We start from the raw sequence: 72,089 nt of genomic DNA on the forward strand, positions 1-72,089 counted from the left end.
TTTCACTGCCCAGCATCTGCTGATTTCCCTTTTGCGCATTCATGTTTTGGTTGTTCATTTGCTAAGCGGGACTCAGAAGAAGGAAATTGGCCAGGTTCTCTACCTCTTCTGAATGAGGTTTTCACAGTATTTTAAGTGAACAACTACGGGTAATCAGGGATGAAGTGAGAGAGTGGCATGGACATATATACACTACCAAATCTAAAATAGATAGCTAGTGGGAAACAGCTGCATAGCACAGGGAGATCAGCTCAGTGCTTTGTGACCACCTAGAGGGGTGGGATAGGGAGGGTGGGAGGGAGGGAGACGCAAGAGGGAGGAGATATGGGGATATATGTATATGTATAGCTGATTCACTTTGTTATAAAGCAGAAACTAACACACCATTGTAAAGCAATTCTACTCCAGTAAAGATGTTAAAAAAAATACTTATTGCATGCACATTTAAAATATAAATGATCATGATTAGGAATGATATTTGATGACCTTTGTTCTTGTACAAACAAACACAGGTGCGTGTACGCGCTTTTCTTTTTCTTAAGTGAAATCATCTCATATGACTTTGAAAGTGAACAAAGCTGATTTAAATAGCTCTGAATTTGAATGTGCTCTCAAATGTTTACTAAACCATCATTATTAAGCATATACTTTGTGTGCAGTGTAATAAGTCTCTTGGAATGTAAATGTGAAAATATGTAATCCCTGCTCTTAAGGAAAGGAAAGTCTAATAGAGAAGACAAATATGTTGATAAGTGATTACAATAGTCTCTAATACTACACTGTTATACTGTAGCTATGTTATAATGACCCTGGGAGCCTCTTACGAGATTGACTGTAGCTTAGACAATCCTTCACCAGGAATTGTGTTTGCGTTATTTATATAGTGTGAGTAGGTCTTCCTGAAAATAAAGTACAATTCCAAACAAAAAATATATGCTATATACTAATACCTGGGTTCATACTTAAGCACAGCTACCTCTTAGATGTAACTCAGGCATGTTTCCAGACAAGAAAATCTGTGTTCTTCAACATTATTGTATCAAAAATAGGGATAATAATAATTCCTATCTCATATAAGGAGTTACCATGTATAGACAAGTTCCTGGCACATGAAATGTTAACTGCTTCATTATTAATATTATTATTATCATTATTTTGTTGTAATTAAATGCAAAAGCTGCCATTTTGCTGAAGGTTGCAAATATCTCAGTTCAGATATTTTTTCAGACTTTGGAAAGCCTTATATAGGCCGTTCAACCACCTTTCTGTTAGTTTTGTTGTATCCATGCATGTATCCCTTTTTTTAGTATCAGGAATACTATTCTGATTTTACATCTAAGAATTTAAATTGTACTCTGTTCTAATAAGTCTTTCACTAATTATTCTTTTTTCTTGAGTCCTTGCCATACTGAACCCAGATATTCTGTGCATTATACTAGGTTCTGGGAACACCATGGTAAGCAAAAAGATATAGTGTCTTTCTACTCATGGAACTTGGCATCTAGTTAATGATATACTTACACTTTAGTAATATTACAAAGAAATTAGAATAATATTATCACGGTCTACAATAGGTAGATATGACTGTGATTTCAGGGGACGTTCTGTTAGGAAGCTTAGGATGAGATCTGACATACAATTTAGAGTTTATAAGGGAAAGTGGAGAGGGAGTATGAAGAAGTTAAGGATTTGAATGATAGTTATTGTGACTGCAGTGAGCAAACTAGGAGGAGCATATCTTGAAATGGGTTGAAGAAGTTGGCCAATTTCATGTCATGCAGGCTTGTTGAGATCTTTAGATTTTATTATTATTTTTTGTTTGTTTTAAAAAAAATTCTAAGAGTCCTGGGAAATCACTGAAATGGTGTGTGTGTGTGTGTGTGTGTGTGTGTGTGTGTGTGCGCGCGCGCGCGCGTGTGTCTGTGTATCTGGGGTGGAATGGATGATAAAATTAAATTTGAGTTTTAAAAAACTCAGTATACAATTTATACAAAATTTCAATCCCTCCATTTTTTCTTGTCAGGTCTCTCCAGGAGCAATAAAGAACTTTAATCTGCTGATATTTCTCTTTGCATTTTTTACTCCTCTGAGTGACTAGAATGCTTACAATTCCTAAGTGTTTTGCCAGTTTCCACCTGGAAGATATGCCTTCTCTACTGGCCATCCATGATATCTTCATATCCATGGATATGATATCTATCATATCCATGGTATCTTCAAAAACACATCACTTTGTGTTTGTTATCATTCATTCTAGACACCAGTCTCTATCTGATTTCTACATTTCCTCTCATCACTTGGTTTGGGTCCTGGCCCAAGTGGATTGGTTTGATTTTTGATATTCACATTTCTTCTTTTAATCCAGCTCTCCCACCACCCACTTAACTTCTTAGATACATTTTGGCACCTTGAAGAACCAGTGAAATCTGTGCTCAAATTTTAAGTACATATGCTTCTGCTATAAAGGATTTTTCCAATGTATATATGATAACAGACATTTTAACCTACTTTGCTGTATCTTTTTTAATAACTTGAGAGCAGGAATTGGAACAAGAATAACTACTGGGAATTAGCCTAAATTCATGGAAACACTTAATTTTTCTGGATCTGATTTTAACCCTAGGGCAATGCTTTTGACAGCATATGGTTTAGATTTGGCATAAGAGTGGAAGCATGCTGAAATCACTACCTAGGGATTCACAGTCCTTTAATACAAAAGTGTTCCAGTTAGATTTGGTCAGAGATCACAGAAGCACATTTCCAGAGAATGCTACAAGGCATAAAATGTACTAAAGAATACAGCAATGAAACCCCAGGACCACAATTCAGCAACCATTATTAGGCAAACTACTATATTTCAGGTAATGTATTACACATTGGGGACATAAAGATTTTGAGGCTTTGGTCCCCTATTACAATTACAACTTTGACCTAGTTCTTTCCTCAAACAGCTCATATTTATAAAGGTGTAAGAGATATCTAATAATAGAATGTGAAAGTACTAGCCAAGCAATTTTGCTAAAAAGCCTATGAGAATCTAGGGAACTAAGCTATTTGCTCAGGCAGTGGTGTGGAGGGAAGGTATTAAAGAGTAGGTGACATTAAGTCTGGAATGTAAAAATTGAGCATGATGTTTCCAGGAGTGGGAGAATGACATTTCAGTTAAGTGGAAATATAGATGCCAAAGTAGACATGTGAAATTGTGTGTCCAAGAACATTATTCAGGAGTACTAAAACTTATGTGCAGCCATGCAACAAAGGATTTGAGAGTTAAAAAGACAGATTTGTGCCAGTTCACAGGTAATACATCATAAGGATTGATGCCTAGCCTCAAAATATTTTAAGTCCTGAGTGGATAAAGGTGATTTTGGTTTGCAAGTAACCCAACTTCTTTACAATCACAGAAATACACTCTAGAAGAAGATAACAATATGCTAGACCTCAATTTACCTCTATAAGACAGTCAGAACACAATCCAAAATAAACAAATATACAAAGAGACAAGATGTAATTGATACCAAGTTGGAAAATAAGCAGAAGATAGAGTTAAGCAAATGTGGATTCTAAAATATAGTATGTTAGGTATGTTAGAAAAAAAGACTAGTTAGGTAATTCCCACAGTCAAATGGAAACTATTTAAATATTTAATAAAAATTCTAGATTTGAAAATTTTACAGGTGAATTTATACACGTAATAGATGGATTTAACACAGATTAGATACAACAAAAAGATAATCTGAAAACTGAAAAATAGATAAGAAAGAAATATGCAAAGCAAGCACTGAAAGGCAAAAGTTAGAAGATCAGAGAAAAGTGAGAGAGATGAAGGAAATATAATTCATGGTGTAACATACTGATAATCCGACTCCTCAAAAATAAGAGAGAGAAAATGAAAAAGAAACAATGTTTCAAAAGGTAATGGCTCAGTTTTCAAAAACACAAGTGCTGGCAAATTATAAAGTCAAGAACTATTATAAACTCAAACATATTTAGAAATGTTGTAGTGAAGCTGCTAAAATGTGAAAACATAGAAAATCTCAAAAGTAGTCAAAGGAAAAAAGGCATATTACCTGCAGGGTTAAAAAATAAGACTAATATCTAACTTTTCAAGAAATAATGTGCTTTCAGGAGATAAAAATTAAATGTTTTTAAAAGCTGAAAGAGACTAATTATCAACCTAGAACTCTATGCCCAGTAAAAAGTATTCTTAAAAAAATACAAAAGCAAAAAACGCTGACTTATGCTTACAGAGAAAATGAATTAAATTGGACTGGAATTTCTCTCCCATCTGAAACAACCAGAAAAACTAAACCAAATTTATCAAAAAACAATTTTTGAGATACTGAACATCAGGCAACAAAGGAGAGACACCCCAGAGAAACAGGAAACAAGGTAAGTCCTATGATTGTCTCATCTTATTATTTGAGACAATTTCCAGGCTGCAGCATAGGGAGATGTTGATCTCCCACATGCAGATCTAAGCAGACTCCTGGATTTTAGAAGACAGAGCTGAGGATTTTGGAGGGGGAAGGTAACTAGAGGTTACTGGACAGAGTACCAGACAGGTGAAAGCTCACAAAAAGAATACCAATGATCCACAGAGGGCCCTTCTCAAATATTCAACAGAAAATTACTAGTTCATGCATGTGAAAAAACTACTTTATATCAAAAAAAGAAAATATCCAAAAGTATTAGAAGAAACATATTTGGCACTAGCACATGGTAGGTGCCTATTTTCCCCAGCCAGGTGGAAAAATTTCATAATTCCTTGAGCATTGGGTAGAGTAGACAGAGAAGTCTTGCCTCAGTAGTGGGAAATATTTAGGTCAAGATTAAACACTGATTGACTCCTGCCAAATAAATCTTAAAAGCAAGACCTGAAAGGATCACACTGATTCCAAATTAAATAACTGTGTCCCAGAGAAAAAACCCAAATATTTAGAAGGATACAAGAGTGTCTAGTACTCTAGCATCCAACTAGGTAGAGTTCACAACCTAATCAAAGATTATTAGGTATGGGAAGAAGCAGCAAAGTAAAACTCTAAAAGTCAATCAATCAACATTTGATCAAGAACTAACACAGATGTTAGATTTAGTAGTTAAGGATATTAAAATAGTTATTACAACCATATTGTACATGTTAAAAAGTAAAGTAGAAACTGAAATCATGTTTTAAAAGACCTGAAATAAAATTTCTGGAGATGAAAACTGAGAAGAAAAATACACTGAATGAATTAAACTCAGATAGGAAATTTCAGAAGAAAAAAAGTAGAGAACTTGATGATATAGGAATAGAGACTATCCAAATTATCACACAGAGAAAAAAATTAACAATGAAGAGTATTAGTGAGCTGTAAGGCAATTTCAGTTGGCTTGACACATGGGTAATTGGATTCTCCAAAAGATAGAATAGAAGAAGCAGACAATAAAACATTCATTGAAGAAGTAATGCCCTATGATTATCCAAATTAGATGAGAATTATGATTTCAGATCTAAGAAGTTCAACAGAGATAAGTATATCACTTGAAATGATATGTTAGCAGGTATACAATAAACCTGAAAGCAACCAATTAAAAAAAAAGAATTTTTTACAAGGCAAAAATGGAGATAATTGGAATCATTGAAAAAAAATACAAAAGAAGGCAGAAATAGAGGAAAAAGGGGACAAAGAACAGATGGGGCAAAAAATAAAACTAATAGAAAGATGATAGACTGAAATCTATCAATAATTACACTAAATGTAACTGGTCTAAACAGCCCAACTAAAAGTCAGATTGGATAAAAATGAAATACGCAACTATATGCTGCATACAAGAAACACACTTTAAATATAAAGGCAAAGGTAGTTTAAAATTAAAATGATAAAAAATATATACAATGTTAACTTTAATCAAAATAAAACTGAAATAGCTACAATTAATTTAAAAAACTAGATTTTAAAACAAATAATATTATCAGGAATAAAGAGAAATATTATAATGATGAAGGAGTCAATTCATCATTTCTATCATAGGCAAAAATTATCTGGCTATTTCATAGCACTAGACATGTCTCTACATTTACATGTTACATATGATATCTATTTATATAAATTATTTTAATTTTGTTTCTATTTAAATCAAGGATTAATCTATGGACTTTATTTTACGTAGAAATGGAGCATTCTAAAATATTTGCTATTAAACATTGGTGTTGGTGCAACAACATGGATGAACTTAAAAACACGTTAAGTGAAAGAAGCTAGATTTTAAAAAAGAAACACTATGTGATTGCATTTATATAAAATTCAAGAAAAGATAAAATTAATACAGTGAAAAAAGTAGATCAAAGGTAGTTTGGGAAAAGTCATGTTAGGAGTGACTGCAGTGAATTATAAGCCTACTTTTCCAGATGCTGCCAGTGTTCTATATCATGACTGTGGAGATTGAATAGATATATGTACACATTTATCAAAACTCATTAAATAGTATGCTTCAATTATTTCCATTTTAAGTAAATTATATCTCAATAAAATGTATTAAAACATTTATTATAGAACAAATAAAAGTACAGGTTGATTCTGACAATGTTGAGAGCTATTGACTTAAATCTCCATACTCTCGAGATTTTATTGAGCTCATTTCTTTCTCTCATCTATTTGCACTCTTTCTTCTATCACCAGATAGTTGGTAGAAACATCAGACTCCCCTTCTTTGTTTCTTTTTAATAACATAATCCATTTCATTGCCCACCAAGCAATGGCCAAACAACTCAAATGGCACATCAAGGTGTTTTGCTAAACAAGCACAATTTTCTGAGCTAAAGAAAATTCTGCCTCATGGTTTAAAATGGAAATATTTTGCCTCAAATGATGTAAAATAATCAAAGAGAATCAAAGTTCTCTTAAGAATTTTGAGTTCTATTTTTTATATAGCTATACATACATCCAAAGAAATCTGAATATGTTTATTTACTGCCATTTATGCATGGAGTTTATGAGAGAACACTGGTAAAGTAAAAAAACTGAGGAGTTCTCTTTAATAGCATGAGAAGATACACTCTGTCCCTATATACTCTGCCTCCACCTCTCACTGTGATCAGTAACACTAATTTTCAAAACAGCTGTCAGAATAAGAAGAAAGAAACACCATGTGCAGAGAGCCACACATGTGTTTAAAAGAGATCTTTATTCACTCACCCACAGACACTTTCAGCTCAGCAGTGTTCCTTTCTAGATTGAACTTCTCAAGAATATGATTATTAAATCAGAGTGATGTCCCAGGTTTTTTGCCTGGCTTTTACAAGAACTGTTGAATATCTATGACTGAAAATAATTGCAAAATATATCAGAATGATTGCTGAGACAAGCTGGGCTGTAGGTGCCACCAGGTTACCACACATTCCAGATTAGTTTATACTTAGTCTTCAATGAAATTATTCTTGTGGGGAACAGATTAATATATATCTGATTAATGTTCTCATGAGTAAAATATTCTGACATTCCAAATCAAATGCAACTTTTATTAAAATAATATAAAATATTAGCTACATCCTTTGTAAACAATTGATTGGACAAGATGAACAAACTGATTGCAAACTGACTATCTAATACATTGGGAAGTGCTCTCAGTGAGGCTGACATTATTTTGGAAAATACCATGTGCTTGGAAGATAGAGCAGCTTCAGGCTTTTCATCTTTAAAGCTACTTCCTAACAGAATTTAAGAAATCCTGGGATGCAACTTTTAGTATTTAAAGAAATTAGGATTCCCAGTTAACTGTTTTAGGTTTTATTGTTTGGTAGCATAAACCACTGAGCAGAAAGACAAAAAACAATATATATGTGCTGAAATCCTTCTATGTTAAAAGTATCAAGGGATATGTATTGTACTTATCTGTTTACCTGTGCTATATATTCTATTCCATATAATGTATGTTTCACAGGGTCCATTAATGCCTGATGCATTTGATATATATATAAGTTGTCTCATTTAATGCTCTTAACAACACTGGGAATTAGGTAATAAAAGAATGTTCATTTTTCAACTAAAGAAACTGAGAATTATAAAATAGTTAATAAGCAGATTAGAAGCCTTCACAATTATGCTGGTAGGCTTGTATAAATTCTATGCTGTGCAAGTACAAAGAAAGTACAGCATATTGGTTAAATAGGCTTGTCAGCCAAGCCAAAATGTTTAGTTTTTACACTTCCAACAATTGTAATCATCATGACACTTCTTTTCACTTCTGAGATATCAGGGCCAGAGATGTTTTGTCAGGATGCTTAATACATCTAAACATTCATTAATAAAAATGAAATGCACCATTGTCAGAAACCATGATAAAAAGGCCAAATGGTGACCTGGAATTGTATACTACTGAATGTGTTGGCGTTCTAGTGAGATTAGGGAGGTTAAAAAAAAACAAAACAAAACACTCTATTCTTCCAATAAACCATTAAAACTAGAATTACCCCTTTAAATGATAGTATAATTTATACCAAAAACCTATGAAGTCTCTCACTGGAATAAATTAATCTTGAAAATAAAATCCATATCTATTTAATTACTTAATCAATGACAATGTTTTTAATGATATTTATTCCTGTTCCTGAATACTCAGAAGCTTCTGATATATTACTTCTCAGTTATATCTTGTTCTCTCAACACATATCAGTTACATGAAGGAGCACTTTGTTCTTCTTACGAAGACTGATATAACGGGCTTTATTTGGGAATGTCCCAAATTGAAAAGCCAGCAGGATGATACAGCAGGCACTTACAACTTCTGTTGTCTGTCTCCATTGGAATTTATATTTTAATTCACTATATAATGATTCTAGAGTCTTAGCCTCATAGTTTAATACTTTACTGGATTAATGAATATAGGTCACCTATGTTATCCCTGATTGTTTTTTGTTGTTGCTGTTCTGTTTTACTTTAAGAGATGAAGTAGGGGCTTCCCTGGTGGCGCAGTGGTTGAGAGTCCGCCTGCCGATGCAAGGGACACGGGTTCGTGCCCCGGTCCGGGAAGATCCCACATGCGGCTGGGCCCGTGAGCCATGGCCGCTGAGCCTGCGCATCTGGAGCCTGTGCTCCGCAACGGGAGAGGCCACAGCAGTGAGAGGTCCGCGTAACACCAAAAAAAAAAAAAAAAAAAAAAAAAAGAGATGAAGTAGCATGCAGTCTATCCCAGATTATGTATTTTTGTCCATAAAAGTCTGTATTTCCTGGAGACCTGACAATGTTTGTAGTCTCATTACACAGCAAACATTATATAAATAATTCTTAAAAGAGGTGAAGCATATGACAAAAAAGTAATCTAAGTAGTCCTTAGCAATGGACACATTCACATGACCATAGATATACCTATTTTATTCATTTTATAGGGCTCAGTTATAAGTTGTAGGAATTTTATGAAATAGTTTCTATCATACTATTTTAGCTCATAGTTATCAAACTTATAAGAAAGAGTTGATGGCTTTAAAAAAGAAACCATCAGACTTGGTAAATAATTATAAATGTATTTCATATGTATTCTCTGATTCTTGCCAAATCTCTGTGACATAATTGTTTCATTGTATTCATTTAACAGATGAGAAACCTGAGGCTAAGAGGCTATACATTGTCCTTGGTCCAGTGTAATTAATATACAAAGAGTTGAACTTGAACCCAAGTCTTCTGTATCTATGGTCAGCACTTTATCCAATGAAACATAAACAGAAATAGAAGATAATTTTTTTCCTCTTTCCTCTCTTCCTTTCCTTCCTTCTCTTTCCTCTCTTTCTTCCTTCTCTTCTCTTCCTCCTTCCCTCCTTGCTTTCCTTTTTTCCCTTTCTACATCAATCTACCTTTTAATAGGTGACTTTTTGTGGACATAAAATGATATTAACAGGTAAACTGTATTCTATATTGCAGTTATTGTTCATTGGGAGATAACACTTCCATTCTAATGGTTGTTTTGTACATGGAATCTGATATACCAGCTTGACTAATTTTAAAACTCTTAAATTTCTTAACTGTTTACTATACATTTATTCATCTGTAACATGCAATCAGAATGCTCAAAATCATTTAAGTCACCAAAAATGGTACTTGCATTCACTGGCGTATTGTCGATACTCAATAATATACAACTTAGATTTTACACATTAGAGTTTCTTAAACATAACTAGTCAGCTTCATCAACCTGTACATATAGTAATCATATTGGAATATAAGAAAGCATTAACTGCCTCTTAAAGAATATAAATTGGATATAACAAAAAAGGAGCAAACTGAGGATTACAAATAGTACTATCAAACTACTATTATTGAGTTGTACAGACACCAAATGCCATTGATTTATTATATAAGCCTTACATTTATATCAGTGAGAAAAGAATAAAGAATAATAGCTGTATATATATTCTCATGTAAATAGATGGCACAAATATATACCACCTATATTGTCGCTGATGCACTGTATGCTTGACAACTCATTGAGTTCAGTGAAATATCAATTTCTATCACTAGTTAGCAATGAAAATTTTCAGCCAGTGGCAAAATCATGCTTAACTATTGCAAACTGATTGAATAGATTCAATCAAATATCTCATGCCCTTACTAGGAAAATAATCTACATGGGAAACTGTAGATTATTATAGTTATAGTTAACTATTATTAGTTATAGTTAACTATAAACATTTCATTGTTATGACTTTATCCTTAGTGTTCTAAAAATATGTCTCAGAACAGAAATGAAAAACAGACAAACTGCACAAAAGCATTCCATCATAATGATTTTGAAAATTAGAAAAATATGAAGCTGCATTTTCAAGTGTTAAATTTAAATATACTGTGAATTATAATGAAGTTACACTTGTCTAATGTGATTGTTTTCTGATAATAATGAAAAAATACACCCCAATTAATATTGTTATTAGTGTGTAGGAATGGAATTGTGTTGTATGCCTTTAGAGATGCACTTCTGCTAGATTCTAATACTTCTATGAGTTTTTCTTCAAATTTTAACAATTTTCTGGCAATAAAGACAAAGTTGAGAGGGAGTCAGCTTATCTTTTGTCAAGTAGTGAGAAAATGCAATATTTCTTTCTTTTTTAAAATTGAAATGTAAGGTATTTATTTACTTAACCATAGCACTGATATCTCAATGTTTCATGGTACACTGGTAATGTCTGAGTCCTTGGTCTCTGGGTATTTACTTTTAAATATGACACATTAAATAAGAAGACTCATATCAATATGTGTTTTTAAAAAAATTGTGCTACTTCAGGACAATTCCAACCACGGATAATAGAAGTATGATCATGATTTAATGTGAGGGAGGAATAATTATTTCAGTATGACATGCCATCTTTAGAGAAGAAGAGAGATCATTCGGTTCAGTCCTTTTCCAATTGTACTTTGGGGGAACCCTAGTTAGATATCTTATGGACACTGGGCATCACCAGGACTGAGGGCAAAGGGTGATGGGTATAAAGTAAAGTGGCAGGGCTCTCTTTTCTTTTACTCCCACTTCAGTCAGAATAGCTACAGTTTATCCTTTTTTTTAATTGAGTTTTTATGAAATATTATATTTCAATAATTTTCTGGGGCTAAAACTGAAAATTCAGACTTAGTTAAATTACCATTACTATAAATGATCCATAAGTAATTCTCATTTCTTAAGCTCTTTTCAAATACCACAAAGTATACTTTACACATATTGTCATATTTAATTTTGTCACAATCCTGAAAAGATATATTATTCTCTCCATTTTACTAATAAAAAATGAGGATTAGAAAGGTTTAATAACTTGCTAAAAATTACACTGCAGTTCCAGCAGAGCTGGAGTTCTAATGCAGGTCTCTCTGATATGTAATTTTTGGTTATTAACCATTCTTCTATTACATACCATTCAAGTACATAACCCAAGACATTTTATTAAGAATTACTATCTGACCATGGAATGGGAAATTCACAGTAATATATAATAGCACTTACATGACAGAGAAAACCTAATGCTTAACAACTACTAATTATAGTACAAAAGGGTGAAGCCTAGTAGCTCTGGAATAGGTCTGCATAAGTCTAAAACCTACCTTAGCCACTTAAAGCTGTATTCTAAGTTAGTATATGTAAAACTTTTAAAGCATACATAGTACATATTAAGTGTTCAAAAAATATCACCTATTATTAAGAAAATGTTTGTGGTGGTTGTTGCTTTATGCTTGCTTTAATATAATTCCAAGTATCCATGAGTGGGAACACATAAGAGGAAATTTTCCCTCTTATTCTTTGTTTGGCATTGCATGGGCATTTTATGACTACCAAAAAAAAAAAAAAAAAACAGTCTCAAAGATTCTTCAAATAAGACTTGAATTTATAAGACTCTGAAGTTTTAACTCTTAAGACTTTTATTTTATTATGGAAGACTTCGTTTAATAGGTAATCACTTTGAGTCCAGATCTAGACTACAAATGAAATCAGACTCCTCCCAACATTTCCTTCAATTGATTCACAAGTGTTGATTCACAAAGCTTTATACAACTACGAAACACTAAAGTTGATTTTTCAACTGCTAATTTTAGTTCCCAGCATAAGTAATTCTTAGGATAAAGATAATCTAGAGATGATATCTGAAAAACACTGGTCTAGATATAAGAAAATTAATTTATGCTTATGAGTTTACCTAATGTATATTGAATTATGATTTCTCCTTTGCTCAGAACAATACTTGATGCATTTCTAAAGGTTCTGAATCACTTACATCCAGGTTTAGGTGTAGAAGTAAATGGAAATAAGGATGAATTAGTTTGTGTTGTTCAACTGGACAGGTGTCAAAGTTGCTACATGTCGATAGCATTTTAAAATTTCACCACTGTTAAAAAGTTTATCAGAAAAAGAGACAGGGCTGGGGAGTCTGTGTAAGTGAAACTTAGTGAAACATTAGTTACGTTCAACCAGCTCTTGATAAGTGGGAGTAATGAGAGGGTGTGGGGAAAGGACAAATATAAACTCAAATCATGGATAAAGAAAAACTACTAATCTCTTGATTATTGGGGGAAAGATTAGCTGATTCTAAACAATAATGAGGCTTCTATTGATTACTGCTGTTTACCAGACATGTGGTCCAACAACTTTGGGCTGATCCACATTTGTTATCTGATGAGTGTAGAGGAGGGGAAATAGGAGGTAATTGAAAATGAAGAATAAGCAGGTTATAATCAGCACTAATCAGTTGCTGCCTCATTGTTGAAGAATTCTCTGTGCATTAGTATAGCTAGTTTGCATTTCTTAGGCACGCTTTGGAGAGAGTTTAACCTGTATAAGAATGCAAAATGTTGAATTATTGATGTAAAACAGACGGTAAGTTCTAGTCTTCTAAAGTTCCAGGTACTCACACATGGATATATTCTACTTTCTCTATATAGACTCCAGTAGTAAGTACAGACTCTAAAGTAATTCATCTTAAATTTTGCTAGATTAATATATAACAGGTAATTTTAAATAATATATAATATATAAGGCTTCCTCCTAGCCAAAAAGAAAGTTATTATTTTTTAAAAATATTATTTATTTATATTTGGTTGCGTTGGGTCTTCGTTGCTGTGCACGGGCTTTCTTTAGATGAGGCAAGCAGGGGTTACTCTTTGTGGCAGTGCACGGGCTTCTTCTTGCGGTGGCTTCTCTTGTGGACCACGGGTTCTAGGTGTGTGGGCTTCAGTAGTTGTGGTGCGTGGGCTCAGTAGTTGTGGCGCATGGGCTTAGTTGCTCCATGGCATGTGGGATCCTCCCAGACCAGGGCTCAAACCTGTGTCCCCTGCATTGGGAGGTGGATTCTTAACCACTTCGCCACCAGGGAAATCCCGAAAATAAAGTTTAATGTATTTTTTCATTAAAACTTTTAACAAATTGTTAGGTCATTAAATCATGCATCAAAGACATTTATTAACCTATTCAACAAATAATTATCATACCTCTACTCTGCTGCAGGGATCTATGTTACAAGCTGGAGACATAGGAATAAATAAAATAAATATGGTGCTAGTTTTGTATAGATTAATTCTACTGAGAGATGACAGACATATCAACAAACTATGTAAACAGATGCATACAAATTGTAGTAAGTACATTATGGGAGATATGCTGGAAATGAGTTTGAGAAAAATTAAGAACTTTCTTTGGATAGACTGATTAGGGAGAGACTTTCTAAGAAAGTTTCATTGATGCTGAGAACAAAAGGGTGAGATGGAGCCATAAAAGATCAGAGAAAGGAGAAAATCATATTCAGAAGCTCTGAGGATTTAAAGTGCTGTACATTTCTAAAACCTTAAAAAAATACCAGTGAGTTGGAGCATAGAGAAATTGGTAAAAATTTTGCCCAATACCAAGTGGGAGAGTCAAAGACTAGATTCAAGTTCAATGGCAGACATTTAAGGATTTTACCCATGGAGTGACTCAATCAGATGTATACTTTAATGAAATAATTCTAGCTTCTGTGGTAAGAATGATTTTAAACGGGGTAAAAAATTTAAATGAGAAGTTATTGCTTTATTCTGGAGAGACATAATGACTCTGGTTCTTGCACATGACCAAGAACTGCCAAGTGGAAGTGGCAGTTGTGAAGTTGAAATTGTTTTCAGAGTTAGAATCTGTATAAACTACTGATGGGTTGGATGTGTAGAATGAGATAAAAAGACCTTCTGTTTCCAGCTTTAGAACTGGAAATGTTGTTATTTACTGAGATGGTGAAGGCTTAGGTGTTAACAGGTACATTTTTATCCGTGTGTGTTTATGTGTTTACTTGAAAAAAATTGAAGAGTTTTATTTTGGACATACATTTTGACTTTTACAACATCTGTAAGTAGAGATGTCAAGTAGACAGCTGAATGTGAGTTTCTGGCGTTAAAATAACTCTGGGCAGGACATACATATTTTGAAATAGTCACTTTCAAGATGGTATTATGAGTGTGGATGAGATCACCTATGGAGGTGGTGGAAAAATGAATAAATGATAAATTTTCAATGACTTTTTTGTCAAATATAAAAATTAATCACTGCTCAAAGACATAAAAGGCAATGGCTTATCAAGTGTTCCACATACAATGACCATTTATTGATTTAAACACCTTCTCCATCCTTTCCCAGAATATACAAGTTTTGATGCTTCCTAAAACCCTTACTTCTGATTTAGGGCAAAGATTAAGGGTACAAATACTACATATTAAATATACATCCAAAGTTATGGCCCAGAAATTTCTCTCCTACCAAACTTCTAAATATATCTTTTGTCCATATGAAACTGAAAATCTTTCAAAGACAAAATAAAAATGGATCTTATGTAGTACAAATGATCACTAGAACTGGTGTCTGGTGTTTTTCTGGTATGTTTTCTCAATTTAATCAAAGAAAAACATGGGTAAAAATTTATGTATTAGTTTACCACTAATTCAGATATTATGGATTTACATTTCACATATGTTAATATTTTAAAATATCTTGTAAGGTATTTAATGTTCATTTTGGACTTCAATTCTTAAATTTTTCTGTTAAGGGCAATTTTATATTTAAAAATGATTTATAATAGTTTTCTACAAGTAAATCTGTATAAAGTATTTAAGAATTAAAAATTTGTCTACTAGACAAATCTCTTTTTATTTTAAAAATGAAGGTGTGGATCTAGTTCTCAAACATTCCTGATCATGGAATTCATATGATAAACAGTTTAAAAAGAGTGATTTCAGATATCAGATCAGTATCTCCTACCAAGATCAAAAAAATCTCACATATTTTCATTTTCACATACCATACAGGTTTTAACCTTAACAAAAAGAAATTTCTCCTATTATAGGGCTATCTCATTTCTAATGTTTTCGATATATAAACTACCAAAGGGAGAGGACCCATCTGATATGGTAGAACGTTTATTGATTAAAGAATCCATATCCCAGTTCCAACATATTCTGAAAATTTGTTTGATACAAATTTTCCTGGCATTGAGTGGGAATACAGATATAGGAAAAATAGAAATTTTTAATAAAGATTCTTAAAATTATATAAAAGATCTTAGAGAAATTGTTGGAGACATTACATTTACCCTTTTATTTTACTAAAGCTAGAGATGGCTACTTTGAAGAGATAATGTTAAAACACTTTTGTAAAAGAGATCTTTTGTGTGTGTGTGTGTGTGTGTGTGTATGCATGTACACATATTTAGTTTATAAATCCACTGATTATTAGATTAAATCCACTGGGACCTTGTTCTAATCTTTCTTTCCTAACGTTTTCCATTTGTCCAAATAATGTTCATTTTTGTTTTTGCCATATGTGCAAATCACTTCTGGAGTTTGGTAGAGAAAAAAAATTAAATTAATAAATAACTAACTTATTTTTTTTCCAAGTATGCTCACCACTCAAACTGTAAATTATAAATGTAAAAAAGTGTGTGAAGTGAAACATATAAAAGAGTATAGATACTCTTATATCTTCACACTTGGCCTGAAATGAAACGATTTCAACCTAATTGCAGTCACGGCCCACCTCCTTAAATGTGCTTTATACATCACTTCTACTGCTGATTATTCCCTAGGCATTAGCACACAATGTCACTAAATTTTCTGTCTCTAAAAATATAGATGCCTAGTGTAATCTCAAAAACTGTTAGAAAACAAAAAATAGGCTATTCAGCTGTCACCCTGACTTCTATGCTATTCTCTAAGAGAATAATTTTCTATTATTTGGCACAAGTATCTTACTCCCTAGAAATAAAAATTTCCTTGAAGTATGAGTATATGCTTTCTCTTGAAGTCAACAGGAGTTAAGAATTGTGTATTGAAGGGCATAACTTAGGTGGTGAATGCCACATAACTTTGCCAACAATTAGTCTTCCGTGTGTCTTTGCTGCATTCCTATTCTCTAACATTTTTTCATATAAACTATTTCAAGCAAAAATTATATATATACAAGATAATATAATATAAAAACTGTACATAGCAGGTAGCTCTGTCAAATATTAATGTTTTATATTTTAGATGCCTTTATTTTTAAAAACATAGTAGATAACAGAATTAGTGGAAGTCTTCTCTGCATCCTTTCCAATCCCATTGGAGCCCATTTTCCCTTAAGCCGTAAGTATTTAAATCTCCCAATTCTATATTTATAGTTTTATATATATATATATATATATATATATATATATAATATATATGCACATATACACAGTATACAGAGCTGTTATAAGTATGTTAAATTTTACATAAATGGTGTTATTTTTTTCTTTTATCTTCATTTTCTCACTTAACATTATGGAGTATTATTTTCTTTGAAACCTGTAAGTCTAGTTTTTCTGTCTTAAATGTTGTGTAGTACTCAATTATATGAATATACAAAAATATATTTATCCATCATTTTGTTAATAAATATTTAGGTTATTTATAATCACTGCCATTTCAAATAATACTCCATGTTGTACATATATATATATAATTTTCTGTACCAATGGCCTCTAAACATTGACCATAACCTATAATAAAAATAACATATACTATATTATGACTCTTACATGCAAAAACTGAAACAATAGTAACTCCTAATATTCATGGTATAATAACTATCCTGATTGTTTGTGATATAGCCTGATATTTCTTTTGTATTTTATTTCATTTAGTTTAATTGCCTAAAATGCTGGTCATGACCCATTAATTTGATTTGAGGCCTTAAGTCACAGTTTGAAAAACACTACTTTAAGAATAAACTTAGGAGAGAAATTGTCTGTTTTTTGAGTACACGTCAAAATAAAAATAATCTATTTACAGACAAATTCTCCCAATGTAAGGTAAGGTAAGGAATTTTTTTTTTGTATTTCCAAATTTTATTTTATTTATTTATTTTTTATACAGCAGGTTCTTATTAGTTATCTATTTTATACATATTAGTGTATATATGTCAATCCCAATCTCTCAAGAGGTAAGGAATTTTATTACCAAAAGGGACCCAGCTATTGGAAGAGAGAGAGATAGAGAGGACTTAATGTTAAATATGTGACCTATACAACCAAACAAAATGGGACTACTGTTCACTTTCTGAATGAGCTGAAGTAAACTTTGAACTTTTATTACTTTAAACAAATTTTACAAAAATTTGAAAACTGATTACAAATAGAATTTTTTTTCCCTGCCCTTGAAAATACCCTACCTAAATACCCTTAATTAAACCTGGAGACTTACTGAATCTACACTCTAACCTCTCTTATTTCAAATGCTCTCCACCCACCAGCACTTTCTATTTATCTTAGCAAAAACATATTTTGTTTTGTTGATTTTCTTCCTGAAAACCACACTTGATCAGAATTTTATAGCTGTTAGCTTTCATTTCTCTTGCCACATAATATTAATGCAGACATTTCCATTGTGTTCTACAATAACACTAAGAACATATTGCTGAGAACAGGAACGTTTTCATTAGATTAGTAGTTTTGCACTTGAAATGGAACACATTGTAACATTTGGCTTTGTCATAAGGCAATACAACATGGAGCTCTAGTCACATTTTCCCTCTATGAATTTAAATCTCCACCAATTACAGACACAAGAAGTGTAATCGTCTACAAATATGTCTGACAAATATGTGAAGTCTCTATATATCAATGCTATGCAGAATTACTTTAATTTACACTCACCTCTAGCAAATAGTAACTCCCAATCCCATAAACAGGGAATTATATGTACAACAGAGCCATAGAAATGTATCATCGGCATGATGATCTCCTACCTCCGAAATTTGAGAGTTTTCTAAGGCAATTATTTTAACATGTCTATCATATTGTGATTGTATTTCTGGAGAACAGGTGACATGTTGTGAAAAGTTATAGACCATATAGAGATGTTTCAGCTAGGAAAAAACAATGTATCATTTTCTTTAAATCTCTCAGTCCTTATTTATTTTAATTTGAAACAATTTGAATGAATACAACATTAGTTTCTCAGTTATGCAGCACTCAAGATGTACCATATTTCTCACCTGAAGGCATAAACTTTAGTGACATCCTAATCATTTTCGCTGCAATGGATGCTTGTGCTATAAACCACAGATTAAATAGTAGGTGGAGAATAAACAGCAGGAGCAGATGAATTTCTAAAAACAAATGATGTCTATCTGAATGCAAATATCCCCATTAATAAAGAATGAGAAAGGAAATATTTTAAAAATCAGTAATATATTAAAGTGAATTATTTCTGAGCAGGTTATTTTCCAGCAGCTCTTTAATGAGCTATTTTTTCATATGTTGGTAACTAATTATTACATATATTTTGCATGTATTTTTAATATCCATAAACTACAGATTTGATCTTTATTTCTTGTCAGTATATTTGAAAATAATTTGCAGAAGCACATTTAAACTGCTGGGTTTCATGCTAAGTAGGAAAGAATGGATTGAAGACTTAATTTACTCTGCAAGCTAGAAGATAAATAATAGTCTTTTATATAATGCAGTGAGAATGAGGATTTGAAAAACCTCTATGTAGCTACCTTTAGGTTTGTGCTATAGTTCAGGAGCAGTGATTGGATAGGTCTTAATGTTCATGACAGAATCTCTTATGTGTCAAAAACTGTAGTTGTGGGGCTTCCCTGGTGGTGCAGTGGTTGAGACTCCGCCTGCCGATGCAGGGGACACGGGTTCATGCCCCGGTCCGGGAAGATCCCACATGCCGCGGAGCGGCTGGGCCCGTGAGCCATGGCCGCTGAGCCTGCGCGTCCGGAGCCTGTGCTCCGCAACGGCAGAGGCCACAACAGCGAGAGGCCCGCGTACCGCAAAAAAACAAAAACCCAAACAAACAAACAAACAAAAATATATATATATATGAAGATACCAAATTTTGGTAGTTGATCATGGACAGCAATCTAGCTGGTTAATATGTAATGCCTGATTGATTGATATTTTCAAGATACTGTATTTTGGTTGAAATGTGGAGCTCTTATTTAAAATCACGAAAGAAAGTGGAAGTCATCCCTTTGTTAACTGCATGTATTGTAGCAAAAGACAAAGAAGGAAATAATGGATTTAGGTGCTAAAATTTTAGTCACTTTGATGGTAGATGGTGTTCAGGTCTGTGAAATGTAAGTCATATGTTTATGGCAAGACAAGAAAAATTTAAACAAAATTTTTTTTCTGCCCTTTGGCCTCTTCTCTTCCCACACTGTGCGTAGCGTACCTGCATTATGCGTCTATCAAACCTTCCCCTTCTGCAGAAATACCTGTTCAGCCATAAGGGCAGCATTCTCCTTGTGTCAACAAGACAACTCCTTAAAAGATATCATTCCTTCTTAACCTTGTAAGGGGTCACATGACCCACTATGAAGAGGCTCAAAGGATTACATAAATTGTCAATAATATGTCATCTGATGTATAGCCCCCCCTCAAAAAAGCTTATATAACTGTGTCTTGACTTCCAACAGACGGAACAGTTCTCAGAGCTTTCTGAGATGCTATTCCTAGGTTATAATCCTCAAATTTGGCTCAAATAAATTTTTCTATTTTTCTTTCTTAGATCAACCGATTAATTTTTTGTTGACAGGTACTTCTACAACCTAATTCTTCACAGCCTAAGCCCAGACCACATCTCTTGTCATTAGTGTGTGTCTTGATCTTATCTTTTTCCAGCCTGTGCCCTTGTACATGCTGTTCTTTCCTCCCAAAATTCTTTCTCACCTTGCCATGCAGGCAAACTTCTTCTCATCTTTAACACCCAGGGTCAAATGTAACCTTCTCATCATAGGTTTCTCTGCGTCCACTGGCACAATTATTTCTACTGATTCAGTGATCAGTAGATGATTTAGTGATCAGTGTTTCGACCATGCCTTTATTAGAAGATTTACATTTTCCCTTATATCTATCTTTATTCCTACCACATATGGTTTTGAATTCTTGAAGTTCTCTTCCCTCTCTGGTTATTTGTCCTCAATATCCTTTACCTGTTACCTTTCTCTACTTGGCTTTTGATAAATATTGCAGTTAGTTCTTCAAAATCCTATTTTTAACTCTTTATACTCTTTTCCTAGGTAATTTAACCCATACACATTTCTCAAATGTATATCAATAGGTCCAAACTCTTTTTTGGAAACTAGATACATTTCCTTGAAGTTTCAAAAATACTTCAAATTCAACAAATCTTAAATCAAAACATAATTGTGCCCCCCAAATCTAGTATCTCTCCATGTTTCCTATCTCAGGGAGTGATATCACTTTACTGTCCAAGTCAGAAATTTGGATGTATTCTTTTAAATCTTCCTTTTTACTCTTATATGGCAAGTAGTGTGAATTTATTTCCTGGTCATCTCTTTAATCTACACACATCTTGCCATTTCTATTGACACAATGATAGTTCAATTGATCATCGTTTAACTGGACCACTGTAATAGTCCCTTAACTGGTACCCACTCAGATAATCTTGACTTGCATAGTTTCTTCTTGACACATTGCAGCTAGAGTGAAAAGTTAAATTACGAATCTGATATGAGGAACTCACATTTGGGAGTATTTTAATAGAGTTATTTCTTTGTTATGCAAATATTCTACAATGGCCAAATTCCCTTTCTAAGGAAGTGTCATTAAGAACGAAAATAATTTTAATTTATTGAAATCAAGAAATGCAATAATTATTCAAGTAAATAATTCTTTGTGAAGTGTTTACGCATCCATCTCTTATAAGATATACTTGATGAATCTTTTACACGCACGCTTGAGATCTTTACATTTTAAATACTCACAAATGCTTTGAGAGCCCTCATTTCTTATCCTGTAAATAAATGGGATGTTTTCTTTGGGAGAAAAATTGCACTGTAGTCATATCAATATCATTAATACTTAAAATGTCATTTACATTTATAAGCAAGCTGAATAATTTTAAAAATGCAAATTTAGCCTACTTAAGAGTGATAACTTTATATGTAAGTTTTATCAGCTGAATTTCATTACTTAGTCATAATATACTAACAATTAAAAAATAATGTAACAAAAATGTAAAAGTCAATACATAAATAAGTGGTCTTAAGGCAATTTAAGCAGAGTAATATACCTTCTTCTTATCTGTTAGGGAAAATAATTTTATTTGGGAAATATTCACTGCTTCCAACCAAAATAAATTTTCTTCAAAATAAAATGAATTTGCAGAGTCGTTTTCTTACTTCACTGTTAACTCACACTCAATTATTAGGCATGCTATAATCATAAAAATATCAAATTTCAGAAAACTTGATGTTAGAGGTAGATAGTAGTCTTTCTTTTTACTAACTTCAATCTAAATTTTACCTACTGTTGTAGTCCGTTATTTGAATAACATACTACAAAGCTGAAGCTAAATAAGGAACATCAAATACAGCTCCCTATATTTTCAAACCAATTGGCCTTCATTATTAAAGTTAAGAACTACTTTAATGGTAAAAAGAAATGAATAGTCAGTTTAAAACCTCATTAAACTGTAAAAGTTATGTGTTCATTTGTAGTGCAATTTAAATAATTTTACTTTATTCTTTAAATTGTTTTCTAGAAACTCTGCCAAGTTACAAAAGAAATCCTATCATTTCCATATTCTACATTATTTTGTTGTTATTCATCATATTTAAAATTGCAACATTTTTATAAATTATTCCCGTCTTCCATATGCCCTCTCCTCCTTCTCACCTACCACCGTTTTTCTGTCAAGAAAATATCTTTAGTTTCTTCTCTGTATAAATCTCTCTTGAAACATAAATTTGATCAAAATCTGAAAAATCAAAATAAAATTCTAGAGGACCAAAACTAATGGCCCGTACATCTTACTATCTGTTTTTAAATTTAAAATTAGAGAGTTTAACTGGCTTTCTCAATTTCACCTAGTTAGTAGATATTAGAAGAACTGGGTCTAGAATCCAGGTCACCTATTTGCTAGGCCAGTGCACACAAAATCTGGCAGATGCCTCACACTTCAAAAAGAGTGACTCCATTAATGTCCCACTAAAATAGTGCCCAATGTAAAATTAAGCCACTGTTTTCTAAGCCATTGATGAAAGAAACTTTATCACAGCCAAGATTTGCATTTTGAAATCTGGTGGAAGTAGATTTCTTACCAAAATCTTTTTATCAGGTGCAGAGTATTATAGATTTCAGAATTTTCAATATTGAGTCAGTATATGATAACAATGAATTCACAGTGAAGAAAAGATATATTTTACACATATTCAGATATATGCCTTTGATATAAATGAATAATACTCAGGTTAATTAAACAATAGAATATGTTGGATGTGCTTTTTCAATCTTTTACCTAATCTTGGAACAAATCTAGGAAAAAGAATGAGGAAAAGTAGTAATATAATATATTCTCTAATACTCCAGATGATTGCTTTTTGTATCTTGGAAATTGTTTTTAGAATGAGAGAGGGGGAATGAGAATGATCTAGTGCCTATGCCTATTTTGATGGCATAAGAAAATCTCCAATGTTTTTAATAGCTTCATTGATGAGCTACTGTTACATACAACATGGACATTTCTCAAGAACGTTCTGCATTGCAAAATAAACCAGATTAAGAGTACATACTATAGAACTTTATTATACAGACAAAATTAGTGAATAATGATATAAAACTGTTCAGTGAGTTGGAGAAATTCCAGCACCACCTGGCCCAGTGCACAACACATTGCAACTACAAAGCCAAAGATTCAAGAGATGCAGGGAGTAAAGAGCTTCAGGTGAAGCGGCAGCTGCAGAATTGCATGACCAAGTGTGTGGATGACCACATGAACCTCATCCCAGCCATGACCAAGAATATGAAGGAGTCTCTCTCATCCATTGGGAAATAGGTGTCTGCTATTGACCATCAGGGCTGAGGGCAGGAATCTATTTAAAAAGAGGAATGGGGATTTGGGTCTTTTAAGGAAAGTTTATGAATGAGGAAATTGAGGATGTCAGCAAGCCTAAGGTCGGTGTCACTTGCCTCTAGACACTAGTTCCTCTCTGTTTCAATCCTAGAAAATGAAATGAAAAAACTGATGCTAAAATTTGGGTCAGAGATAGCACAGGAGGGTTTTTGTGAGCCTGAATGTCGTGTGGCAAGTGCTTATCCTGGCAATAGGGAATCTCCCTTGTACCAAACCAGAGCCCTCCAAGGTACTACATTCTCTTAGTACACAGATACCAATAGGCTGGCAGGTTCATCTAAACTGCCTATGATCTGGTGGAGTGAGAGGAGACATGTTTTTGTTTGTTGCTAACCTCCTGTTTTCCAGAAGGATCACCACAACATTTTCCACAAACTGCAGTAAGATAAAATCCATGAGGTCACTCATGGATTTCTGAATAGTGGGTCTTCGTACATTCTCTACATCTCCTTTCAAAGAACAAAGATGGCATATTATCCACATATTAAAAAACATATTGTTTCAGTCTTTAGTTTGGATGCCAAGAATCTGTCACATAAAATACGTTTTCTGGATGTAGGCATTAACAAAATTATATTTTCATGGTAGTAGGAAGGTAAAAGTTGAAAGATAAATTGAAGTTGAAAGGCAAATTTAAATGTATTCTTTATGTAGGTAATGTTGGGAAAGTCCCCATCAATAACACCATTAATAATTTGATAGTTGATAAAGTGTCCTTGAATTCAATTTCTTATTTAATTCTATTAATAGCCATACATGATGAGGTTATATAAATTAATTCAGAGCTGAAACTTCAGCCTAGTCTTTCTACCCAAAACCTGTTTCCAGACTCATAGCCTACGCCACATCCACAACTTAACAGCCAATTGTCAATTTATTTTAGGTGTAAATATCCTTAGATATTCAGGTATGAAATCCAAACCTAGATAGGATTTAAAAGCTGTGGCAACTGTGGACAAAGAGAAGGTTGAAGGTGAGGTGCAGTGTGTGTCTATGTGTGTGTGTATGTGTGTGTGTGTGATTGAGAGCAGATGAAAGTCAGCTTTAGGAGAAAAAAAGCCAAAAACAAACTAACATATATTTTTAACACAGTTTTCTAGTTTTGAGTCATTTTCTTTTCTTTTTTTCTTAATTCACTAGAGCCATTTCCTACCCATATCTATTAAAGACTAGAAATCAGCAAAATCATACTAATACCAGGTGAAGAGGAAAGGGTAACATCATATTAATTAACAAGTTTGGGTGATGAGAATTTTATGATAGATTGAAATTAAGTTGTTTTCAGTTTTGCTGGTACTTATTAAGTCCTCAATACATATTAATATACAGGTTTTTGCATTAATGTAAATTTTCATTTCTTGAGCAAATACCTAGGAGTGGGATTACTGCGTAGCATGGTAAGTTTATGGTTACATTTATAAGAAACTGCCAAACTGTTTGCTTAAGTGGCTAGACCATTTGCTATGTCCACCAGCAATGCAAGAGAGTAAGTTTCTCCTCACCCTCACCAGCATAGGGCATGTTATTATTAACACCACCGCTACCACCACCATTATTGCTACCACTACTAGTATGATTAGTATGATGATTACTACTATCACTACCACTACTACTACTATTGTTGTTGTTACTGTTGTTACTATTTTGTATTTGAGACATAATAAGTGCATAGTGGTATCACATTGTGGTTTCAGTTTGCATATCCCAAATGGTTAATGACACTGTTTCTTTATATGTGCCTGTTTGCCATCAACATAGCTTCTTTGGGATGTGTCTATTCAAGATTTTTATTATTTTTTTATGTTGGGTTGTTTGCTTTCTCTGTATTGTGTATTTTAGAGGTTTTTATATATTTGGAATAAAACTATTATATATATATATATATATATATATATATATATATGTTCTGCAAATATGTTTCCCAATACATGGTATGTCTTTTCAATTCTTAAGAATGTCATTTGAAGACCAAATGAATTTATTTTTTAATTTAATTTATTTTTTTTTTATACAGCAGGTTCTTATTAGTCATCAGTTTTATACACATAAGTGTATACATGTCAATCCCAATCTCCCAATTCATCACACCCCCACCCCCATCCCCCCACCGCTTTCCCCCCTTGGTGTTCATACATTTGTTCTCTACATCTGTGTCTCAATTTCTGCCCTGCAAACCAGTTCATCTGTACCATTCTAGGTTCCACATATATGCACTAACATACGATATTTGTTTTTCTCTTTCTGACTTACTTCACTCTGTATGACAGTCTCTAGATCCATCCACATCTCTACAAATGACCCAATTTCATTCCTTTTTATGGCTGAGTAATATTCCATTGTATATATGTACCACTTCTTCTTTATCCATTCATCTGTTAATGGGCATTTAGGTTGCTTCCATGACCTGGCTATTGTAAATAGAGCTGCAATGAATATTGGAGTGCATGTGTCTTTTTGAATTATGGTTTTCTCAGGGTATATGCCCAGTAATGGGCTTGCTGGATCATATGGTAATTCTATTTTTAGTTTGTTAAGGAACCTCCATACTGTTCTCCATAGTGGCTTTATCAATTTACATTCCCACCAGCAGCGCAAGAGGGTTCCCTTTAAGTCCAATTTATCAATGTTAAAGTATATGCCTTTGGTGTCATATCTAAGACATCTTTGCCTATTCCAAGGTCACATAGATTTTTCTCCTATTTTTCTGCTTCTGCTCTTATTCCTCCTCCTCTTCCTTATCCTGCTTCTTCTTCTCCTTCTTCTGCTCCCTCTCCCTCTACCCATTCTTCTCCCTGTCCTCCTCCAACTCTTCCACCTCCTCCTTTACTTTTAGATTGACATTTAGATCTATGATATATTGTGACTTAATTTTTTACATAAGTAGGACATTGTTAAACAAAATAAGTGAAAATTAAATCGTTTTAATTTTTACATGGATGCCTGAATGTCCCAACATCACTTATTGAAAAAGTTATCCTTTCTTCACTGAGTTGCCTATGCATCTTTTTGAACATCAGCTGGCCAAGTATGTGTAGTTGGATTTCTAAACTCTATTCTGTTCTATTGTTATATGTCTATCCTTTTGCTTATATCACATTGTGATTATTTCAGATTTATACTGTTTTAAATAAAGTCTTCCAACTTTGTTCTTCCTTTTGAAAAAAATTTTTAAGGATTCTTGTTCTTTCACTTTCTAATATAAATTTTAGAGTCAGCTTCCTAATTTCTAATTATTCTTTTTGGGAATTTAGTGGGGTTGTGTTGAATCTATAGGTCAGTTGGGGAATAACTGATTTATTAACAACATTGGTGTGTTGATAAGGTAAATTACACTGATTGGTTTTGAAATGTTAAACCAACCTTGCAATTTCAGGGTTAACACCCTCTTAGTTGTGATGTCTTATCCTTTTAATAAATTGATGGAATTATTTGCAATTATTTTGTTGAGGATACTTACATTCATATTCATAAGAGATATTGATCTGGCATTCTCTTTTCTTGAAATATATTTAAAAATTTTTTGACATCAGGTAAATGCTGATATCTTAAAAAGTGTATCTCATTTTCTTTTTTCTAGAAGGTTTTGTATACAATTGGCATTATTTCTTGAGTATTTGGAAGTTGAAACCATCTGGACCTAAAATTTCTTATTTGGAAGATATCTAAATAGGTATAGGATCATTCATATTATCTAACTATTCTTAAGTCAGCATTGATAGACTATGTCTTTCAAGGAATGTGTCCATTTCACCTGTCTTAAATTTATAAGCATTAATTTTTTTTATTATCCTGATAATGTCTGTAGAATTTGCAGTGATGTCCTTTGTTTCATTTTTGAATTGATAATTTATGTCTTCTTTCTTTTTCCCATGGTCACTTTTATTACTGTTTATCAATTTAAAAAAACTTTAATTTTTTAAAATTGACTTTATATTTTCTCTGATTTCAATTAGTTTGAAACTATCAATTTGATGGTATCTATAACTTTACAATCTACAGTAAGACTTTGTGCTAAACTTATGGAAACATATGAAACTAAATAGCTCATTTTTTTAAAAAAATAAAGGAGCAAACTGAAGAACTTAACAAAACCAGACATTAAGACACATGTTACAAAGTTTAGGAATAAATCAATGTGCTATTAAAGTAGAAACATCCAAGTAAATCAATGTTATAGCATAGAGGATCCATCAATACACTTATGTATATATGAGATCTTGATTTATATTAGAGATTATATTATAGATTATTAAAGAAAGGAAGAAAAATTATAATATATTATGTGGGAAAAATGGCTCACTATGCTGTGAGAATACATCTATAATATTTACTTACACTAAATAAACACATAAAATCCAATGAATTAAAAATAAATGTAGAGTTTAAACTTTATTGAATATAGACTAAAACAGGGATATTTGTGGGATAAGGGAATTTCTAGTTGTTAAAAAATTCCAAACTATGAGGTCTGCTTCTACTTTTCCTTTAGTTTGGAATATTTCCCCCTGTATAGCCACATGAAGTCTGTCTTTTCTTTCTTTTAGTTTTCTACTTAAATATCACCTTCTTTGATCTCTCTTTATAAATTCACACACTCCACTGTCACTCTCTATATATTTTACTGGGCATATTTTTTTCTCATAGCTCTTATAACCACCTTACGCATTTTAAAGTTATGTGTTTGATGCTTGTTCATATCCATACAAATATGTAAGCTCCATTGAGAACAGGGATTTTCACTCACTCATTCATTTATTTATTATTATTTATTATATCTATGTAAATGCCTAAAATTAGGCCTGGTCATAGTAGCACTCAAACAGTTATGTGTAGAGTCAATGAATAAATTAATGATGTACAAACTAGTGAAACCACAGGGAAAAAGATTGATTATATAGAAAAATAAAAAGAAAAAACATAAAAAGAAATGACATGAAAAGAAAACATTGTTTATAAATATAAAATAATAAAATAATAATTGTTAGTAGTCTGGGAGATAATATTTGCAATATCTAAAACTAATAATAAATTAATAGACATTTACTCTTGAAAACCTACTAAGATAGGAAATATATTAGGAAAAGTGCTCAAAGGATATAAGTGGCCACCACATAGAAGACAAACAGGTATAAGAAAACATATTTAACAATATTCTTAAATTATGAGCTACACAAATTCAAGCATCATTAACATAGAATTTGAGTCTCATAAGATTAGAAGAAATAAGAAAGTTTGATAATGCCAAATATCTGCAATGATATGGATATTTGAGAATATTTTTTCTTTTCTAGTATGAGTATAATCACTTAGAAATAAATTTTCTACATTCTAGCTATGTCAAAATTGTAATTATATTCTCAAAAAACTTAGTAACAGATCCTTATGACAATATTAAGAAATGTAACAAGAATTTGAAGACAACATATGTGTCTATCAATGAGTAAGGATAAAAACAAAGTGCTAGATATATAAAATGGAATACCTTGCAGCAGTAAAAAAGCAACTAAAGAACAGGAAAGATAGTAAAACTTAGTACTGAGTTTATAAGAAAAAATATGATTCATAACACAATTCTGGCTATGGAATTAAAATATAATTCAATACTACACTTTTAGAAGACTGTTATCTAAGGCAATACTCTCAATAGATCAAAGTAGGTATCTGCATTTGGATGGGGAAGGGAATTGGGTCTAGAGGTGAAAGAAAAATCAATTTTAAAATGAATAAATGAAGCATTTGCATGGACAAATAATGAATAAATTACGGTTTAGATGAATTCAACTTTTTGTATCTGTGATCTTAACATTTTTAAAGAGAGTTTATCCAAGGCAAAGAGAGAGAAGCTCACATTGATAGCATACCTCTAAAATAATTTAGGTGAGGGTTTGTCATTCCTGGGTGTTTGGTCATTTTGGTAGAAAGATCATGATAGTGAAGATGATCATCAGTCCATGTTAGCCTTATGATACAAGCCACCAAGCTACTTTCAAGCTACTCAAAGATCATCAAGTGAAATTCTGGTTATAATTGGCTAAGCAGTTAGACTAGTTAGAATACAAGGACAAGAAATAATAAATAGTTGCTAATAAATGAGCACAAATGCCTTAATTATTTTTTTAAAAAAATTATGAAGTACATCATTCATATTTTAAGTACATCTGTTCCTTATTGAGTGTCTCTACCATGATAGGGCTTGAGGAGCCTATTTCCCTTTGGGTGAAATAATCATTAATCTTCTAGGCCTGCAATGGTAAAGAACAGACACTGGAATTTGGGAACAACACCAAGATATTGCCATCCACTGGGAAAAGCTGTTTTTTTCCCAGATGAGATAACCGCCTCCATAACACCATTTCTATTCCATGTAGGGCACCATTCTCCCCTATGGTTTTGAGGGTGAGGTGGGGGTAATAAAGAGTTTAAACATTAATAGAATTTTATTAATTTTTTTAAAATAGTGATTATTAGAATTAACATTAACTAACACTATAGGAGCTAATTTACACCTGAGCAAAAAAAGAGGTATTAGAATGGGAAAAAATGGAGAGAATAAGAGAGGATAAAACTATGTTTTTATTTATCATGTTATTTTTATGCAAAATTTCTCATTTAATTTGTCTGTATATGAGAGTACCACACTCCATATATCCTCATCTAAGATAAAAATTTCTCTTCAGTTGTATCATTCCAACATTACAGAAATATGAAATCATGGCTTGTTAATCAGGAGAAATCTAATAATTGATCTATTTTAGCATTTAAGAACTGGTGGTGTTTAGTCTCACTTTGCACATTATAAATATTTTATATTGCCTGCTTGAAACTGTTTGAACTAACACTGAAAAATTAGATGTTTGAAGAAAAAAAAAAAACCTTAGATAAATATATAAAGGAGAAGTTGTCATACTGACCCAAATTCCTGCTTGGAAATAATTGTAGGAGATTATTTTTAGAAGAGATAGTCACTCTTCAGTTTGCTGAAATAGTCACCTGATACATTTAATTAATTTAAATTACCAGTTAGATCCCTGTGGGTATTTGAGTCTGTGACTCGTATTCAGACCATTCCTTTAATTTCACATGTGAGAAAGTAAAGTTTAATTGCAATTAGGGACAGGTTAGTTCACAGAAGATGATGGCAATGGAAGCTGTCTAAAATAGAAGTCTTCCGGCTTGATTTATTTTTGCACCAGCCATGATAATTTTCCCCATTCTGACAGCTCGAAAAATATAAGCACTTTAAAAATATTATTCTAACACATAAACCATATTTTAAAATAGAAATTTAAATCTTCCCAACATTGTCATTCACGTTACTATCATGAAGTGCTTTGGCTTGAGGACACGTGCCAATTTTATTCAAATGCTTTAATGAGCAATAAAATAACATTCTGAAATTTCTAAAATTCACTCATATATATGAGGAGAAGGAGTAAATTGTTTCAGTATTTAATGATCAATGAAATCTTCTTTTTAAAGGTACAATTCATGCCCATGAGTATATCAATAAGGTGTAGTATTTAGATTTTGTATTGTTTAGTTTTGCTGATGAGGGATTATATTACTCTTTTTAGATATTCATCTTATTTTAAAAAATTTTTAATATAATTATTTTTTATTTGAGCTTTAGTGCTCAGGAAAAGGTGAAAAATAGTCTTTCCATAACACAACAGCTCACTTCCTTTAATAGAAGCAGACACCCTTTCTAAACCTGTGCTCTGTCCTAATTTACTGGCTAGGCAAACCTAGGTTATAGACAATTAAGTATCTTACCCAAGTTCACAAAGCAATTCAGAGTGCATGAAGCAAAAAAACATGAACTAAAACCTTTCTTATAAAGTTCCAGCCATAGCTCCCAGACATTTCAGTGATTTCATTGCTTCTCTCTCCTCTAGAATTTCTTACCCAATTGAAATACATATCCCATAAACCTTTCTCTAGACTATTTGTAGGTAAGTTAATTTCTCTCTCAGTTGTAAATTATTAGCTGATATGGCAAGATGATATTTCACTCTATAATTATGCCATTTAATTTTAAAATGTGTTTTGAGATAAATTTTTCATTAAAAAATGGTGTAAAAAGTAACATTTTATTGTACTGCATTATGACCAGTCATTAGGTTTGGTGAATTGGTTCTTCTTACTAATGTTTCTGTTAAATTAAAAACACTAAATTGAGATAATCATGCATGAATCCTGCATGAGGCATTAACAATAGAATGCTGGAAACAAAGCTGATATCTATTGCACTATAACTAGTCAAAGGGGAAAAAAAGTTAGGCTGCAAGCAATGTATGATAATTTCAGTTCCCCTGGAAAGAAAAATAGTATTATTTCTATTCTAACTATATTAATGTAGTACAGAATAATTAGGAAAAAATATAAAGGTAAGTAATTACATTCAGGTGAACTGAAAACTAATGTGTTCTTATAGAAACACTATTTTCAAGTAATGAAAGAGGTGATTTAACTATGAAGCTCTGCTCTTTCAACCTTTCAAAAATAGAAGATGAAAAAAATAGAGTAGAATAAACTCACAGCAGCTTAATCCCATAGCATGCTCCTAATAGATACAAATCTACTAATAATGTATTTGCCCTTGGGAGCTCTGAAAAAGCTTACAGTACTTGCTCATGCCAACAGAGTCATTTCATTCATCTGTTACCATTTTGGCTGTTTTCCTGTCTACTGACTTTTAATAATTGAGATTGTATACTGTACCCACTCCTTCCTCTGCAAACATTGACCCTTAGCTTCTGTGGCACTAGCCATCTGGAACTGTCTGCCCTCTTCTCTTCACATCATTGGAAACCTAATTCACTGCTTGCTAAAGTACAAAACTCCCATTTAGCTCAGGAGGAGTTTAAAAAAAGATGTGTGGTGGATTGAACACTCATGATCTCCTGCTCACTTTTGAAATGCAACTAAAATATGACCACTCTTGTGAAAGGGACCGGTTTGCCATTATAAAAGTGAACACACATTCAAAGGAAATATTAAATCAACAGTATCATATATCATATCCATATATATCATGCCCATATCAGCCTATTGGAAACATATTCATCCAGGTTGTATTTCTCTGAGAAGCAAGGATTTTATATTTAAGCCAGAGTCACAATGTCCCCATCCTGGGATCAAGGCAGTATCTCCATAAAACCACTACCACACAGAGTTAAGTACTGCAAATTACATTGGTCAGATGGGTAGTCCCTATGTTTCTCTAATTCTTTCAGATTCAAGGAAGAGAGACACTCTCAGGTAACTGGAGATTTTACAACTATTTACAAATAAATTTTGACAATACAGTTTTATTGCCCAGAATAAGCAATATAACCAGGACTCAAAGGACAAAATAATCCTTGGTGTATCTATGGCTTTCTGAGAGTATATCTTATATGGTACTTAGAATTTAGGACAGCTTTACCACATCAGTCTCTTTTAACAAAGTGCAAACATATTTCATTGATTGTGAATTATTATGAAATATACTAATTTCATTAATTGTGCTTCTCAGTTGTCTCTTGTTCTTATTCTCCTGACTTTAGGATGTGAGAACTTAGGGCAAATATTTTTTTCCAAGGCGCCTTTCTATATTCATTGGTCCATATGAGATAAAGTGATTAATCAGTGAAAATTTAGAAGAATTGGTAGAGAAGAGGTTTTTATGTATTTAATTATTGTCCACTCAATGCAGGTGAAGAGTCTTCACGTGTTAGGTATCATCTCTTTCTGTCATCTATTGGAGAATAAAAATTACAGTAGGTTCCTGGCTAACTTCATGTATCCCACTATGATAAAAAGGAAGCAATATAATTAATACTAACAATGCCATGGCTCTTTGGTACTCTTTGCATTGAGAGAATATAGATCTTCTTGTCCCTAATGCCATTTAACACTGGTTATATAATTGCCTGTATGCTGCATCATTCATTGGGCCACCCATGGATTCTGCCTTCCATTGACTCTCTCAAGGATTGTTATTGTTCTTTTGATGTTAAACACAAATGCAAGTCTTACCCAGAATACGTAGAAAAATGTAGATGATCACTTATTTTCTGTTCAGAAAAATGTAGATGATCACTTATTTTCTGTTCATGTTATATTTGTCATTTGGAATTATTTTAGCATCAGTGTAGCACAACTTCCAACAGTTTTTTCTCTTGAAATCCTTAGACTGTAGTCACTGCATTATATACAGAGAATATAATCTCTTTCAATACTGATGACATCATGCTTCTGCCACCACTTGGAAGAAGGTGAGGTGGTCATGCAAAAGAACAGTCCCATTCAGTCAAAAATTTCCACCTCTCAGCCAGCACAGCTGAAGATTCTCCCAGTATAGTACAGCATTACCACATGAATAGGAAGCAAAAGTGAATATCAGTCAAAGGGCTCACTGGTTTTGCAAAGCTATGTTCTTAGAAGTTTTCTTAGGGGAGAGATGTGACCACTCCCCAGCAGATGATTTGAATGAGTATTGAGCCTGTGGACGGGTTGGGGTAATTGCCATATTATCAACAATAAAGGACAAACAGAGCCAACAAGATCTTCCACTACCACTGCTGCTTTGGGCAGCCATAAAATGGAGGCAAGAGTGCAATCAGAACACAGATGGGAAAGAGCCAAGGAACAGGCTCTTGACTGCCTAACTCAAGCCTAAGGGTTCACCTTGGACTGTTGACAGCCAGATGTCTTCTTTTTTGGCCTCTACCACAGAACAACGGGAAACAATAACTTAGGTCAGGGAATCTCTTCCAGGTTGATGGCCATTTTAATGAGCTTAAAAGTTATTTTTTGTCATGCTAGAAGGAAAGGGAAAAATACATATTTATGGGTGGTATGGCTAGGCTTCTCCCAGCTTCCAGTGTTATGGCATCCATCCTTATTGGATGGATGGAGAATTCTTAATCTCTATGGATTGTATCCTCAATCCTTAAAGTTTGAGATACTGCAAAATTCATCATTAGAAGACTATGCTAGTGAATGCCACTGAGACTATCTCTATAACACTAGTAAAGCTGTAATTTTCTTCCTCTGTGCTTCCACATGGGCCAACATCAATCAAAGTTTGTCTATTTTTTTTTTGTAAGGCCTTATTTAAAGACACAACAATTAGTAAAGAAACTCCAACAATCTAATAGTTACCTAACAAATGCCTTAAAATATAAGCTCCTGGGTACAATGGGTGAGAAAGATTACTCTGCCATTTTGCTTCCATGTAAAATGTACTGTCACTCTCACAGGTTGGAATCTGTAGACTTACACTGCCTTCTACCTATCTAATTTAGCCAAGCTCACACATCAAAAGTGGTCAATGGCATCATCCACTTTAAGTAACCCTATATTAGGGTATTTTGGCTGATGATATAGAAGCTCAAGTTTAAAGAGGTGGCTGACTCAGGCATTACTTGAGGTCTAGAAGTTCAATGTTTATCAGAAATACATTTCTAGCTTTCTACTTCCATCTGTGTTGGTTTGATTCACAGGCATTTGAGGACTTCTGGCAACTCTGGACTTATATCATTTTTACAGCTAACAAACATATTACAAGAGAATGAGAGCATCTCTTTCTCATGCTTCCCACATGATTCTCCACATAGAAATTCATCCTGACAACTTAGGGCATTGGTCCTACTGGACCTAACTGCCACACCTTTGAGATGAAAAAATCTTAATGATAGAGCTATATTATATGCTCAACATAAATATGTGTATATTTGTGGCAGGAAGGTGTTAATACTTCATGAACCACACGAATGGGCTAATTTTAAAAATGATGGCTCTCAAGGAGACTATCCAATATCTTTTGCAGACATATTAGGTAGGTACTAGGCTTCCTATAACAACAAATATTCATTGTAAGAACTTTAAACGTACTATAACAAGTAATATGAAATTCTAAGTAACGTACATGAAGATTAAGGCTTAGCATGAGCAGTGTAAAAAGATCCTCTAAGTTATATTTCTTATTGCATTGGTCTGCTAGTATTGAAAGCTCCTATATTATGTACTGATTTAGTTTCCAAATTTTCTTCAGAAAAAATGAATTTTTGAGACTGTAAAAAATAGAGAAATGGCTTTACTCTACTTTTAGAGTTAATGGTGATTTCACTCTATGACATACTGTTCAAGGGAATTTGTGGAGCAGCTCTCCATAAGTCAGTCAAGAGATTCTCTGGACAGGCATGAAGGGCATGGAGAGCATTGTCATGTATCAAAATCTCGTTATGACTTTATTTTGATATCCATGATATCCAACCCAATATTTTATAAAGAGTTTGCTATCAGATTGAAGAGACAAATATTCTAGGATATTAAGTATTTCAGACATATGAAATTATCATATTATTGTATCTGAATTTTTACCAAATAGAACATAATGAATGATAATAATATAATCATAATCACAATTTAATTTGATAAATCACTTGGAGTTTTTTGAAGCAAGCTGGATATTACTTCCAGTAAACTATTGACTACTATTTATTTGTAAATGTGACCTCTCTATCTCACCAATCCACATGTCTCTTAAGAAGTAACTCAATAGTTTCAAGATGATGATACCTAAACTAAAGAAATACCATTTACGTTTGTTTGCTTTTATCTTTGAATATGTCCTCTCTTGCTATAAATAAAAGGAAGCTTCCAAAATATATTTTTAAGAGAATATAGGGACTGTAAAGTTACATCCAATATTTACAGAACATTAGAATCATTTTCATGAAGTTCAATTTTCTCTAGAATATAGTAGTATAGCAATGTCAGTTAATAGAAAATGCTCCATGATAAAATGTGAATAAAACTAGTTTCATTTTAGTAAAATTGCACTGTTTTCTTTAATTGTATATTCAACAGTATCTTTCCTTAATCTCCTAAATTTTTTAGTATAAAATTAGATGTTGTTAAGGAAGCAAAATAAGCCATAAATTACTCCATAGAACACAAACACAAGGCAAATGAAAATACTATAAGAAAATAAAGGCAGATACAGTAATGTAAGGGTTTCCACTAAGGGAAATGCAAACCTTCAAAACTTTTCTTCCTCAGGATCTTCTCCTTTTCTTAGAATCCACAACTACTTTGGTATATTACTCTTCTCTCTCTCTCTCTCTCTTTTTTAAAGATTTGTTTGATGTGGACCATTTCTAAAGTCTGTATTGAATTTTTTACAATATTGCTTCTGTTTTATGTTTTGTTTTTTTGGCTGGGAGGCATGTGGGTACTCCCTGACCAGGGATCAAACCTGCACCCCTTGCATTGGAAGGTGAAGTCTTAACCACTGGACGGCCAGGGAAGTCCCTCTCCTCTCTCTTATGTACTGTTCTGTCTTAGAAGATATATCATTCTGACATCGGAAGTCTTCTAATCATTTTCTAATTATCTTGTTATGTTATCTATTTGTCTTTTTTTTCCACTGTCTTTTGGGAGTTTATTTGGCATTGTCTTTCAATTCTTCTATTGAAATATTTTGTTTACTTTGGCTATTACCTTTCTTTTTTCCTAAGAGCATCTTTTCATTTCTTTTCACAAAAACCTGCATTTGTTCTTTTTTTTAACATCTTTATTGGAGTATAATTACTTTACAATGGTGTGTTAGTTTCTGCTGTCTAACATAGTGAATCTGCTATACGTATATGTATATCCCCATATCCCCTCCCTCTTGCATCTCCCTCCCACACTCCCTCTCCCACCCCTCTAGGTGGACACAAAGCACTGAGCTGATCTCCCTGTGCTATGTGGCTGCTTCCCACTAGCTATCTATTTTACATTTGATAGTGTATATATGTCCCCCTCCCTGTGTCCTCAAGTCTATTCTCTACATCTGCATCTTTATTCCTGTCCTGCCCCTAGGTTCTTCAGAACCTTTTTTTTTTTAGATTCCATATATATGTGTTAGCATGTGGTATTTGTTTTTCTCTTTCTGACTTACTTCATTGATGCCAGACTTTCCTTTGTCATCCTACTTGTCATCTTATTTTTTTTTTAAGTTCTCCTGTTTTTTTTCAAATAGCATTGTTTCTTCAGAATTCCTTTATTCCATATTTTGGATATCTTTATGTTTTTATATTTTCTCTCATAACTTCTGATCCTTGATTATCTCTTTAAATTAAAAAAAGGAAAGTACAAAATAATGACGAGTATTTTGGTCTGTGCATGGAGGTAGTCAACTGTTTGGGTTCATTTCACAGGGGTTGCTGCAGCACCAACTCTTTTAATGGTGTGTTTCCCAGATTTCAGTAGATGGAAGTCTTTTCTCTAGGACTCTCTGCTTTCTCCCCATAAGGATCATCTGATCTCCTGCTTCCAAAAGAGCTGTCTTACTACTTATATTCTGAATATGGTAGAGAATAAGACTTGGAATCTAATCATTTTATGTGTTTTTCTTTTCTTTAAACTGATGTATAATTTTCACACAGTAAATTTCATGAATCTTAACCCTAGCTCAATTAATTTTGTATATTTTATATACCTAAATAGTCATTAACTAGATTCGGATAGAGAACATTTTCAATACCTAAGAAGGCTCCCTCACATCACCTTATAGACAATATGTTGCTCATATTAACCACTTCTCTGACCTCCATGACCATAGGTCAGTTATTTCTGTATTTGAATGTAATATAAATACAGTCATACAGTGTATAGTATTTTATGCCTGTCTTCTTTCAATATTATTTCTGTGAAATTCACCTGTGTTGTTATGTTATCCCTAGTTCATTCTTTTTCACTGATGTGTAGTATGACATTGTGTGAATGCACCAAAACCTTTACCCATTTTTCTGATGATAGACATTTAGGTTGTTTCCATGTTGAGACTTCTATGAATGAAACTGTTGTAAACATTATTTGCACTTAGCTTGTTTAATTGGTGGACATATAGTTTCAATGTCTTAGGGGTATGTATCTAGGATTGACATTGTGGGTCATAGTGTAAGTAAACATTTTATTAGATTCTGCTAAGGAGTTTTCTAAAGTAGCTGTCACAATTTATATCTCTAAAGCAATACACAAGAGTTTCAGGAGTTTCATCTACTTGCCAGTACTTGGTCAATCTAATTTAAGCTTGAAACAAATACTTTTTTCTAATGGTTTTGGTTTTATATGCCTGGTCTACTTCAGCTTCCAGTTACTCCTTGATATAGTTTTATTCAAGTGAAGACTTACTTGGAGGGTAAGGACCTTATATTTAGGCGGCCCTACCTCCTAAAACCTGGTTTCAGGGGTTTTGACTAAAATTCTGAAATGTTTATCAAAACTTATTATTGAAAAGAATTTAAAAATATTTAAGAGAATGGAGAAGCATATGTTGGATTAGATGATTCAAAATTGCTAAGATGTCAATTTTTCTTCAAATGACCTAACTATCTAATACAGTCCCAAACATCATCTAAGCATCCTTTTTGTTCTTTTCTTGTTGAAATTTCCAAGCTGATTATAAAATTTTTATGAAAAAGAAAAGGGCTTTGGAATATCTAAGTCCATCTTGGAAAAGAAAAAAAGTTACTAAGACTTCCACTGCCTTACTCAGAAATGTAACAAAAACATACATTAATCAAGACAATGTGGAATGAAATAAATAATAAAAATTGGATCAATGAGAGCCCAGAATAGAGACCTGGTAATGGGCTTATATATCCATTTGATATTTCTTGAAGTTGTCAAAACAATGCAGAGTTGAAGCAATAACATATTAAACAGAAATTTAGTAAGATATTTCCATCAGTTGGGATTAGGTAACCCTTTTGCAGACAGGTCACAGAAAGCAATAACTATAAAGGAAAAAACTTCATAAAAAAGAACTTGAGCAAATTTAAGTATTGATCCAATTTTTATTATTTATTCCATTCTACCTTGTCTTGGATAATATTATCAGTTTAAGTAAGTAGAAAATATATGATCCAGATTAAAATGTATTTAGTTAAATATTTAACCAGTATTTCTTCAGAAAGGAAAATAGATATAAAATAAGTGATAATACATCAAAGGTAACAATTTAAAATATATAAATAGACAACTAAAAGGAAAAGTGAAATACAGCAATAAAAAGTCAATCTAAGGGGGTTAAAAAAGTAACTTGACAGTGGAAAAACCTGACAAACACTACTTCAGCCAGATGATCAAGGTCAACTTCAACAGTGATGTCATATTTTTAATGTACCCTCTATATAATGTGATGAAAATGGAAATTTACATTTGTGTTCTTCCTGTGGCAAACCATAACACCAATCTAATCATAAGAAAATCATCAGAAAAATATCAATAAAGAAGTAGTCTATAAAATACCTGACCAGTACACCTCAAAATTGTCAACATCATTCAAAAAACAAACAAACAAAAAAGTCTGAGAAACTAGCATAGCCAAGAGGAACCTTAGGAGATAGAACAAATAAATTCATGGTGTTATCTTGGATAGGAACTCAGAACACAGAAAAGGATATCAGGTAAAAAATAAGGAAATATGAATAAAATATAGACTTTAGTTAATAATAATATATCCACATTGGTACATTGATTGTAACTAATATACCATACTGGTGTAAGATTTTAATAATAGAAGAAACTGTGCAAGGGAGCTGGGAGCTCTGTACTTGTTTCATACATTTTCCATAAGTCCAAAACTGTCCTTAAAAACCTCAATCTAATAAGTTTAATATTGTAAGAGAATAATGTAAAATCTCAAAGCAAATGATAATATCATACAGTGAGATTAAACAAAACAAACCAAAGATAAAATATGACAATGATTTTTTTCAAAAAAAGATTGAATTTGAAAAATAATATTGATTCAAAACCAAAATAATCTCATCCAAATAAGTAATAAAAAGTAAATTATAGCTGTTAAATACAAAATGCAAAATTCAAAGCTTAAATATAAACACAAATGTTGTGCTTTGGGCTGAGGCTGAAAGTGCAGGTTGAAAATTTTGGGTCCTTTTGTGGGGTCCCTGAAAGCAGAGATGGTCAAAAAAGTTATATCCAGAGTAAAATTCCAGAAAGAGAAATTTGGAACCAGGCCCTTTAATTTATGTCGATATATTGTGCTCTGGGAGAATTTAGCTTTCTTATGATAAGATTTTTAAATAAATGAACATTACCAGCCAAGTTTGTACCTCAGTCTCAAGCAGCCACTGGCAGAAAAGTCTGTGTGTTGTAGAATCTCAACGGAGGAAAGCACTTTACAGACCTCTTATGTCCATGCACTTGTAGGATCTTCACAACTTTCCCACAAGTAAGCATATCCTCAGTGGGGTAAGTAACGAATTTAAATGGAAAAGAATGCTCAAATTGTTCCTCTAGTGACTGCTTTTAAGTCTATTTCTTTCTCTCTCTCTTTCTCTCTCTCTCTCTCTCTCTCTCTCTCTCTCTCTCTCTGTGCATATATGCACATATATGCATATATATAGAATATATATGCAATAATCTAAGAATATGCAATAATCTAAGAAGTGTACTGAGGATAAAGAAAATTATATGTCTCTACATGAATATGACATTTGAGTCACTCCTAGGCAAAAGAAAAAACCCTCTAGCACAATCTATTTCCATCATCACATTCTGGTCAGAGTTAATGTTAAGATTTCAACGCTTTCCAATCAGTTTAAGGTTACTTTATGACCAAGCATACACTTACAAGGTAGAGTTAAACAGCCTTTACAACCTTCATAATATATACAAGTGCTAGTCCTAGGAAAATTAACAATAAATGATAATTCAACAGCATAAGAAACAAAGTGATATATTTTTTAAAATTCTACCTGTTCTGAGTATTGTATTTAAACTTTATTTTACATTCTGTTTTATTTTCCCTTTATAGAATGTATGAATATTTCTTCCTAGCATTATCTATGATGGATAAGTTAAACTCTATGAGTACTTATTTCAGTGATGTGTAGCTGATAATCTGTGGTGACTCATCCCTGTGATGTTTCTCTAATCAGGTGTAATGAAATGCTAAATTCTTATTTAGAGACATCTTGATGACAAATGTTCAGTCCCTGGACTCTGAATTAAAGAATGGAATTATAAAAACTCTTGGAGATTAGCAATTTTTCATTTTTCAGATAAACATAGTGAATTTCACTGAGCATATGTGACACATAGCTAGTTATTATAGCTAGTTATTATCACACTTCATGGAACCTAGCCTTCTAGCTATGTTTACTCACTAAACATCAGTTTTATTTGCAGCCTATACATAACCTGATAAAGACCTGGTGTACTTATAAGCAACTCAGTTTCATATCTAAGTCCACTAATAGAAGAATATTCTTTAAAAATAAGGAACAGGAGAAATTATATACATCCTTCCTGTAAATGACCTGACAGAGATCAGAAAATAACTGTGAGCAAGTCAGAGAGAGCAGAATTTCTCCCTAGCATCATCTAGGGAATAAAAGAGGGAAAAAAGGAATTAAGAATAAAACTGGAACTTTATCTCACATCATACACAAAAATCAACTCAAAATGTATTAAAGACAAATGTAAGATTTGAAATTGTAAAACTTTTACAAGAAAACATAGGGAAAAAGCTTCTGACATTGGCTTTGGCAATGATTTTTTCGGATGTGATGCCAAAAGCTCAGGCAGCAAAAGTAAAAATAAACAGGTGTGAATATATCAAGCTACAAAGCTTCTATATAGCAAACAGTCAGCAAGATGAAAAATCAACCTACAGAATGGGAGAAAATATTGGTAAACCATATATCTGATAAGGAGTTAATATCCAAAGTTTATAAGGAAATCATATACCTCAACAGCAAAAATAATAACCTGTAAGACAACAAAAATAAAAACAATCCAATTGAAAAATAGGCAAAAGATCTAAACAGACATTTTTCCAAAGAAGACATATAAATGGCCATCAGGTATATTCAAAGGTCCTCAACATCTTTAATTAGGGAAATGTAAATCAAAGCCACAGTGAGATACTGCCGCTCACCTGTAAAAATGGCTGTTATAAAAAGACAAGACATAACAAGGGTTGACTAGAAAGTGGAGAAAAGGAACACTGTGCATTGTTGGTGAGAATGTGAGGTGGTATAGTCATGATGGAAAACAGTATAGAGTTTCCTCAAAAATGAAAAATATAATTACCATATGATCCAGCAGTCCCTCTTCTGGTATATATCCAAAGGAAATGAAATCAGTACCACAAAGAGATATCTGTACTCCCATGCTCATTTCTGCATTATTTACAATAGCCAAGATGTAGAAACAACCTCAGTGTCCATCAACAGATGAATGGCTAAAGAAACTGCTATTTATTCAGCTTTTAAAATAAAAGAGATCTTGCCATTCACAAAAACGTGCATGAATTTGGAAGACATTATACTGAATGAAATAAGCCAGACACAGAAAGCAAAAACACTGCATAAGCTCACTTATATGTGAAATCTAAAAAGTCAAATACATAGAAGAGAGTAGAAGTCTAGTTATTAAGGGTAGGGAGATGGGGGAAATGGGGTATTGTTGGTAAAATGATACAAATTTGCAATTGTGTATGTTGAATAAATCTAGACATCTAATAAAGACTATGATGAGTATAATTGAATATTGGAAATTTGCTAAAAGAGTAGATTTCAAGTGATCTCATTATAAAATTAATAACTATGTCAGGAGATGTTAATTAACTTCACTGGAGCAATCATTTCATTGTGTATATGTATATCAAATGATCATGCTGTGCACCTTAAATATATACATTTTTATGAAAAAATTTTTAAAAAGCAAGTAAAATTTTTAAAAAGTTAATATAGTCATTAATATTCAGATTAATACCTAAATGGTAATATAAATATATCATGAAATAAATGAGGTCCTGCTTTTGAACTGTATTGAAAATATTATGGGAAAATGTCTTTTAGCTTTCAAAAATTTTTTAAACAGAAAAAAATTTTTAAGAATACTACATGATTCTCAATCACCTTTATATCCATGAAGCAACATAGAGTTAGCATCAATGTTAGCAAACCATGTTATACTCATGAATACATTTTACTCCTCAGAACAGCTCAATTCACTGTAGAAATTTAAGTAAACAGAGCCAGAAAAAAAAATTTTTTAAATAACTTTAGAAAAATAAGAGTATCATAATAAAAACTCAGTAAGAAAACCATTTAATCACATAGGAATCTTAATGAAGAAGCAGAAGTGTTAAACTACATGGACAAATTGCTTCTTGGATCAATCACAAATCAGATGAAATAAATGAAAAGACATACAGGACTACCAGACATTGCTTTAGTTAATGAGGAAGAAAAAAAATTCTAAACTTGAAATTTTTTATTCTTCATAGATTTCCCGTAGAACTGAGAGGCATTCTCAGGTATAAAATGAAAAATTTGAAAACCTATATTTATTCCCCCATCCATATCAGCCTAGAAGCACAGTTTACAAAATAAAGGCAAATGTTTCTGAGGCTTCTTATGAACATCTAAGCAATTCTGCTCTTCATGGGCTGCCCACAGTTATTTTCTGATCTCTGTCAGGTCACTTATAGGAAGGACGTATATAATTTCCTTTGGTATTTTTTTTTTTTTTTTTGCCCAGGTCTATCATCCAACATAATACTATGTATTTTAGTCTTAAATTTTCTTTAATACTTATTATACAATAATAAGGAGTTCTACTGATGCTCATGCAATTCTATTCAATGCCAGGTGGATATCTTTCTCCCCATTTAGCCAGAGCAACACCATTTAAAATAAAGGACAAAAATGAGAAAAGAGTTGAATTAGCAATAAAAAATTATTGTAACTAATACATGATTCAATTATAACTATTTTTCCTAAGTATAATACTGAGGAAAATTAACCAATAATAAAATTTTAGATGTATGAATTCTTTTTGTATATTAAAAATCTCTTTAACATCATTTAACATAGTAAACCACATGCTGCCAGGTATATGAGGTGTTCATGAATATTTTGGGTTCTTTTATAGTGAATTCTTTACAAGAATGTTTTTTCTATTTACTAAGAAATAATGCTCTAAATATAATGATATCTTTATTTCTACAAAGAGTTGAAAAATACTTGAAAGTGTCCAATCTATAAGGGAAATTTTATTTACTTACTAGCTTATAGATTCTTGTTTTGTAACAGGTAAATCTGGAGGAATATATGTTCCCTTTAGCTAAACATAGACGAATGCTTTGATGGGCAGTCACTATTTCTAATATAATATCATCTTTCCACATCTTTGGAGTACATGGAAGATTGCAGTTCCCAGTGCCATGCAGTTGGAAGTAGGAATGTGACTGGTGTTGGACAATGGGTTTTGATCAGAGGTCAAACATATCACCTCTTAGCCAAAGTATTTAATTGCCAGTTTGAGACCCTCCAGAATTCTGTAACCTGTCACATTAAATGGTAAGGACACCTATTCAACATGATGCAGTTATAGGAAAATGAAGGCTTTCCTAGGCTCCATCATTACTCATGGAAGACAAGTGTCCAGAGGTTTGCCTAGAATTTCATGAGTAAGAAATAATCTTCAGTGTGCTATACCTGAGATTTTTGGATTAGTGAATAGCAAAGTATATCCTAATCTATCTTGGCAAATGTAATAGACAAATAATAATTCAACTTATCTGTTACTTGGTCAATATTATGATATGGTAACTGCAAATCAGTTTACAACAATGTTATTAAACATCCATGACTTTGAATGTTATAGCACGGAAAAACACCATTTGTTATAGGTGAACTCATATTTGAATTACATTCATTTAAAATAAATGAAAAGGTTATAATATCACAACAAAATGACTTACACAAAATTTTCTATATGTAAAATGCAAAAGTTGTGCTTTCATATACTACGAGAATATAAAATATCCAAAAAACATTCAGATGAAAAAAATATTCTTAAAAAACTAATTCTAATTTTGCAAAATATTTTAAAGTTTATAACTTGTAATATATTTGCTTAAAAAGAAATTCTTCACAACTTTAGGAGGTCAGAAAAGTCTGTGAATCATTGTGACATTGAGCACTGTTTACAGTAGCCAAGGCATGGAAGCAACCTAAACGTGCACTGACAGATGAATCGTTAAAGATTTGGTACACATATATTATGGAATATTACTCAGCCATTGAAAAGGATGAAATAATGCTATTTGCAGCAACATGGATGGACCTGGAGATTATCAAACTAAGTGAAGTAAGTCAGACACAGAGAGACAAAAATCATATCATATTGCTTATATACTGAATCTAAAAAAAATGATACAAATGAACCTATTTACAAAACATAAACAGACTCACAGCCTCAGAGAATGAACTTACGGTTCCTGTTGGGGAAGGGATGCAGGGGAGGGATAGATTGTGAGCTTGGGATTGACATGTACACACTAGTGTAATTAAAATATATAACAAACAAGGACCTACTGTATAGCACAGGGAACTCTGGTCTATATTCTGAAATAACCTAAATGGGAAAGAATTTGAAAAAGAATAGATATATGTATATGTATAACCGAATCACTTTGCTGTACATCTGAAACTAACACAACATTGTTAATCAACTATGCTCTGATATAAAATAAAATTCTTTTTAAATGTACCACGAATGTAAATTTTAGCTATGAGATTAGAATATTCAGGATAACTATTATTCTCTTACAATGAAATTACTTGATACCATAAAGCATGATGGCACAAATATTGTTCATTAATGTCACTATAAGGTGAACTTTACTGTGGAACAATCAGTACTACTTCTTATATATCTAGCCTTAACATTACTGTTATCACTATAAACCAATTTTATAGTGATATAAACAGCAGAGATAATGCTGTCAGGCTTTGGTATTAATGCCTGAAATAAACACACAAACATAGTGTCTAAAAATATCTCTTACAGACTAACACACAAAGACCAGTTTTTTTAAAAAGCCAGAATATGTTGTTGTAACTCGCAGCAAAACAATATAATGTCAGTGTGTATCTCTTTTAAATGTTTTGTATCACTTCATTTAACAAATATCTGAATTTATTTAATGTGAAATGATGGTAAATGGCAATCACAGCATTCTTTCCCAGAAATAGAGAAAAAGCATATGTCTTCTCCAAAGTCAATATTTATTTGATTGGAAAGAACCATGATAATTACTTATTGATTTAAAAATTGTTTAGAGTAATCCTTTAAAATATCTCTGTCAAAAGAGAACATAAGCCTTCAAGAAGTTATCCAATGCCCATATTTTCTAAAATCCTCTCCACATAGAAACAAAACTAAATTCCAAATTGCATGCATGTGTATCTACAACACATTGGTCATTTATTTTAAAAAATAAACACCTAATTTATAATGTAAAATATTGATTTATAGTTACCCATCTTTTCCATCATTTGTATGATGCAGCTGTATTTCAATTATATCCATAAAATAGAAAGGCACGCTTTTAAATATTACTTAGCTTACACTTTTGACAAGCTTTTGAAGACAAAAGAACATTAAAATAACCACATAAAATTATGGAAAGTTTTGCTCAATACCAGCTACTCTCAGTGAAAGTCAAGGTAATCACCATACCAGTGTGGAATACAATGCTATAAAAGAGCAAGGCACAGCACTAAAAGATGAAGTCTATTAAAAAGCAAATAAACATTAGAATAACTGTAAGAGGAGTATAATGTTTAAAAATTGTGACTTACTATACTGCACACCTGTAACATATAATACACTTCAATTAAAAAAAGAAAATTAATAAAAAAGCAAGACATATTACATAAGAGCTTTATGTTGTTTATCATGTTGTTATTGACGTTTATCATGCATTCCCACCTTTAAAATATGCTTTATGTAAAACCCAAGTACAAAAACATATCATATAATACTGAGAAGTGAACCAAAATAATCAGTCAGAGAAGCTGAGAGACATTATGAATGGTCATTTAAATTAGGCTTAATAAAATGAGCAAAATTCCATCCATTCTTTATTAATGTCAGGCTAACAAGTCATATAACTACAGTGTGAGAGGCAACTGAGTTGGCATACTATCGGAAGAGAGAAGAAAATAACTTATTCTAGGTGCAATTACTATGGAAGAAGAGCAATCAGATATAATCTTATTCTCATGGAGGCAACATATTATAATTTGAGATATTTCTTCTTTTTTACTATAGAGGTTTACAGTATAAATATTCATTTAAGTATTACTTTAGCTGTAACCCAACAGTTTAGGAATGTTGTGTTTTCATTTAAATTCATCTCAAAGTATTTTGTAATTTATTTTGTGATTTCTTCTTGGACAAACTGGTTATTTAGGTTGTTGTGGTTTAATTGTCACATTATTGTAAATTTGCCAAATATTCTGTTATTAATTTTTAATTTCATTGCATTGAGTTAGAACATAGTTTGTATAATTTCAATCCTTTCAAAATTGCTAAGATATGTTTCATAGCCTAAAATAAGGTCTACCCTGGAAAGTGCTTCATGTGCACTTGAAAAGAATACATATTCTGCTGTTCTTGGAGGGAGGGAGTGTTCCTTAGATGCCTGTTAGGTCTACTCCATTTATAGTATTGTATATTACTATGCTGTGTACACTATGGGTCAGTTCTCTCTTCTCTAATCTATTTTATTATTGTCTTTTGTATTTTCTCAGAATTGTTTGAAAAAATTGATACACACATCTTTCTTTTGCAATAAGTTTATTTTTCCTTTGTGAGGGTCACTCAACACTTTCGGCACCTGCATACTAGTTCTCTGTCACGCTGTCTGCAGAAAGAATTGAGCTTATCATATGGCCTGCATGAACGAGCTTACTTTCCTTCACTACTAATATTATGAATTATAACAAAGATTTTTCATCGCAAAACAATATAATGATATCATTACTATTGAGCTAAATGCCTTAAAGTCACAAAAACCAATAAAGCATTACAAGATGCCTTCTATTTAGCACTCAAAGCCTTCTATCCTGGTATGCCATTTCTTCCTTTCACCATGATACACTTCCAGTCTGATTTATCATTTCTTTGTGCCTGTAAATTCACAACCTTTTCTGCTTTGCATGTAGATTCTGATAATGACTTTTCCCTCTCACACTGTTCTTAGCTGAAACCCCTGTCTTTCATTCAGTGTGCATTTTAATACCACCTTCTCTGGAGTTTCCCTTAAATTCCCTGGAGCATATGGGAGCTCTTACTTCTAAACTGCTACAATCCTTTTTTACTTATGAGACTTGTTACTGTTATTTTAACTGGAAAAAGAAGAAATCTAAGGAATTAAAAGTAAAATTAGTTCTTTGAGTTTCAGAAAAGCAGTTAACTCCTATCTTTCTTACTGATAAAATGGCTGTATTAATAACTATATCAGCTTGTCAAATATGCATAATGAAAGTATGCTTATAAATACAGTTTTTAAGCAATCAATAATTACAAGTTAAAACTAAAGCTTAGTTTCCTTCAATAAATTGTTCCATATATGCTCTATTGAATCTTTGTTTGCTTGTCCTTTAAGAAATCTTGTGAAGATTTCAATCCTGTTTCTTTGGTTATTTCTTACTGGTTCTCAATACTTTGTATCTGACAGAAATTCAAATAATTGGCTCCCTCATGTGACCCATTTGTGAATTCTTTGTAGGTCCTATGGGACCGCCCCTGTGCACAGTTCCCTGAAATGAAAGTTTAACTATCGCTTGACTTTGTCCAACCTCTCAGTTCCATTCCTAGTGATATGATGCAGAGCAGCAAGACAGTTCCAGCCCACTTTCCCTTTGTGTCCACTCCGTCTATGGATAACTCACTCATATTTGTATAGTATAGTCAGCTATACTGTTGTCCATATTCCCCTCCTACTATCTCTTTTCTCAATTTTATTATTCTAGATTTAAATACACATAGGGAGATCAGCAAGTCTGTTACCTAATTAGAATCCAGATGGAAAATGAAATTCAGATCCACATCCAGTAAACATACCTAATTTCCAAAAATGATGCTGTTTGATACTGTTAGAGCATCCATCTGTATAAAATAAAGGATAGAGGGAGTAACATCCCATCCAAAACAGTACAGTTTAGACAGTACAATTGTTCGTGTGTGTGTATAAATATATATATATATATATATATATATATATATATATATATGCATAGAGAGAGACAGAGAGGAGAGGATATTTTTAAATGATGGCAGCAGAGACAGCTATGGCTATTTTGTGTCTTAGAAAACTTTAGAGGAAATGCACTTACTAGTTTTTGGAAACAAAATATTGGATACAAGAAAAAGTCTATATATAGTAATTCTAAGCACTGACTACATCAATATTTGCATAGGATAAGAACTATAAACTCTAGATGAAGTACAAAAAACAATGACCTAAAGGTAACAGAGAGTGAAAACATGCAGACAGATTCTAAAAGTGAGTGGAAATTTGGAGGAAGGGAACAGCACAGGCTAAGTTTCCCATTTTTATTACTTTAGTTTGAGTGTAGGCTGTGATATTAATATAAGGAGACAAAACTTCTGATAGAAAACTCACAGTCTTTATGGGCTAAAAGACCAGAGTAAGAAATCAAGGCAAACATATCTACTGAAAGAAAAAAAATGAGAGTAGAATCTCTAAAAGATAATTAGCAGGTAGGGGAACACAATATTATGTAAATAAATTCTACACAAATCACTAGATTATCCTGACAAATACCTATGTGGAGAAGACACAAAGTAATCCAGATAAAGACAAAATAAATTAACTGAAATATGAACTACCACCTAAGAGAAAGATTTTGTGCATTTTGAGTCCAACTGTTAAGGAAGCCAATAGTACTTGACAAAATAAAAGGAAATCCAGAGTTTCCACCACATAGCATCATGATATCCAGTATAAAACCCAAAACTACTTGACATAATGATAGTCAGAAAAACATGACATGCTCAGAGAAAAAAACAGTCCATGGAGATAGGCCCTGAGATGACCACTCAATGGAATTAGCAGACAAGAATATGAAAGCAGTAATTATATTTAATGATTATAAAAGTAAACATGCTAACAATGCAGGAAAAAAGAAAAATCTTAGCAGAGATGTGGAAACTATTATAAAATCAAATATGAATTATATAACTGAAACATAGTAATATCTAAAAGATTGAGTAATGAAATCACTTTACCCTCAGATTTAAAAACAGAAGGAAAAAGGAGTGAATTTAACTTCTACATATTAAAGCATAAAGCTACTATATTAGCACAATACAGTAGTGCTTCTAAAATATAGCTATGCATCAGTACAGCACAATAGAAAGCATAAAACCACTCTAAATACAAGTAACTATTTAGTATGTTATGTAGAGCAATAAAAAGAAATTGTGCATTTTTTCTATAAGTTATTTGAGAAAATAGGGCTTTGTAAGGATTAAATGAATTACTATATAAAAAGTACTTCAACATTGTATGACAAGTAGTGTTATATCATATTTTCTAGTTGGATTATTAATATTATTTTTGCTGATCGTATGAGTATAGGTTATAATGGAATATTTCTGGGAGGTAATTTTTCAACAAGTATATAGTGCCATAAATTTAGTTATACCCTTTGTCTTTATAAATCTACTTATCAAAATTTATTCTAAGATATAAGCAAGCCTATACAGAATTGTAATAATATTGGTAACAAAGTTAATGTCCAACAATAGTTGATGGATTAAAGGGATTGGGACAATTTATACTACAAATAATTTTACAATTTAAAGTCAAATAGTACTAGATTATTTTTTACAGAAGCAATGCAATATATAAAGTACTGTGTTAGACATAGTGCATCAACAGACATTTGTACCTCAATTTAACTTTACTACCTCCTATTATATATGTTAAATGTCAGAAATTTGCCATTACATCTACCTGTACAGAACATGGGTGCTCCAATGTTCTAATTCAGTGTGATGAGACATAAGAGGAAGACTGACTACAAACTTGCCAATGAGTTTCCTTCATTGACAAAAGGAAAGAGGAAAGTAGTTGCTGGTATCACTCTTTCTGCCTTGAACATGGATATGAAACCTAAGCTGCAACACCCATCTTTCAAACATGAGGTAACAAGCAGTGTATAGTGAAATAGAAAGATAGAAAGAACTTGGATTATTGATGATATCATAAAGCTGCTGCCAAATCAGAAACTGTCTACCTCCATACATCCTGCAATATGAGCTAATTAAATATATATTTTAGTATTAATCCCACAGTTAAATTTTATACGTACAGCCTGAAGAATTTCTTACATATACAGGATCTATCACAGTAAACCCAACTGAACAATAATAATACCATATGATAGATACACCTTTTGGCTATGTACAAGTTACAGATATTACATCAGCCTGGTCTAATGGTCCAAGGAATGTATGTCTTATGAGATATTCTACAATACCAGGCAAATGACCCTAATCATGATGGGGTATAATTTGAAAAGATTTTCCACACTGGAGGATGAGATGATTGTGTATATTACTGTCCAAACCAGAGTACTTTTGGACTGAAGAATTCCTTTTAATAATTACAGAGTATAACAAGTGAATCAAACTATTTTGGGTAAACCAGAATATATCGTCTCAGTACTTCAGGTCCAGGGTTATTATTCTTGTCAGGATATCTTAAATGAAAAATATAGATTGATATCTGGGAAGAAAATAAAGCTTTTTTAAAAATAAGGCGTATAAAGGAACTTGACCTTTGCAAGTTCTCTGTGCTATGTCAATCTCTACTGCTTTTACTGGTCAATAATTTGTAGTCCAGGTGGCCCTTGTTCATTTCTACAATGTGTATATTGACATATACCTTTGCTGCACTAAGGATCTGAGCTCTTAATGACAATCATGTTTATAGGTGGATACTGCTATCTCAACAATTTAAAAGAAAAGTTAATGTTTCTGAAAAAAAAAATGATAGAAAAAGAAAACTATTAAGCAGATAACAATTATAGGCAATTCAGCAACTTTATGTAAGAGACACCCATTATCCAAATGTTGCAGTTCCATATTTAAAAGTCATATGGAAAATAGGAGACAAGGAAAAAACTAATGATAGCAGCTCATGTTGATTGTTCAGTTCTGACTCAGCACAGATTGACAAGACTAAAGATTCTAAACAATTATTGAAAACAATTTTTTCAAAACTGTGCTTTCCCCCCAAATCCATTGTTAGTGTACTTTCAACTTGATTTTACTATTCTGATGTATACCACTGAAATTTTAGCAATTAGGTAAAACGTTTTAAAAGAATAATGCTTTCAAATGCTTTACATAAGGGTGTATATCAGTGTTTTCCACAGATTAATAGTGATTCTACAAACCAAAAATAGAAGGACTCATTTTATTGTATACAAATCTTCAATACACCACCAAATTTTGATAATATAATGGATATACCTGAACATTCACAATCAAGTTTCTTATAAATGATTTTTTTCTCTCACCAATTTTGGGAGGCCTCTTTTCATTAAGTTATTTCCCCCAGTTTCAAAATGCTTTAAATATTCTTCCTTGATTTTCATGAACCTTAAATATTTAGTTTTTATTCATCTGTATTACAAATATTTATGTCATTTTCAAAATAATGCAAACACTTAAAAATGTCCATTTTCATATTTCTAAAATGAAGATCTAAATTAGCATATTTTTAGAAATGATTTTTTTTGATGGAGTCATATCAACTTTCTTATTGAAGAGATACAGTTTGGTCATAGTCTTTTAGTGTTTTATTTACTTATGTGCTAATCTCTATCAGACCTTGAAGTGTTTATCAATTTTCTTGTCACATTAAGATAAGATTATTACAGCTCTGTCAGCTCGTTTGCCTGATAAGAGTTTGTTTCAACTCCTGTTAGCAAGGATTCTTTTCGTAAAAGAAGATAATTCTTTTTTACCCATTTTTCTGTCTGCTTGGAAGTCTTTGCACGCTGTCAGTTGCTCGTGCAACAAAGCACTCACTTTAGAACTACCTCTCAAACTTACAGCACTTTGTGGCTTTAGTCCAGGATATTTAAGAAATTTGTAGCTTTCATATAGCTATGAAGACAGAATTTTCAATTTCTGATATGTGCAGAGATTGGAGAGACAAAACTTTTTCGGTCTTATACATGTAATCTTTGGGAATTTCTATTACTTTAAGTATGTACACCGTAGGATTTAACTGCATTGCACAAGGCCTCTATATTAGCTCACAGCCTGTGATAGCTGAAGTGCTATTTAGTTCCACTCCAAAAGGATTTTGAAGAAGATAAATATAAATTTCCATCATAAAATTTCTAAGGAAAAATTCAACAGAAAATCAGACTAAAGGTAATAGCTACTCAATTTTGAGTTTATATGTTCGGTTTTCAAGTTACAGGTAAACAACTTATTAACAAAATGTCTGTTTATGAACTAATGTAAAGAATAGAATGTGGGAATCAGGAGATTGAAGATCATTTTTTATTCTCCTTTGGCACTGCCTGGTTATAACTTTACTCAGCAGCTCCATTTTCAATTTTATCTCAGTGTGGAAATGGAAAAGTTTCAAAGGCCCTTAATTTTGTTGTCATTGTTGGTCACATTGCTAACAAGCTGCCATTCAATGTGTGGCACACTTCAGATATAAGGGGACATTTGTGAAGGCCTGGGACATAATTCATCCAGAGGCAGATTATGAAAAATTAACTGCAAGCTAGGTGTAACAACTGCTGTCTCTCACACATAGGAAAATCATAAAATTTTAGCACAACAACCAAAAAGTTTACCATAATCTAGCCTTTACTTATCCTTTGAATTTCTTTTACTAATCCCTCTTTTTTCATATTCTGTCCTTATTTGTGTTCCTCAAATGAGCCAGACTTCTATCTGATGATCTAGTACCAGGTTCCAGATTTTAGACCCTATATATTCAACAAAACTTCTCAAATTTCTGCATCTTTTCCCTCCATAAAAAGATATGAAAGTTATAAAGGACTCTTAAATGTGAAACTAATGGGAGATGGGAAAATAATGAGGATTTCTCCATGTTGGTCTAGGAAGACAACTGTGCTTGTTATGTTTTGACAATGCAAGTGGTCAAGTGATTGTTACTTGAATTTTCAGTTTCAAAATCTGCTTTCAAACAACTTGTAGCTTTAGAGTAATACACTTACATGTACATATATAGATATATAATAGTAAAATATATATTTATATATTTTTTCATTTCATCACATGCCTAGAAAACTGTATTTGCTTATATAACTAAATAAAAATGTTATAGAAGGCCAGACATTGGCCCAGAGTTTCCACAGTTCTTGTTTCTGCCATGCCCCCTGAGGACTGAGGGAATAAACACCTTAGCACACACTCAGAATAGCTGAGAACACTGTTGGAGAGCTTTGCTGCACTAGAGACCTGATAGAAAAGGACAGGAGACTGGAACACTTGACTGCTTCTTGCACTTGTTCCCCAGTACCCCACTTTTATGTGTCCATGGAGAACTCTAGGGAAAGGGAATCTCCTCAGTTATAAAGCTTGACCAAGGGAAGCACTAAATAAATAAATGCACTTGCAAAATTCTATTCGCATTATATTTGCTTTGATCCATGAAGACTATAAGATAGGATTCCTTTTTGTTTCTCTAAATATATTTTAGAATTGTTACAGTTTCTGTGATGTATATGTATGCATAAATTTCTATTAGGCTGTGGTATCAGGATTGACCACTTTAAGATATATCTGGGAGAAATTCACACTGAGCAGATATACTGTTGATTCAGTTTCCAGTGTAGTCATTAGATATTACTGTGAAAGGGTTCATTCATGACTCTGTATTGGATAATTGTATGAGAACTGGGGTGAGGGGGCTTCCCTGGTGGCGCAGTAGTTGAGAATCTGCCTGCTAATGCAGGGGACATGGGTTCGAGCCCTGGTCTGGTAGGATCCCACATGCCACGGAGCAACTGGGCCCATGAGCCAGAACTACTGAGCCTGTGCATCTGGAGCCTGTGCTCCATCGCAAGAGAGGCCGCGATAGTGAGAGGCCCGCACACCGCAATGAAGAGTGGCTCCTGCCTGCCGCAACTAGAGAAAGCCCTTGCACAGAAACGAAGACCCAACACAGCCAAAAATAAATATAAAAATAAATAAATAAATAAAAGATTACTGTTAAAAAAAAGAACTGGGGTGAGGACATTTTTTTAAAAATTATAGTAAGGGAAAATATGTTTATGTGTATGGTCATGTGTGTTGGGCAACGCAAGGGGTAACCTGTGACTATTATCTTTTTCTGGTAGCATCTCTGTGCTCCAGTTTCTATTAATAGAACTTACTCGCCTGACCACTTTGGGTTGGTGATGTAACCAATGTTGAGAAATCATAGTGCCCAAGTCCCAGTACAGACTGATCAAAGAACTCCCTGTACCTTGAGTCATGACCACTGGAATTCATCCACGGAATTTTCCTTCCTGACATCCTGGAGAAATATTCTCCTTTCTCTCTGGTATCCAGCTTTTAAGATAATAACTCAAGAAATATCTGAAAGCATGCTGAAAGACACAAAAAAAGTGCAAACATCAAGAGTTAAAGCAGAGAAATTTGCAGACAATATCCTGGGTGACCAGTTCCTGAGAGACCTAGGGCTGTCCCATTTCCAGAAATGCTGCCCTGAATTCTTTGAGTTACTCAATGCCCATCAAATAAATTGTGTGTGTTTGTTTAAATCATTCTTTATTAGGCTGTGTTGAATTGGGTTTCTATCACTTGCAACTGAAAGACTCCTGAATAATGCAGTTAACCTTCAACTCCGACATTCTTAGCTTTTAAGATACTATGTTTGTTACCAGAAACATATCCAGGACTATATCAGTATTCAATAAATATGAAAAGGTTACTAATCAAAAACAGCCTTTCTGTAATTAAATTTGTCATTGTTCTTTCAGGCTATACTATATTTAGTGATTCAATAATAACAACCATCTGAAATAGCTATTTATAAAAATGAAAGTGATGAAAACATATGACTAAGGACAATGAGTTCCTGCCTTTATTCATTTTCCTTAAACCATTTAAAATAATTTATGAGATTACACTTCATTGAAATAATATAGTTGAATTTAATATCAATTTTCACTAAACCCATCTTTATGAATGGCAGGATCATTTCTGTTTTGTTTGACACAGGGTCATGTAGAAGACATCCTGTTCACAATTTTAGAATTCAGAAATGACTAACTCTGCTACTTGCTTTCTTGTCACCCTGGGCTGCTGATCTCTCCTCTCTTAGCCTCAGTTTTCTCATCTTTAATAATGAATATAGGATAGTGACATGTTTTAAGAATTCAATTAATGTTTTCAATCTCAGAGTACAGACAATTGTCAAAGACAAGAAAATAAGGATTCACAGATCCATCTACTAGTGAATCTATGACCTAGAATCAGTTACTTGACTTTATCCATAACTCTTAAGGAAAATTATCTTCTATATCTCCCATCTCCATCAGTCTTGACATCAATGAATTATTTCTTCTTCAAGGAAATAATTTCAAGTAGTGAATATGATTACAAAACAGAGAAACTTAAATTACCATAATATTCTGTGCAAGTTCTTTTATAAAATAGCTTAAAAACAGTTGCTATGTGGTTATGTTATAAATAATATGTGAAAATTAATATCCCTAAAATTAGGTGTTACTGATACATTTTTACTTGCTGTAAATGTATAGATGAAAATAAGAGACCAGTAAATTGCAGATAAGTATAAGGTAAGATTGACAAGGGATATCTTTGAAAGAGTAATCCCTGGAAAAAACTAAGGAATCTAGAAAAACTACTAGAATAAAATTAATGTTTTGCCAATTGGCTGGATGTAAGATCAATATACAAGTATAAATTTTAGTCTACGTGTCATTAATGAGCCTTCCTGAAAAAAATTAATAGGATACTTTCAAAATGGCATCAAAAATTTTTAGAATAAATTTAACAAAAGAAATGTAGGACCTGAATACTTAAAAACAAAAAGCATTTCAAAGAGAAATTGAAGAACATCTAAATAATGAATAGTCATTGAAATTTCATGACTTGGATGACTCAATACTATTAAAATGGCAATTTACTCCAAATGTGTATATGGATTAAACACAATTACTATCAATATTTAAGACATTTAAAAACTGTAGGAATTTATAAACTAGTCCTAAAATTTATATGGAAATGTTAAAGAATTATAATACCCATAACAATCTTGAAAATTTAGAAAAAATTTGAGGACTTATGTTACCTGATTTCAAAATTTAATATAAAGGTACAGCAACTAAGACACTGTAGTACTTGTATGTGAAGAGACACATGGTTAGAAGGCCCAGATATATAGTGTATAATATTTTCTAGTTTGCTAGATATTTGTTGTATAAATTTAAGAACTTTTGCGTATACGCTCATGAGAGATAATTGTTTACACTTTTTCATCTCTTGTTATGTGTTTGTCTGGCTTTAATAAAATATTAACATTAACCTCAAACATGAATTGGTAAATGTTTTCTTCCCCCATATTTTCTGTAAAAATTGTGTATGATTAGTAATATTTCTTTTTAAGTATTTGCTAGAATTCAGCAATAAAATAATCTGGGCCTGAGTTTCTTTTTGTGGAGAGACTTTTAAATATAAAGTCAATTTATTTACTTGTTATGCGTCTTGGGTTTTCCATTTCTTTGTGGATCAATTTTAGTAAGAAGTGCATTTCTAGGAATAAATTTACTCAATGTAAGTAGTATAATTATTTGAATACATCTATTCATAATATTCTCTTATTATATCTCCTCTTTGATTCCTGATTTTTGTGTTTCTCTTCTCCTTTTATTATTTACCAAAGTAAAGGTTTATGATTTTTTTATCTGTTCTAAGAATAAACTGTGGTTTCAATGATTTTTCCTAGTTGCTTCTATTTTTTCTATTTATATTTTCTGAATTTATTATTTGTTTCTTATGCTTAATTTTTGCTTAATTTTCTCTTTTTCTCATTTTTAGGGTGAAGCTTAGATTAACATTTTTTTCTAATATAGATGTTTGAAATTGATGATTTCATATTAAATGTTGCTTTGGTTTCACCCCATACATTTTGATAGTTGTGTGCTAATTTCTGTTCAGTTTAAAGTATTTTTTAAGTTCCTTTGTGAATTCTTCTTTGACTCGTAAATTATTAATTACATGGTTTAATTTCCAAATATTTGGACTTTCTTCCAATTTATTTGTGATAATGTTTCTAAATTGACTCTACTGTGGTCATAAAATATATTTTGAGTAATTTCAATCTTTTTAAAAAATTTTGAGACTGTTTTATGGCCTCCATCATGGCCTTTCATTGGGAATGTTCCATGTGTATTTGAAGAGAATTTTTATTTTGTCTTGCTGGAATAAGCATTCTTTAAGATCAGTTGAGTCGAGTTAGTTGATAATGTTACCTTAATCCTAAATATACTTATATATATTCTGTCTAGTTTTTCTACAAAAAATCAAGAGTGGGATATTAATATTTCCAAACTTCTTTATTTTTCCTTACTAATGTGTCTCTTTTTGTTTCATGTAATGTGAAGGGCTATTCTCAGGTGCATATATCTTTATGCTTGTTATATCTTCCCAGATGTATTGGCCCTTTCCTTATTGTAAAACACACCTTTATATCTGTAGAAATATTTCTTGTCTTAAAGTCTATTCTAAATAATCAATTAACATAACCACTCCTGCTCAGTTACCATTATTATTTCATGATATGATTTTTTCCACTTAAAAAAATTTTAAACATATTTGGAAATATAGTTGAACCCCAAATTTTAGCCTCTTTGAAAATATCTAGATGTTTATGAGAATGTTTAGTCTATTCTCACTTAATATAATCATTCATATGGCTGCATTTATGTCTGATATTTTGCTATTTATTTTTTATACTTTTGTTTCCTTCATTGATACTACATTCACTGTGTTAAACAAATATTACTGGTGCACTATCCTAATTCTTCTGTTAATATTTTACCTAAATTTTAAAATCTTTTTTTAGTGGTTGATCAAGAAATTACAATATACATCTTAATTTACCATTATCTCCTTCAGGTTAAATTTTTTTTTAATATAGCAACCTTGTTCAAATGTACTAATACTTTCTCCCCTTCTCTGTTTATTTTATTATAATCATACACATTTTCTATTTATTATAAACCCAATAAAACAGTGCCACAAGTATTGCTTTATATAATCTTATGTTAGTTTTAAAAATTAAGTAACTAAAGTTAAAAATATTTCATGAAGTCTTTTATGTTTTCCAATATATATTTTTTTCTTTTGCTCTTTATTTTTTCTTATGAATTTGAGTTACTGTATGGTGACATTTTCTTTTAGCCTGAAGGAATTATTTTGTTGTCAATTGCACAAATTGACAACAAATTCTCTCAAAGTGTTTTTAATTATGGGGATGTATTTATTTTACTTTCATTTCTAAAAGATTTTTTGAATGGTATAGAACTTTTGGATAACAATTATTTTCTTTAAAAACATAACATTTGTAATTTCTCTTTCCTTCTGGAATCATTTAAGATGAGAATTCAGCTGTAAATTGTATAGCTGTTCCTTTGAATATGATGACATTTTCTTCTGTTACTATCAAGATTTTCTCTGTCTTTTGGCACTTTGACAATGATGTGTTTAGCATGAATTTGTTTGTGTCCATCCTACTTGGAATTTAGTAAACTTATTAGATCTTTAGAGCTGTTTTTAACTTACATTTGTTATTTCAGTCATGTCTTTTAATATATTTTTTCTTTCCTTTCTCTCTTCTCCTCTGGGATTCTCATTTCACATATATTTGTATGCATTCTATGTTCTCCCACAGATCTGAAGCCTTGTTTATTTGTCTTCAAATGTACTTTTCTCTATTTTTTGTAATATATATATTTAATTTATTTATTCATTCATTTATTTTTGGCTGTGTTGGGTCTTCCTTGTTGTATACAGGCTTTCTCTAGTTGTGGCAAGTGGGAGCTACACTTCTTTGTGGTGCGCAGGCTTCTCATTGCAGTGGCTTCTCTTGTTGTGGAGCACGGGGTATAAGGCAGGCAGGCCTCAGTAGTTGTGGCACATGGGCTCAGTAGTTGTGGCTTGCAGGCTCTAGAACGCAGGTCAATAGTTGTGGCACACGGGCTTAGTTGTTCTGAGGCATATGGGATCTCCTGGACCAGGGATGAATCCGTGTTCCCTTCATTATCAGGCAGATTCTTAACCTCTGCACCACCAGGGGAGTCCCCCAAATGTACTTTTCTTTTCATTGTTCACATTTTATAGTTTATATCTATCAAAATTCAAGTTCACTGATTTTTTTCACCTGCCACTCTAAATGTCTACTAGGACTCATACCTTTTACAGTACTTTGAAGGATGTTTACAATATGTTTAAAAAAGATGTGGATAGATATATGGGCTATGCTTCATAACAAGCATAATCATAAAGGGATTTAAGTGGGAAATCGTTACTTTTCCTTGAAATTGGAAAAGTTAATGCTCAATTTTTCCAACGTTTCTAAAATTGAGAATTTTGTCTTACAATGGAATAATCTGTCTATTTTAACAACCAATCATATAATTTATTAGGGTGGTTTTATGTATAAAATCCATAATTTAATAAACATTTACTTGTGAATGCATATATAGTTTAGAAATACATTTATCCTCTTATTTGTTGAATAATATTAATTTTACTTTATTTTTGTAAATAAAGACTTGGGGAAATCTCCAGAGATTAGGTATTTGGCCTATGAGTAAATACTTCTGGTAACAAAAGACTAACTCTTAGTGAAATCAGTCTATTTGCTTGCATGAAATCCATTAGAAAGTCCATTCTGATACCCTGTCAAAATATTTCCAAAAGGAAATATAGTAATCCAGGAGATGTTTTTGTCAGTAAAGTTAAGCAGAAGATTCAACTCCATTTTTATGGAGTTTATACTGCTGTTAACATAGTCTATTATAACATCAGCTGCTTGGAAAGAGCCTTAACTCTTTTCAGCATATAGATTACAAGTAAGTCTAAGTCAATCTGCTTGTTTCTAGAAATATGAATAATAGTAGTTTGCAGATAGCATGAAGAAATGTTTTTGTACTATCAAACGAATTGTTAATCATATAAATCTTCCCACTTTGTTGCTCTCAGTCTGAGTCTTGAATAGTTTAGTAGAATGGATATAAGGAAGCCCATCCAAACACTGAATTAAAGCAAAAATATGCACACTTAACAATTCTCTATTTTATATGCAATAAAATTATAGGTTTGTACAAGAACTAGTCCACAAAAAAGACAAATTAAACAAAAGTATATAGTGAATACATCCCAGTGTTGGAAAACATACCCAGCATGTGGGCTTCCATCCACTCTATTCACAGCCAGTGTTTTCAGATCATCTTCTGTCCTTAGCCCTCTTAAATATGTTCCTTTAAAAATTAACAAAAATTAAACCTTTACTAAATCTCAAGAATGAAATCAGCTATGTTTGAAGTATAGTAATTTTTTTAAGTTATTCTAAATTCCGTCATCCTATACATATTTTTACTTGGCTTAATTCGGTATTTTATTATCTATAGCTTAATTGCTATTTGACCTCCACCAAAGTACTCATTATCTACACAAACTGAATGTGTATAAATATTTCACAACTGAATACATAAACTTTTCTTTTACAAAAGGCAGCCATTCCTCCCAAAGTGCCAAGCAGTGTTTTCAATGTTTACTGTACACTGTCATTAGTTATAACAACCCCTAGATGTAGGGACTATAGTCATTTCTATTTAACAAGTGGAAAAACTTAAGCATTGTAAAGTTATTCAATATGCAAAAGGGCATACATCAATTAAATGGCAGAACCAGGTTTGAAATCAATGTGCACAGGCTCCAGAGCCTATGCTCTTAATAACTTTGTTATTGAAAAACATGTACTATTATTCTTTATAATCAGTAGACTTTTAAAATGGAAATAAACAAATCCAGTCGTATCTTTGGATTAAGAGTTATGTTGTATTAGTGAAACACTGGGTCACTCAGTAAAGACAAGTAACACATTCTATGTTTAAACTGCCTACAAGCAATCACTGACTTTAAAGGGAATTCATATGATATGAACTTCAAGACTGAAGGCCATAAAAAAAGAATGAAATAATCCCATTTGCAGCAACATGAATGGACCCAGAGATTATCATGCTAAGTGAAGTAAGTCAAAGAAAATGACAAATACTGTATGATATCACTTATATGTGGAATCTAAAAAAAGAATGATACAAACGAACTTATTAACAAAATGGAAATAGACTCACAGATATGGAAAACAAACTTATGGTTACCAAAGGGGAAAGGGGAAGGGTGAAGGATAAATAAGGAGTTTGGGATTAACAGATGCACAACTACTATATATAAAATAGATAAACAACAAGGTCCTACTGTATAGCACAGGGAAATGTATTCAACACCTTATAATAACCTAAAATGGAAAAGAATCTGAAAAAGAATATATATATGTATGCATATATATACATATATATAAACTGAGTCACTTTGCTATACACCAGAAAGTAACACATTATAAATCAATTACACTTCAATAAAATAAACAAAAAAGATGCAGAAATTAACTCAGAATTGTTCTGACAGACAATTTTATAAAATGATATAATTTCATATAAAATAAACATGAATTTATTTTAGTCTCCATGAAATAGAGAAAATACTAAAAAAAAAGGAGGGAGAAATATATGTAATGATACACACCAAATTTACAAATAGGAGAAAGTTGGGTAGGAATGATGGATAAAGACTTTGCCTTTTTTATTATCTACGCCTCAAATTTATTAATCTTTTTCTAATAAGCATACAGTCTCTTGAATGTTAAAATTAAAAATGTAAATCAATGAATACATCTACACTGACCTAACCACTAAGGGACTCAAGGGAACATGGTAAATACATATACTATATAGGCAGAGTAAACATACATTTTTCATGTTGAATCTCTTTATCCAAGAACATGGTATTTATTTCCATTTGTTAAAGTCTATTTTTGTGACTTGCAAGGTGTTTTAAAATAATTATTTAATTTAAAAAATATTTCAAGTCAAGACATGCAGGTCAATTAAAAATGAGAATTATGTGAAAATCATATGAAATAAATTTTTAGAAAATCTTTTACAAATATTTTCACCCAGTCTATGGGTGGTCTTCTTATTCTCTTGTCAATTTCTCTTGCACAGAAGAAGTTTTAATTTTAGTGTAGTATAGTTTATCAATTATTTCTTTCATGGACCGTGCCTTCGGTGTTATATCTAAAAAGTAATCACACTACCCAAGATGATCTAGATTTTTTTCTATGTTAGCGTCTATGAATTTTTTGTTTTACATTTCATTTAAGTCTCTGTTCCACTTTAAATTAATACTGTGGAGGGTAATGGGCTGTGTCTAGATTTTTTTTATTTTTTTTGCATGTGGATGTCCAATTGTTCCAAAACCATTTATCTTTCTATCTTTGCTCCATAGTATTGTTTTTCCACCTTTGCCAAACGTCAGTTGAGTATGTATATATATGGGGGTCTATTTCTAGATTCTATATTCTGTTCTGTTGATCTACTTGTCTATTCTTTCACAAATACCAGACTCTCTTCATTATTATAGCTTTATTTTTTCTTGAAGTCATGTAGTGTCCTCCTGAAACTTTGATCTTTTCCTCTAATATTGTGTTGGCTATTCTGAATCTTTTGACTATCTATATAAACCTTAAATCAGTTTGTCAATATCCACAAAATAACTTGCTGAGATTTTTACTGGAACTGTTATGAATCTATAGATCAAATTGGGAAGAAATGACATCTTAAAATTGAGTCTTCCTATCAATGAACATAGAATATCTCTCTATTTATTTAGTTCTTTGTTATCTTTCATCAGAGTTTTTTAGTTTTTCTCATATAGATCTTGTACTTATTTTATTAGATTTATACCAAAGTATTTCATTTTGGGGTGGAGAGTCTGGTAAGATAAATAGTGTTGTATTTTTAAAGTCATATTTCACGTGTCCTTTGTTGGTATATAAGAGAGAAACTGGCTTTTATATATTAACCTTGTATCCTGAAAACTTGTTATACTTGCTTATTAGTTCCCAGAATTTCTTTGTTGATTCTTTCAGATTTTCTGCATAGAACATCATGCCATCTGTGTACAAAGACAGTTTTATTTCTTCATTCCCAGTCACTGAACATTTTATTTTCTTTGCTTGTCTTATTTCATTACCTAGGACTTCCAGTATGATGTTGAAAATGAATAGTACGAGGGGAAACCCTTGCTTTGTTTCTGATCTTAATGAGAAAGCTTCCAGTTTCACAGCATTACGTATGATGTTAGCTTTGGGTTTTCGTGGATATTCTTTATCAAGTTGCGGAAATTCTTCTTGATTCCTCGCTTACTGAGAGGTTGTTGTTTTGTTTTGTTTAAATCATAGATAGGTGTTGGAGTTTTTCAAATGCTTTTGCTGCATCGATTGTTATGATCATGTGATTTGTTTTCAGTCTGTTGATATAATGGATTACATCAGTTGATTTTTGAATGTTGAACCAGCCTTGCATACTTAAAATAAATCCCACTTGGTCATGATGTATAATTCTTATTACATATTGTTGTATTCAACTTGCTTTTATTTCAAGAATTTTTGCATGTATGTTCAAAAGAGGTATTTATTTCTAGTTTTCTATTTTTCTAAGGTATTTTTTGGTTTTGGAATTAGATTAATGCAAGCCTACTAGAATGAGTTAGAAAAGTATTCCTGCAGCCTCTATCTTCTTGAAGACATTATAGAGAACTGGGTATAATTTTTTCCTTAAATGTTCAGTAGAATTCACCAGTGAACCCATCCAGGCCTGGTGCTTTCTGTTTTGGAAGGTCAATTATTATTGATTCAATTACTTTAATAAATATAGGTATATTCTGATAGTTTATTTCTTCTTCAGTGGGATTTAGCACATTGTATCTTTTTAGGAACTGGTTCATTTCACTTAGGTTACTAAATATATGAACATAGAGTAGTTCATTTATTATCTTTTTAATGGATATAATTAAATAGATTCACTTATTATCTTTTTTTTTTTTTTTTTTTGCAGTATGCGGGCCTCTCACTGTTGTGGCCTCTCCCATTGCGGAGCATAGGCTCTGGACGCACAGGCTCAGCAGCCATGGCTCATGGGCCCAGCCGCTCAGCAGCATGTGGAATCTTCCCGGACTGGGGCACAAAACCGTGTCCCCTGCATCGGCAGGCAGACTCTCAACCACTGTGCCACCAGGGAAGCCCTATTATCATTTTAATATACATGGGATCCATAGTGATAGTCCCTCATTCATTTGACATTGGTAATTTGTACCTTCTCTTTTATTTCTTAATTAGCCTGGCTAGAGATTTATTGATTTTATTGATCTTTAAAAGAAAAAATAAAACAGCTTCTGCTTTCAATTCTGTCTATTGATTTCCTGTTTTATTTTCATTGATTTTTCCTCTAACTATTATTATTTTTTCCTCTGCTTAATTTTGATTTAATTTTATCACCTTTCTTGTTTGTTTGTTTCCTAAGGTGGGAGCTTAGATTATTGATTTTAGGTGTTTCTTCTTTTTTATTTTTTAAAAATTTTTATTGGAGTATAGTTGCTTTACAATATTGTGTTAGTTTCTACTGTATCTTCTTTTTTAATATATGCTATAAATTTCCCTTGAAGCACTACTTTTGCTGATTTTATTTTTATCTTCATTTGGTTCAAGATATATTTAAATTTCTCTTAAGATTTCTTATTTGACTCAGGTATTATTTAGAAATATGTTGTTTAACCTCTGTGATTGTTAATACTGTGTATCAACTTGACTGGCCACAACATGCCCAGATTAAATATTACTTCTGGGGTGTTTCCAAATGAGGTCAGCATTTGAAATAGTGGAGTCACTAAAGTAGATTACCCTCCCAAATGTGGGTAAGCATCATCCAATCCATTGAGGGTCTGAATAAAACAAAATGTGAGGGAAGGTAAAATGTCCACCCTTTTTTCTGCGTAAGTGATTGTGCTGGGACATCTCTTCTCATCTTCTCCAGCCCTTAGGCTGCGAATTACCCCTGATTCACAGGATTTCAGACTTGGGCTGAATTATACCACCAGCTTTTCTGGTTTTCCAGCTTCCAGATGTTATATCATGGGACTTCACAGCCTCCATAATCACATGAGCCAAGTCTTCATAGTAAATAAATAAATTTCTCCTACTGCTCTGTTTCTCTGGAGAACAATGTCTAATACAATCTGTAAGTATTTTGAAATTTCCTATCTTTCTGTTATTTATTTCTAGTTTAATTTCATTATGATCTAAAAGTAGACACTGTATGATTCCATTTTTAAAAATTTGTTAAGGTATGTTTTGTGGCACTAGCTGTGGTTTGTCTTTGTGAATATTCCATGTATTCTGCTGGCTGAAATAGCTGATAGTTATCAGTTATATCCAATTGGTTGATGGTGCTTTTGAGGTCAACTATGTCCTTACTGATTTTCTGCCTACTGGACTTGTCGTTTTCTCATAAAAGAGTGTTTTAGTCTCCAACTATATACATGGATTTATTTATTTCTCCTCGCAGTTCTATCAGTCTTTGTCTTACATATTTTGACACTTTGTTGTTAGGTGCATACATATTAAGGATTTTTATGCCTTCTTGAAGAATTGACTCCTTCATCATTGTACAATGCCCCTCTTTATCCTTGATAACTTCCCTTGCTCTAAAGTCTGCCTGTCTGAAATTAATATAGCTTCTCTCACTTTCTTTTGATTAATGTTAGCCCAATATATCTACCTCCATGTATTTACTTTCAATCTACATGCATCTTTTTATTTAAAGTGGGTCTCTTTTAGACAACAAGTAGTTGGGTCTTGCCTTTTGACTCATTCTGACAATCTTTTTAAAGTGGTGCATTAAGATTACTGATGTTCAAAGTGATTATTAGTTCAGTTGGATTAATATCTATCATATTTGTTACTGTTCTCTATTGATTTCTCTTTCTCTTTGTTCCTAACTTGTTTTCCACTGGTTGTCTGCTTTTTGCGGTATTTATTGAGTATTCTTTTTTATTCTATTTTCTCTCATTTCTTAGCATATCATATATATATAGTGTTTCTAGTGTTGGCTATAGAATTTACAAGTAATCCAAGTCCCCTTTCAAATAGCACTGCATAACATGTAGTAGAGTACTTTAAAATAAAAATAATAATAATATTGATTTCTCCCTTCCATTCCTTGTGTCATTGCTGTCATCCATTTCACTTATACATAAACATACATATATATACCTATATAAAAACATGTTTATATATATTTATTTTTACTTGGTTATAGATATGTAAACATTATTATCTTGAGCATACTTTTATCTGTTATATCAATTAAGAATAAAAGTAATAGAATTTTTTATTTTACCTTCACCTATACCATCTCTCATGTTGCTACTTTCTTTATATAGATATGAGTTCCTGACCTATATTATTTTCTTTCTGAAGAATTTCTTTAATATTTCTGTCAAGGCAAGCCTACTAGCAACAAAGTTCCACAATTTTTGTTTGTCTGAAAAACTTTTTATTTCTCCTCTACTTTTGAAGGATTTTTTTGCAGTGTACAAAATTTCTAAGTTGGTCATTTTTTTCTTTCAATACTTTAAATATTTCACTTCAGTCTCTTCTTGCTTGCATAGTTTCTAAGGGGAAATAAGATATAATTCTTATCTTTGTTCCTCTGTAAACAACATATTTTTTTCCTCTGGTTTCCTTCAAAATTTTTTCTTTATCTTTGATTTTCTGCAATTTGAATGTGATATATCTAGGGATAGAGGGACAGATTTTGTTTTTTACTTTTTTATTTGTTTGTTTGTTTTGTGCTTTTCTTCTGTTTAGTGTTCTCTGACTTTCCTCAATCTGTGGTCTGAATTAATCTGCATAAATTCTAAGTCATTATTGATTCAAGTATTTCTTCTATTCCTTTCTCTCTTTTTTCTGTTTTGGGTATTCCTATTACACATAAGTTATACATTTTGTAGTTGTCCCATAGTTTTGGGATATTCTCTTTTTTTCTGTACAATTTTTTCCTGGTTTCTTTTTAGTTTTGCAAATTTCTATTGACATATTCTCAGGCTCAGAGTCTTTCCTCAACCCTAGCATTTCATTTTAATTCTTTCCTGGAATTTCCATTTCTCTACTTATAATACTCATCTGTTCTTGCATGTTGCCTATTTTATCCATCAGAACACTTAGCATAATCATTATTTTTTTTTTAAATTCCCACTCTGATAATGACAATTCCAACAGCTCTGCCATGTCTTGTTCTAATGCTTTCTCTGACTTATTTGTTTATTATATATTTATTTATTTATTTTGCCTTTTGATGTGCCTAGTAATTTTTTTTCTTGATAACCAAACATAATGTACCATTTAAAAAGAACTGTGGTTGATAAGCCTTTAGTAATATAGTAGTATGGTGTGACTACAATTAGACATATTCTGTAGTCCTATGATAAAGTCTTGATCTAAGTCCTTAGATAGTACCTCTTAACTCTGAACTTCACCAGTGCTTAGTTTTTTTTTCCTTCTTTAGGACAGAATGGCTAGAGCAGTACATAGTTGAGTAAATGTCTTCCCCTAGGTCGGTTAAGCTCTGAAATAGCTCCAATGGTTTAAGCTCTAGTAATATAGCTTCTCTTGAGGGCAAGAGTTATACCAAAATTTTCTGGCATATTTCCAAATGGTTAGTTTTTCCCTCCCTCTACCAGAAGCAGGAGGGGATTTTTATTGATATTCACTGTGGGAACTTGGTCAAGTTACTGGAGGTAAAACCCAGAAAAGTATGGGTGTCCCCTATGACTGGGTTTCCCTGTAGTTTTTAATTCTCAGAATTGCCTACAATGAGCCTCCAGTAATTTGTTTACAGTTTGCTTTTCCTTCACTGACACTGTTCCCACAGAGATTTCTGCTGGTGGGTTTCTCCTCCAATAATTTGTGATTCTCTATATTCACCTGTCTTTCTAATTATGAAAGTTGCAGTTTGCCCTATAACCTCACTTCTCTGACAGCACCAAGAAACATTGTTGAATTTTTGACTTCTTTTTGTTTCTTTTATTGTTGTTGTTAAGACAGAATGAGGGGGCTTCCCTGGTGGCGCAGTGGTTGAGAGTCCGCCTGCCGATGCAGGGGATATGGGTTCGTGCCCCAGTCCAGGAAGATCCCACATGCCGCAGAGCAGCTGGGCCCGTGAGCCATGGTTGCTGAGCCTGCACGTCCGGAGCCTGTGCTCCGCAACGGGAGAGGCCACAACAGTGAGAGGCCCGCGTACTGCAAATAATAATAATAATAATAAAAGACAGAATGAGGACTTCCAAGTTCTTTACATTTAGGACCAGAATCCAGAAACCTTTATTTTTTAATATTTGTTTTATAAGGTGCTACATTGCTCTAAATCCTTAACTTGGAGTATATGTGACTAATAAGCTGCTGTTGATCTCATCTGTCCAGTGACTGGTGCCATGTGTCTGGCCACCCTCTTGACCCTAGAAATCTCTCCAACAACAGGGTGACTAGGAGGTGATTGCAACACTAGTTGATAAGATTTAAATAAATGAATAAATACATATTTCTTTGAATATACATATTCATTATGAATAATATATTATTATTTATAATATTCAATCTTATACTTAAGATTTAAATGTGTATTTATTTCTTTATTCATATTATCTTGAAAATAGACAAGTAGTTGCTGGGGAAGAGATAAATTATTATTACTTATTTTCAGGAATAACTGATTTTTTCGCCCTTTGTCCCAATTCTTTCTCCTTGTGGGAACTTGATGAGAGGTGGATGTCATCCTATACATGTTGGGGTTTGTGTTTTAGACATAGAATCCCAAAATTTAGATTAATTTCAGGAAACCTATCTAGAATTATATTTTGAAGGGTTTTTCTTTCTTTTTTCATTATCAACTCTAATTATATATACTTTAGATTACCTTTTCCTAGATTCTGTATCTACATTTTTTCATTCAATTTACTGTATTCTTTCTCTTTATTTACCTGCATCACTGTATTATTTTCTATCTTTTGTGTTCTCACTATGCTTTCTGCCATTTCTACTTTCTTCCGTGTTTCTTTGTATTTATTCTTTACTTATGAATTTTTATTTTTTCCTTATAGTTTGTCAGAACTTATTTCACATTCCAATGTTTTCTAGTCATCAGGTTCTAGTTTCTGTTCAGCTTTTATTTAAGTTTTTGCATGTCTATCTTTAGTGTTATTTCATAAATCTGCTTAGTTTTAAAAAATATGTTGGAATTTGTTATAATGTTTTTGTTGTTGAAACATTTTTTTCTGGTGAGATTTTATAATAACTAGGATTGTTCTATAGAGTCTTTAAATATTTTGTCCATATTTACTTCTATGGATCTTTGAGTATTCCTTTTCTGGCACTTTCGTTGGACTAAATTAAATTTCTTGCACTAATGACAGGAAGTTTCAGTGGAGTGCATAAAATGGGGAGTTTTTCAGGCTTTACAGGTTAAGGTCTCCCTCCTCTGTTATTGCAGTGGTGAACTATCTCAATTCATGCCATCTCTCTGCAGCCATCCCTCTGATGACACTTAAAAATCAAATCTATTTCATAGGGACTTCAACTGATAATGTGGGTTTTCTTTGATTTCTTTGCAGTTCGCTGTCACCAATAGACAAAGTTCTTTCTTCAAATGTAAAGCAGTCACTTTTAGAAGATGTATTTGGAAGGGACTTTATGAGATCAGTCACCTCTGGGCACTCCTACACATTTTTGTGCCTCTTTCTTCTCAATCCACAGTGACAATATTACACTTACCACAGATTCCTATCAGGATGAAGTTTTTTTTCTTTTGGAAATGGATATGTGCTAGAGATTTCTGAAATATGCAACCAAAAGAAGATGTTCCTCACCAAGATATTTCCTTGACTTTCTATGTGGGCTTTTCACTGGCTTATTCTTTTGGCCACATTTTCACCAGCTATGAAAGTTGGAGGATTTTCTGTGTCTTAACTTAGCTGAGAATGTAGCTTTTTATCTTTTTTATTATCCTTGATGCTTTGGTTGGTTTTCTGAATAAGAAGTGAAAGAAATAAAACTAAATTTTTGCTTGCCCTTACCAAAAGTGAACATTTCTCCCTTAAAATTTTCTG

Source organism: Kogia breviceps, chromosome 6, assembly GCF_026419965.1.
Source record: "Kogia breviceps isolate mKogBre1 chromosome 6, mKogBre1 haplotype 1, whole genome shotgun sequence".
Lineage (NCBI taxonomy): Eukaryota > Metazoa > Chordata > Mammalia > Artiodactyla > Physeteridae > Kogia > Kogia breviceps.